This window comes from Vipera ursinii, assembly GCF_947247035.1.
Source record: "Vipera ursinii genome assembly, chromosome: 14".
Lineage (NCBI taxonomy): Eukaryota > Metazoa > Chordata > Lepidosauria > Squamata > Viperidae > Vipera > Vipera ursinii.
The window spans coordinates 8953608-9025511 of record NC_139527.1 but is presented as its reverse complement, the minus strand read 5'-3'; the positions used below and the strand labels follow the sequence as shown (position 1 = coordinate 9025511).

General features: G+C 44.4%; 1 protein-coding gene across 1 annotated transcript; it reads left to right on the top strand.

The window, feature by feature from the left end:
- Positions 1 to 12921: 12921 nt before the first annotated feature.
- Positions 12922 to 67979, top strand: LOC310646637 (transmembrane protein 132B-like; the record flags this gene model as incomplete). Its single annotated transcript, XM_083373255.1, has 6 exons — positions 12922 to 12980; positions 43866 to 44009; positions 56475 to 56680; positions 62672 to 62945; positions 64074 to 64265; positions 66849 to 67979. Exons 1-6 carry the CDS (start codon positions 12978 to 12980, stop codon positions 67977 to 67979), a joined length of 1950 nt encoding a protein of 649 aa, XP_083229381.1. The 5' UTR covers positions 12922 to 12977.
- Positions 67980 to 71904: the final 3925 nt, after the last annotated feature.

Sequence of the window (71904 nt, the reverse complement as noted above, 5' to 3'; positions counted from 1 at the left end):
CCTTGAACCAAACCGTGCATTCAAGTGGAAGGGGGGGGGAAGGAAAGGGGGGGGTGCTTGTAATTTTAAAAAGAGGCAATTTACACCAGTGTAGAGTTTGCCTCCGCCGTGCCGTCGCTCGTTAATCACTCTGTTAAACATAATAGCCATTCTTGTCTGCAGGCCGTTAATCATGTTGTGAATGCAGTTATCAGGACATATTAGAAATACAATACAAGACTTTTCCAACACGGAGTTGGATGCAATTACTGCAATCAGGCGACATTTAACTATTGTATTATCATGCTGCTGGGGAGAAGGGAAGTTTGGATGCCTTTTTTTAAAAAAAGAGAGAGAGAGAGAGAAAAGGAAAGGAAAGGAAAAACATCATTAAACATGATTTAATAAATAATAATATTTATTTTGTATATTTATTTGATTTATATACCGCCCTTCTCCTGAAGGACTCAGGGCGGTAATAATAATAATAATAATAATAATAATAATAATAATAATAATAATAATAATAATAATAATAATAATAATAATAATCCTGGTACTAGAAGAATTCCAATCAGAAATGAGGGGTAATGATGTTGACCGGGCTAATGACTTTGTGGGTGGCTGAGCTCGGTCCAACATGGGTCTGTCGAACAATGGAAGGCAGATCAGCAGCAGAAGTCCACAGCCTGCTGGGAAAACCCATAATGCTGGGGAGGGGGGAAGCAAAGGTAAACTCTCAGAACTTGAACAGAGAGGAAGGTGCATTCTACCAAGATCCAGAATGTTAGCTAGTTATGGCAGGCGCCCGTTTTGTCGTCCACAAGTTGGAGATGCCTGCCTCTCTCCATTTTTCTTGTCCTGAAGAAACACGGAGAGAAGCAAGCATCTCCAACTTGTGGACGACAAAATGGGCGCCTGCCATAATTAGCTTGCAACTGTGCCATTCCCCCTACTTAAACTGCTCTACCTTTACAAACTCCTGCCTGGGTTTGCCATGTTCCTGTTCCCTCCCCATCCTGTTCTCCTCACTTGTCACGGCTTTGAAATCATAGGTCATGGCCAAGGTGATAATACCATGTGGGTAGGATGGTGCAGGCGGCAGCCAGCTCTCTGACTTCAGAAGTAGATCCACAAGAGGGGAACGCGTTTCCAGGTTTTCCATTGGTTTCCTGCTCCAAATATTGTTCCAGGGATCGGTAGCTCGGGCAAGAAGGGACTCGGATTTTCATGTGGACTAGAAGCCTTCCGTTGCTCACCCTTATTCTTATTGAGGGGAGAGTGAGACTGGATTGTTTTGGGCTTGCAAACTTCCTAGAGGGCCAGGGGAGGCCAGGAGGAAGAAAGAGCAGAGCCAAATTTGGCAGAGGGTTTTTTTTTTTTGGAGGGTTTGAGGAATGGGGGTGGGGTGCAAGATTTACATAGCTAAGGAGGTAAGTTGCATTAATTTTGGCCTGCCCATTTATGCCATCCAAAGCCAGCCTGTTCTCAAAGACTGAAGAGACCATCAGCAGCTTCCAGACCAATGAGCTGTGGTGGCGCAGGAGTTAGAATGCAGTACTGCAGGCTACTTCTGCTGACTGTCAGCTGCCAGCAGTTCGGCACTTCAGTTCTCACCGGCTCAAGCTCAACTCAGCCTTCCATCCTTCCGAGGTCAGTAAAATGAGGACCCAGATTGTTGGGGGCAACAGGCTGACGCTGTAAATTGCTTAGAGAGGGCTGTAAAGCACTGTGAGGTAAAGGTAAAGGTTCCCCCGCACATGCGTGCTAGTCATTTCCGACTCTAGGGGCCGGTGCTCATCTCCGTTTCAAAGCCGAAGAGCCAGCGCTTGTCCGAGGACGTCTCCGTGGTCCTGTGGCCGGCATGACTACATGCCAAAGGTGCACGGAACGCTGTTACCTTCCCACCGGAGTGGTCCCTATTTTTCTACTTGCCTTTTTACTTGCTTTCGAACTGCTAGGTTGGCAGAAGCTGGGACGAGTAACAGGCGCTCACTCTGTTACGCGGCAGTCGGGATTTGACCCGCCAAACTGCCGACCTTCTGATCGAGAAGCTCAGCGTCCTAACCCACTGAGCCACCGCGTCCCTCAAAAAGCACTGCGAAGCGGTATATAAATCTTAAGTGCTAGCACTAGTGCTCCTTCCTTCCTTCCTTCCTTCCTTCCTTCCTTCCTTCCTTCCTTAATTCCTTCCTTCCTTCCTTCCTTCCTTCCTTCCTTCCTTCCTTCCTTCCTTCCTTCCTTCCATAGTGCACAGTGGTTAGAATGCTGTATTGCAGGCCAACTCTGCCCACTGCCAGCCGTTCGATCCTGACCGGCTCAAGGTTGACTCAGCCTTTTATCTTTCTGAGGTTGGTAAAATGAGGACCCAGATGGTTGGGGGCAACAGGCTGTCTCTGTAAAATGCTTAGAGAGGGCCGTACAGCGCTGTGAAGCGGTTGAGGAGTCTAAGGGTTGTTGCTATTGCTGTTGCAGAGCGTTTGCAAGCAGCCCTTGGCTGTGTCTTGCATGTTCTCGATCAATTGCAATGTGAACAAAATGCTGGGGTTTTTCCCTCTTCCTTCCCTTCTCCTGCGTCTGAGTGAGGATCCTTCAGTCTTTTCCTGCCTTGCCTATAATTGGCACAACAACACCTCCATTCAAGAAGACACCCAGCCCCACAATTCTCTCGACAGAACAACTGACCCCCTGGGGCGGGGTGGGTGGGTGGGTGGGGAGCAGAAACCACAGCGAACACCGCAACACGCATCTCTGCTGTGCAAAGAAGCCAGGTCCCCCAGAGAGCTTTGTTTGGCAACAAGCTTTAAGGCTCCCGTGGAATATTTGTGACCCGAATTTCATCACTTTCTCGTATTCAAGGCAATTTGCAAGGTTAGCGTCTTCTAAACAAAGGCAAACATTTTTGCCCTGCGCTTCCATTTACCGTAAGCGGCTTCTGTAATTTCACCGATCCGCCGAAATACATCTCCGGGGTCAGTAGGATGAATGGAAACGTCGTCTGAAGAAGCAGAAAGCGCTCCTAAATGAAATGAATATAATTTCTCTCGGCTATGCAGGCTTCCCCTCCGCGATGGATTTCCACAAGGCAGGACGGAGGCGGGTATACTTGTAGCTATCCCCATGTGCTGAATAAGGCCTCCCCGCCAGCCCCTCGAGGTTTCATTTTCAACTGGAGTTGGCATCTAAGCATCAATAAATTAAAATAAATAAATAAATTGAAGTAAAATTGGCATGCCCTGTTCTCCCTAGGTTGGCCTAAGACCTGTTTCGCTGTGTTAACCTTAGACAGAGTTGGTGATAAGAAGGGCTGGAAAAATCTCTCCTTCCTTTCCAGGTGTTTGCATCGTTTTTTTTCCACATTTAGCCTCAGGATATCCAGGGTGGGAGGGGGGTCAGGAATATCAAGATCAGCCCCTGCAGGCCTCCCTGTTCAGTGGGCTTGTCAAAGTTTAGAGAACAAAAGGCACCACGCTGTAAATAGGAAGATGCTGATTGGGTCCTTGGCGGCTTGCTGAGCCCCCAGGCTTTGCTTCTTGTCTAATTGGATGGTTGGAGTGGGTTCCCCAGCCCACCTGGGCAAGGGTCTACTTGAGGCTTGACCGAAGTTCTTAGAAACACACACACATGCACACAGACACACACACACAAACACAGGCACAGACACACAGAATAGGTTCCCATGAAATGCCCCCTTTCCATCAATAGGTTCAGGCTTTTGCTAGGATCAGATGGCAGGCAGTGAATGTGTCCTTTGGCAAAATTCTCAAAGCATCCCCTGATCAGAACAATTCTCTCTGCTCCAACAGTTGTGAATTTCTTTCTTTCTTTCTTTCTTTCTTTCTTTCTTTCTTTCTTTCTTTCTTTCTTTCTTTCTTTCTTTCTTTCTTTCTTTCCTTCCTTCCTTCCTTCCTTCCTTCCTTCCTCCCTCCCTTCCCTTCCCTTCCCTTCCCTTCCCTTCCCTTCCCTTCCCTTCCCTTCCCTTCCCTTCCCTTCTCTTCCCTTCTCCTCTCCTTGCTAGCAAAGTTGGGACCCAACCTAAAAATCACTCCCCCCCCCATAACATACGTCCATGTATTGGAAATTGCTGCCATCTAGGGATACGGTTAGGTCTCCAGTGGTGAAGGCCTGCATTTCAGATGGTAACCTCTCCCTGAACTATCTCCTGCTTGAGCAAGGGGGGCTGGACTAGAAGACCTCCAAGGTCCCTTCCAGCTCTATTCTATTCTATATCTGCTGGGGTTATCACCAAGTTGCCGCTGGAATATGAGCAGGATATATTCTTTTACATTCACCTTCAAACATTGGACCAATTCCATTCCATCCCTCACGGGGACCGAACGATGCTCAGATGCAATTGCCCCCCCTCCGTCCCCCTCCCCCCGGCATTCCATCCCACCTTCTCCCTTTTCTTTGTCGAGCTCTGAATGAAGCGGAGTATAAGTGAAAGCGCAAATCAATCTTGATATGAGATTTTATTTTATTTATTTTATTTTATTAGATTTATATACCGCCCCTCTCCAAGGACTCGGGGCGGTGTACAGGGCAAAAAACACTAACAACACGCAAGATATAAAAATCAACATAAGATTAAATCAATAATCCTTCCTATGCCTCTCCTCCCCATGTCCAAATTTGGAATATTGCCAGATTGCTGCAGAATATCATCCTTGTGAGGCTGTTGCGGAGAGAAAGGTAGAAAAAAAAAAAGATTTGTCCCCCAGAATCAAAGATGGGTGAAAGAACCATCTGAAGCCTGGCGAGTTTTGTCCAAACTGGGGTTTGCAGATTTCCCCGTGAATTTCAAAAGGAGGGAGAAATTATCTCCTTGTTTTGCTCTCAAAACATTTGCAGAGGGCCCAGGCAGAATCCAGTGAGAATTTTCTGTTTTTGCTCCAATAAAACCTAATACCCTCACTACCTTGCTGTAAATTTATTCAATTTACCTTTGTTTGAAAACCTATGCAACCTTCAGCCTTTTGAATATACAGCTGTTCTATGTTGGTTTTTTCCCCTTGTCATTGTTGCTGTGAGCCAATTGTAGATTTGTAATGGATGTCTTTCTCCATCATTTATTTTTTTCATTCTTTCTTTTGGTTATTAATGACAGATGCCTGTGAAGCAGATCCTGCCACTCATAAGATCCTATTCCTTTATTAATCATACCAGAAGGGTGGTAGTATTCCAGTATCAAAAGTAATTTATTAACCAACGTTGTGCAGTAGTACTTTGAGGGGAAAAATATTTATTTCCTTTAATATTTCCCTTTCCTTCTGGCAGTAAAATAGAGGCTGGATAAGTGAAGAACTGGGTCTTCTGTTCAAGTTTTGAAAAATGCAGTTTAATCTGTAGTTCTTCAGAGGTCTGCAGCCTGGAATTCTTCCACAGAGAAAACTTTGGTGACATGAGTGGTTACGAAGGAAGGAAGGAAGGAAGGAAGGAAGGAAGGAAGGAAGGAAGGAAGGAAGGAAGGAAGGGAAAGATGAATGGAAGAGAGGGAGGTGTTGTGATTCAGGGTCAGCCTGTGGGTTCGGCAGTTGGGTCGGACGACTCAGAGGAGGAGGAGGGGGGGTGTTGAAGAGCTTGCTGATGAGAGCCCTCAGCCAGGCCCCTCCCACCTGGTCACGACGGAGACCCAGCTGTGTGAGCCTGACAGCGTGGATGAAGATGACCCATAGCTGGCCCTGTTCAAGGACGCCCGACGCAGGAGGCAGTCAATCAGGAGTAAACAGAGGAAGGCAATGGGGCACCTCGGAAGGAGGCAGAGAGAAGCCACGCCCTGAACTGTATAAAAGGGGGATGCGTGGGAGGGCTGGTTTGCTGAAGGCGACCGCTTGAAAAGCTCCTGTTTCTTGGTTCGTGTCTTGTTCCCTTTGTTTTTGTATTAATAAATTTGGCAGGCTTAATTCCAGCCTCTTGCCTTCTTGTAAAAGGGGTTGTCCCTGCCTTTTCTGCAGGGCCGGTAGCAGGCTGGTACAGAACAGGAGGGAGGGGTGGAAGGAAGGAAGAAAGGAGAGAGAAAGATGAATGGAAGGGAGGGAGGGAAGGAAGAATGAATGAAGGAAGGAAGGAAGGAAGGAAGGAAGGAAAGAGGGCTCCAATTGACTGTGCAATGCTTTGCATTTAATTCTAGCAAGGCAGAAATAGAACCCCAATCTCCAACTCTTTAAAGCATCCGTGTCTTTTCCTAGGATTGCCTTGCTGCCCTTTTAAAACTGCCTTTCTGGAATCAGATCCGAAGCCTTACTGCCCTGCTTTTTCATACTTAGCTTGCAAAGAGGCCCGCCGTGAGCTATTCCTGTTCCCAAATGTGGCATTCTTTCCCAACATAGCTAAGAATGCTTTGGATACCTGCCAGTCCGCAAAAAGTCGCCAGCCTGCTAGAAGGCTGTCCAGAAAGAAACAGTGTGATGGCCAGCTTTGAACGCCACATTGCTTGAACCTCTCTGTTTCTTGCTGAATGCAATTTTCTCTTCTGGCTGCTGTTGCGACACCGAGAAAGACACAAACAGGCTCCTCAAAAGACAGATTCATAAGTGTTCAAGAGGCCAATGCCATCTTTCTTGGGTTAACGCCCCTTTTTGGAGCACCCATTGATGCGTGTTGTTCCTCCAGCTCCCTCCTAATGCCTTTGCAACTGTTTGCCTTGATGACTCCAAGTTTTGTCAAAAATCTAACAACTCTGCAGAAATTTTTGGAGTGGGGGGGGCGTGCGAAAAGTTACAACCAAACGTCAGATTTTTATGGCTGGGCTTTGTTTGGGGAGCTGCTCACTTAAGTCTGCAAGGCTACGTGGTGCTTTTTATTATTCCATTCCCCCCACCCACCCCCACACCCCCTACGCCAAAAGAAATGTGTCTAATGAATGTCTCATGTCTGAAACACTGGGTAGGATTTATCAAAAGGAGTCAGTAATTACCAAATTGAGAGAATCCTGAATCGCTTTTCTAAATTTGAAAAGCACATCAAGAATAGATCAGGAGCAGGCGAAATTAATAGTTACGAACTCATTTCCATAGAAATGGACTTATTAGCAAGCATGCCAGCTGCCTGAAATTATAAGGCCTTATCCTATCGCTTGGAAGAAATAATGGGCCCGGGCGCACGTGGAGATTTCTGTTCTTTATCCCCGCCAAAAGTTTTGTCTTCTTTTTTTCAAAAGGACACTTGAATTCTGCTAAGTTTGCAGAAGAGGGAGGGTGCAGAAGAGCACCCTGAGTAGCAAAAATGCTTTGTACGTCTTTTTGAGTAGATGGAGTGTGCTTTTGATTCAACACTCAGATTGGGGTTTTTTTTCCTGTTTTGGTGGGTGGAGCTACTGGGAGCCCACATTTAATATTTACTCTAGCTCAGAGAAAGCTCACAAAGTGTTTTACAATTGAACTATCTTCACAAAGCAAGATCTCTATAATAAATGCAAAAGGGGGGGCATGATAGCGTCTTCCAATGTTTGAGGGGCTGTCACAGAGAAGAGGGGGTCTAACCTATTCTCCAAAGCACCTGAAGTCGGAATAAGAAGCAACAGATGGAAACTAATCAAGAAAATTGATAAATTGATTAGAAATTTCCTGATAGTGAGAACAATTAGTCAGTGGGACAACTTGCCACCAGAAAGTTGTGGGTGCTCCAATAATGGAGATTTTAAAGAAGAGACTGGACAACCATTGTCTGAAATGGTATAGGGCCTCCTGCTTGAGTAGGGAGTTGGTCTAGAAGACCTCCAAGGTCCCTTCCAACTCTTTTATTCTGTTATTCTCTGCTGTTATTCTGCAAGAATTCTTTACTAGCTAGAACAGGAGTGTCAAACTCAATTTCATTGAGGGCTGCATCAGCATTGTGGTTGCCCTCAGGGGGCCGGGTGGGTATGGCCAGGGTGGGCGTGGCCTACTGATTGGGTGTGGCTAGAGTGCATATGGCCTACTGGGTGGGCGTGGCCAGCTCTACATCGTTCGCATCAAGGGTGCCTATGGGGGCCTGGGCAGGAGTGGGACAGATCTGAGGGTCTCTGGCAGAAGGAGGGTCTCTGGGCCAGGGCCAAGGCAGTGGGGGCCGTTCCCTCACTGTTTCCAGGATGGCTTTGTGGGCCACATGAAACCACTTCGCGGGCTGGATCCGGCCCCTGGGCCTTGTGTTTGACATGTCTGAGCTAGAAGGTGTAGCTTGAAGCTGACAGTTCTTTAGAAGTTGTGTGTCATGGTTCCGATAAATGAGGCCAACTAAAACAGAATTCCAAGGCTTGAGGTTTCCTTTAAGAACACATTTATTGGCTACAAAGTATTGGCAACATCAAAAGTGAAACCAAGACTAAAGTTCCCTCCCCAAAATTACAGTATACAAAGTTAAACTTCCCACCCTAGTATTATGCAATCAACTATGTTTCCCAACAGAATAGTTTGGCTGGCTTTCTAACAGAAGGATCTGCCCCCCCCCCAAGTCTAACAAGCAGAAAGGACCTTGGTTCCCACGGGACAGAGAATTGTTTAAGCTAGCAGAAAAATTCCACCACCACCCCTCCCATTCTGGTGGCAACCAAAAATGAGCCAAATGGCTTCATTCAGGCTCGTTGCAGAGCTGACATTGTGCTGTTCGCCCAGGAGAAATCAAACATTGTATATGGGGTCGAAGTAGGGTTCCCTGGGAAGAAGGCAATAGAGAAAGTGAAAGTGAAAGAAACAGGACCACGGAGAGCTCCAGCTAACTGGGATGTGCCCCTATTACGCCACAGAATCAAGCTGTTGTCAGCCTCTGGTTGTTTCAGCCACCTTCCTCCTAAAGACGTTGTCTGTTCGCAAAAGGGTGTGAATTGGACCTGATGCGATTTGAATCTCGATTCAATACGATCTGACTCTCAAATGTGGAAAATTGAATTGATTCTATGCATCCAATCAGCCTGCTGATTTTGATGCCCGGAAGTTCATTTGATTCGGAGATGTGATCAAATTGCCTCTGAATTGAATCGCCGCAATTCATCTATGTCTCACCCAGCTGTCCTGAAGTTCAAGGAGTTGGGAAGGTCCTGTAAGACTGGATTGGCGGGCCTTTCCTTGAGGTCTCATCCATGTTTTCAGCTGCTGGGCTGTCCTCATCTTACAGCAGATGCTTCAGTTGGCAGTTTAGTTGACGTAGGGGCAGTTGTGAGAGAAAGAACAGGATCTGGTCAATCAAAGAAGATCATTCTCATCCTTTGTTCCTCTGACAGACACCAGGATGGCTCTGAACACACATTTTCAGCTTTTTTGCGGATTGCAATAACATCTCTGCTGGCATAACAGGGTTTTCGCGTGTGCCATTCTTCACCTTCCTTAAACAGCAAAGGGAAGGCAATTTAATTTTCCCCCGATTTTTCTTCTCTGGGTCACTCTTGAATTCATGGGGTTTGCTGAGCTCCTAGGCAAGCTGGTAATAGGCATGACTTGAATTGACAGTTAATTATCTACCAAGCCAGAGATGGAAGAAGCCATCATTCTTAATACTCTAGGAAGGACCTGAGTCGACGGGTGATGGTTAGAGGTAAAGAGCCATTAAAAACAAAAGAAGCTGCAGATGGAAAGAAAGGGAGGGAGGAGGGGAGGGAGGGAGGGAGGGAGAAAGGAAGAAAGGAAGGAAGGAAGGAAGGAGAAGAGAGGGAGAAGAAGGTAGGAAGGAATAGGGCAGAAGAAGGAAGGGAGGAGAGAGGGGGAGGGAGAGGAAGAAGGAAGAAAGGAATAGAGCAGATGGATGGAAGCAAAAGGAAGGAAGGAAGGGGGAGGGACGGAGAGGAAAAAGGAAGGAAAGAATAGAGCATGAGGAAGGAAGGAAGGAGGGAAGGAAGGAAGGAAGGAAGGAAGGAAGGAAGGAAGGAAGGAAGGAAGGAAGGAAGGAAGGAACTTTGAGAAGTTTTTAGCACGTGTTTTTCATAGCCACAACCTGGGAAATTATGTGGAAGAGAGATCACAAAATGATTTCACTCTTTGCCCACGTGTGTTGTGGTTGGGGGGATGTTGTGTCCCAGTTCCTGAGTACTGTGACTAAATGATCTGTCTGCAAAATGGATGGATGGAAATAAGAGCCTGTGATGGAAGAACTATCCCCACCTGTTCTTCAGCAGCAAAGGTCTCTCTTCCTAGGCCAGCTCAATCTGTGAACCACGTCTCTGGTTTAAGACCGAAGAAGGATAAGGTAGTCATTCTCTAACACAATATCTAATTAGCATAGAATTGCTCTGATAGGTGAAAACAGCTTTATTCTCCTTCCTGGGGGAGAGAGAGAGAGAGAGAGAAGGAGAGAGAGAGAGAGAGAGAGAGAGAGAGAGAGAGAGAGAGAGAGAGAGAGAGAAATATATATATATAGAGAGGGACTCTCTCTCTTTCTCTTTCTTTCCCTTTGTCCCTCTCTGTCCCTCCTTCTCTCACACTAAGCATTGCTGGCAAGACACACACACACACACACACACACACACACACAGAGAGAGAGAGAGAGAGAGAGAGAGAAAGAGAGAGAGAGAGAGAGAGAAATATATATATGTAGAAAGGGAGTCTCTCTTCTCTCTCTCTCTCTCTCTCTCTCTCTCTCTCTCTCTCTCTCTCTCTCTCTCTCTCTCTCTCTCTCTCTCTCTCTCTTGCCAGCAATGCTTAGTGTGTGCAAATTGGCTGCACAGGGAAAGAGGGACGGGCACAGATAATCCCGCACTTTAAAGCTAGAATCATCAGGATTGTATTTCTATTGTTCTTACTCAACTAGAGTCATCCAATGAGTATTGAAAATGTGGAAAGCTTTTTTCTCCTGATCTGGATCGCTGTTGGGAACTGCTTGTGATTTCAACTCTCTTCTGTGTCATGACTGAACGTATGGATGCGCTCTTGAAAAGAAAATAATAATCGGAAAGCGTCATGCACACTGAGATGTCAGTTTAAAGTGAGGTCTAGGATGGGAGGGGAACTCATGAAATATTTCATTTCAAAATCTGGGAATTCTATATAATGACTGTTTCAGATTGACGATGTTTTACCAAGGCTATGTCAACTCATAGATGGTCCTTCTCCAGGATAATCTGTCCCCATCTGTCCCTTCAGATCTTCTAGTGGGGAACATCTCACCTCTTTAATTTTCTTCATTGTAGACTCTTGAATTTGTCACTGTAATAACCATGCCAGAGAGATGCTGTTATATTTCTTATTTTTCTCCTAGTTGCATTTCTAAACTGATCGTTTTGAGGACCTTAACTTGCATTTTGTTCTCCTTTTCTCCACATCATAGCCAAAAATAATAGAAATAAAAAAATGAATGGGCCTTTGAATAGAATAGAATAGAACAGAATAGAATAGAATGGAAATGGGAAATAATAGAATAGAATAGAATGGAATGGAATGGAAATGGGAAATAGAATAGAATAGAATAGAATAGAATAGAATAGAATAGAATAGAATAGAATAGAATAGAATAGAATAGAATAGAATAGAATAGAAATATAGAATGGAATAGAATAGAATAGAATAGAATAGAATAGAATAGAATAGAATAGAATAGAATAGAATAGAATGGAATGGAATGGAATGGAATGGAATGGAATGGAATGGAATGGAATAGAATAGAATAGAATAAACAGAGTTGGAAGGGACCTTAGAGGTCTTCTAGTCCAACCCCCTGCTCAGGCAGGAAACCCTATATCATTTCAAACAAATGGCTGTCCAGTCTCTTCTTAAAAACTTCCAGTGTTGGAGCATTCACAACTTCTGGAGATAAATTGTTACGCTGATTAATTGTTCTAACTATCAGAAAATTACTCCTTAGTTCTAGGTTGCTTCTCTCCTTGATGAGTTTCCATCTGTTGCTTCTTCTCCTGCCTTCAGGTTCTTTGGAGAATAGCTTGACTCCCTCTTCTTTGGGGCAGCCCCTGAGATACTGAAAGACTGCTATCATGTCACCCCCTAGTCCTTCTCTTCATTAAACTGGACATGTCCAATGCCAGCAACCGTTCTTTGTATGTTTTACCCTCCAGTCCCCTGATCATCTTTGTATAAAATTCATTCTTATGAACCACGAGATGGGTGGCAAATAAATTTGATAGATAGATAGATAGATAGATAGATAGATAGATAGATAGATAGGTAGGTAGGTGGATAGATAGATAGATAGATAGATAGATAGATAGATAGATAGATAGATAGGTAGGTAGGTAGGTAGGTGGATAGATAGATAGATAGATAGATAGATAGATAGATAGATAGATAGATAGATAGATAGATAGATAGATAAGATAGGTAGGTAGGTAGGTAGGTAGGTAGATAGATAGATAGATAAGATAGATAGATAGATAGATAGATAGATAGATAGATAGATAGATAGATAGATAGATAAGATAGGTAGGTAGGTAGATAGATAAGATAGGTAGGTAGGTAGGTAGGTAGGTAGATAGATAGATAAGATAGATAAGATAGGTAGGTAGATAGATAGATAGATACTGTAGATAGATAGATAGATAGATAGATAAGATAGATAAGATAGGTAGGTAGGTGGATAGATAGATAGATAGATAGATAGATAGATAGATAGATAGATAGATAAGATAGGTAGGTAGGTAGGTAGGTAGGTAGGTAGGTAGATAGATACATAAGATAGATAAGATAGGTAGGTAGGTAGATAGATAGATAGATAGGTAGGTAGGTAGGTAGATAGATAGATAGATAGATAGATAGATAGATAGATAGATAGATAGATAGATAAGGTAGGTAGGTAGGTAGGTAGGTAGGTAGAAAGATAGATAGGTAGACAGACAGACAGAAACAAGGTCCCACCTGAAGTTTGTAATGTCACGTCTCTGTTTCTTTTTCCTCCCCAGGATCAACATAACTTCTTATGAGATCTTTCAAATGGATTTTGAAATTGACAACAGCAGCGAGTTGGCTGGAGCCCAACAAATCACCTGGCAGGTTGAGTACCCTCGAGACGAGGCCGCGAGCGAGCTGGTGGTCTCCGAGATCTTTGTCAGCCAATCCCTCTTCGTGGGAATTGTTCCACTTGCGATGGTAAGAGTTTTGTTTTAAACAAATTTTCCTCGTTATGTTTCTGCCAAATTCCCTTCGGATGAGGCTACCTGGTTAGGAAATGAAACCAGTTGTAAGATTACAGGGACAGAATCTTGAAAGGATGAATTTGTTCATGGTTGAATCTCAGTACTATCAGACCCAACTGGCCAGACTAACACCAACACCAACAACAGTGATATATTCCAGTTTTTGGTCTTCAGGAAGAAAGTGATTGTAAGCCAAATTAGACTCCTAATCCATTTCATGTGGCACTTCTGATTTAGAGGCAGATTAGAGATCTCCCCAAATGGGTCTTCTTGGACAACCAGGAAGATTCATGAGACTTTCATTCCCTCAACATTGTTCCTCTAAGGACAGAGAGCCTTGGTGGAGCAGTGGGCTAATGCCTCCTTAAGTAACACCAGCTGCCTGCAATTAGTGCAGGTTCGCGTCCCACCAGGCTCAAGGTTGACTCAGCCTTCCATCCTTCCGAGGTAGGTAAAATGAGGACCCAGATTGTTGGGGGCAATTAAGCTGACTTTGTAATAATGCCGCTTGGGGTGTGTGTGAAAGCCCTAATAAGCAGGTATATACATAGAATGAAGGCTACTGCTAAGCTTGTAAGCCGTCCTGAGTCTTCGGAGAAGGGCGGGATATAAAAGGAATTAAAAAAAAATAAGAAAAGACGAAATTGGGGAGACATGATAGCAGTACTCCAGTATCTGAGGGGCTGCCACAAAGAAGAGGGGGTCAAATTATTCTCCAAAGCACCAGAGGGCAGGACAAGAAACAATGGTTGGAAATTGATCAAAGAGAGAAGCAACCTGGAACTAAGGAGAAACTTCCTGACAGTGAGGACAATCAACCAGTGGAACAGCTTGCCACCAGAAATCACTGGAGATTTTTAAGAAGAGACTAGACAATCACCTGTCTGAGACGGTGTAGATTCTCCTGCTTGAACAGGGGACTAGACTAGAAGGCCTCCAAGGTTCCTTCCAGCTCTGTTCTGTTCTGTTCTGTTCTGCTTTGCTCTGTTCTGTTTTACTCTCTACTCTACTCTACTCTACTCTACTCTACTCTACTCTACTCTACTCTACTCTACTCTACTCTACTCTACTCTACTCTACTCTACTCTAACTTCCTGATGGTGAGGAACATCAAAAGGAGGAATTCTTGTGACCCAGCACCATTTCCACAATGTTGGGCATGTGTCCTAGAGTTGAATGGATGGATGTTGTGAGAGAAAAGTCGCACTAGGTTTCTACTGAGGGATTAAACCAAGCATAATGAAATGAGTTTTATTACAGATCAATGTGGAAGTGGGAACCTGGCATCCCGTGAGTTCGTAAGCTAGAAAATTGGCCCTATTAGCTATACATTTAATTATCTTTCTGGAGAAGAAGTCCTTTTGACCGAGTAATCATTCGTAATGCAGTCAGTTGGTTCTTTGCTGCTTTGTAGGAGGAGAGAGAAGTTGGTTTTTAAAGTATTCCTGACACCGTGGGTCCCTCACCTCCGTTGGTTATTTTATTAAGTCCAATGAAAATGAATTGCCGTTCCATTTTGGGACCATTAGCCCTCACATGTTAATCTGTGCACCAGATGTTGGAAGAATCAATTATTAGGGACAGTTGGCTGCCAAGAAAGAGAAGCAATGAAGTTGCCCAGGAACAGAGCAACAGACATTTCCATTTCAAGCAAGGGTTGGCATGCCAGAAAATGCTAATTGTCATCTGAACAAATGCAGCAACTTGTATCTATAAGAGTCATGTGCAGAATTTCTCAAAGTCTTTTAAACTTGGCATCTGGCTCTTCAAACATCAAGCGGCAGAATAAGAGAATGACAGAGTTGGAAGGGACCTTGGAGGTCTTCTAGTCCAAGCAGGAGACCCCACACCATTTCGGACAAATGATCATTAATCTCTTCTTAAAAACCTCCAGTGATGGAGCACTCAAAACTTCAGGAGGCAAGGAGTTCCACTGATTAATTGTTCTCACTTTCAGGAAATTTCTCCTTAGTTCTAGGTAGGATCTCTCCTTGATTAGTTTCGACCTGTTTTTTCTTGTCTTGCCTTCTGCTACTTTCAAGAAGAGACTGGACTGCCATCTGTCAGAAATGGTGTAGGGACTCCTGCAATGTCCCTTCCAACTCTGTTATTCTATTCTATTCTATTCTATTCTATTCTATTCTATTCTATTCTATTCTATTCTATTCTATTCTATTCTATTCTATTCTATTCTATTCTATTCTATTCTATTCTATTCTATTCTATTCTATTCTATTATTTTCTTACTCTAAATTCTATTCTATTCTATTCTATTCTATTCTATTCTATTCTATTCTATTCTATTCTATTCTATTCTATTCTATTCTATTCTATTCTATTCTATTCTTTTCTTACTCTAAATTCTATTCTATTCTATTCTATTCTATTCTATTCTATTCTATTCTAGTCTAGTCTAGTCTAGTCTAGTCTAGTCTAGTCTAGTCTAGTCTAGTCTAGTCTAGTCTAGTCTAGTCCAGTCCAGTCCAGTCCAGTCTAATCCATTCCAGTCTATTCCATTCCATTCCATTCCACTCCACTCCATTCCATTCCATTCCATTCCAGTCCAGTCCAGTCCAGTCTCGTCTCGTCTCGTCTATTCCATTCCATTCCATTCCATTTCATTCAATTTCATTCCATTTCATTCCATTTCATTCCATTCCATTCCATTCCAGTCTAGTTTAGTCTAGTCTAATCCAGTCCAGTCCAGTCTATCCCATTCCACTCCACTCCACTCCACTCCACTCCACTCCACTCCACTCCACTCCATTCCATTCCATTCCATTCCATTCCATTCCATTCCATTCCATTCCATTCCATTCCATTCCATTCCATTCCATTCCATTCCATTCTATTCTATTCTATTCTATTCTATTCTATTCTATTCTATTCTATTCTATTCTATTCTATTCTATTCTATTCTATTCTATTCCACTTTGGAAAATAGATTGTCCCCCCCTCTTCTTTGTGGCAGCCCCTCAAATACTGGAACCCTGCTACCATGTCCTTCTTTTCATTAAACTAGACATACCCAATTCCTGCAACCATTCTTCATATGCTTTAGCCTCCAGCCCCCTAATCATTTTTGTTGCTTTGGCATGTTAGAACAGTTCAAGGTGTTAAGCTGGGCTGTTTCTGGTCCATAATAAGTTCAAACAAAACTTCGAGTTGTAGATACAGAGAGCTTAACCTGGGACCTGCTGCCTACAAAGGGAGAGATGTAACCACTGAGGTAAAACTTCTCCTGAACATGTTGTAGACCACGTTCCACCTAGCCTGCTATTCTCCAGCTATTTTCCAGCTGGCATTTTAAAAAGTCTGCAGTTCAAAAACTTCCATCAAGCTTTATGCTGCAGGCCAGAAGGAGCCACTTACCAAGTTGGTAAAAATAAAATAAAATTCGGAAATTAGGGATAAGTAATACTTATTGAAGGAATGTAGCAGAGCGATGCCTGAAATTTCAGCCCCTGTTGTGACGCAAAGGAGACTCTCCACCAAGCAATAGTGTCGTCTTGCTCCGCCTGCTCTTTTGAGCTGGCCAGTCTGTCTCCATCTCTCTTTCATTTTGGAAACTGTCAGATCTCCTATCCTACTGTTTTTCACCACCTGCTTGAGAAATTAACTATCACATCTGTGGCTGGGCTGAATCTTGACCGAAAGAGCTCAACGGCAGAATAACAAGAGACCAAGTTGACCAGCCAAGAGTTAACAGCTCAATCGGTTGCCTCCTGCCGGATACCTATATGCCATTATTAACACACTAAGCACTTTTCCAATCTTCTTGGCATGGGGGCCTACCTCTGATCAATTGCAAAGGAGTTGCAGTATCCTGGCCTGGCAATTATCCCATAGACTACACAGGGCAATTTGGGCCCGACGTTTCAGCAGCCAATTCGCTTTCTTGACTTATTTTTAGAAGAAATGTTGACAGCCAGCCTCAAATCCATCCAGTGTAAAATGACAGTTTCCGGACAGAGGAATGGGACAAAGCTGCATTTCCACCCAAAGTGTGAAGAGCAGAAACATCTGCGTTAAAGCGATCCTGTGTCATGCACACTCACGAAGCGCAAATTTGTGCCCCAGTCGTGTGTGCGTTGATGGACACAATTGCTGTTTGTGGCTTCCCTAGCTGGCTTCTTGACAAGGAAAGTCAAAGGGGAGTGACGAGTGCTGTGAACCCCTGCCGTGATTCACTTAAGAACCACAGTAAAAAGGGTCATAAAATACAATTGGGGTCGTATGTTGAGGACGATCCGTACTCCATAAATCTTTTCATCCCTGCCTTTGGAAATCCGGTTTTCCTCTCCCCCCCCCTTACAAAGGGGCTGTTTCTTTTGAGTAATGGTGGGCTAATATTGTGAATCACTTCGAAACGTGGATGGTCTTATATACTCCAGTAAGACTTCTTTTAAATGGGAAATTGAATAATGGTATTTCTACACCCTCACACACACACGTACCCCAATCCATTTTAAAGCTGCCCAAAGGCTGAACTGCTGACAAGATCAGCCAGGAAAAATGACCCTTAAAAAGACGCCGCCTTCAATAACTCAAGCTTGGGGGGCGAGGGGGGGGAATTGCTGAGTACATCAGTTTCGGCATATTTGGGCAGAAGTAGCCAAAATGCTTCCAGGTATCGCTGTTCAGGGGGTAATGCAACTGCTGGAGAATATCTTTCACTGATGATATATAGGCAGAGTGAGTATGAAAACGGGTTACTAGCTCTGGGTGGGCTTTGATCCAAAAAAAAAAAAAGCTGAAGAATTTCTACCGCTCGGGGAAGAATCGTTTTCGTTCCTGCAATGGCCCTAATCCCAATGTTGTTGTTTTTCTTTCCTTGTTTTATTCAGTTTATTCAAAGCTATAGAAATCATGACTTAGGCATGTCCATAACTTATCCCTGGCCCCATTGGGGGATAACAGGAACGTGGGAGTGTGTCTCCTTTTTCAAAGATTCTTTCCAAATCTTCTTTCCATGAGGGTAAACTTTGATTTTTTTATAATACTGATGTGGTTACCTAGTTGGGTCATGAAACATCTGTAAGAAAGCAGCCAAGTTCAGACAGCACCAAGATCCCACAGTCCTCCTCCTCCTCCACCATCTCCCACTCCAGAAACATCTGCAAGAAAATAATCAAGGATCCCATGATCCTCCTCCTCCTCCTCCTCTTCTTCCTCCTCCCCCTCCTCCTCCTCCTCCTCCTCCCTTCTACCACTGGTGATGTACCCTAGTTGGATTTTTATTTATTTTTATTTATTATTTATTTTAATTCCATTTATATCCCGCCCTTCTCCGAAGACTCAGGGCGGCTTTACAAACTTAGCAGTAGCCTTCATTCTATGTATATGCCTGCTTATTAGGGCTTTCGGCCCCCGCCAAGCAGCATTATTACAAAGTCAGCTTAATTGCCCCCAACAATCTGGGTCCTCATTTTACCTACCTCGGAAGGATGGAAGGCTGAGTCAACCTTGAGCCTGAAATGTCTGTCATGAAATGTCTGCAAGAAAATAATCAAGGACCCCATAGACCACCTCTTTATCCTCTTCCTTCTCCTTCTCCTCCTCTCCTCCTCCTCCTCCAAGTACCCCACAGATGGCCTCCTCCTCCTCTTCCTCCCACTGGTGATGTACTCTAGTTGGGTCATGAAATGTCTGCAAGAAACCCAGCAAGCTCAAAGAGCACCCAGGACCCCACAGTTCAACCCTGAGCTACCAATATTCTCTTCTCTCAATCTTTCCAAGCCTGCTTATCAAGGCTGTCCCTCTGAAGCATTGCCCTCGCCCTCTATTCTCTCTCGAGTGGCACCAGCCCAGATTCTCATTTGGTGCGCTGCCTAGCGTCGGATCGGTCAGTTTATTGTGTCTAATTTCACCCAGGTCCATCCTTTCCCAACCAGTCGGGAAAAGTTTATCTCGCTTTTCGGTGTTCCTAATGACTTTGCGCGACTTCCCATCTGATTGGGTTGGTCAGCCTGTAAACCGAATACGATGACCGGGCACGTCGGGCCTCTGAAGGGAAGGCGCAAAACAAAATGAGACTGTGATGCAAACCCCACAACTTCTGTGCTTAGCCTGTGTAAGTCCCCATTTGGATCCAATTTTGGCTGGCTGACCTTCTTACGGAGGAGAGTTCTTTCGGCTGGCTAAAAGCTGTCCTTTGTTTTAGTGCGACCTCGCCTGAAAATTATTTCTGTTGTATCAGAGATGTGCCAGTCCTTTAATAAAACAAAATGAGCAGTCAAAGGGAAAAAATAAATAAAGAGAAAAACCTCATCAAGTGCCCAAACTTGAGCTCTTTCCCCCTCCCCCCAAGTATTTGCACTTCTTAACAGTTGGCTGAGAGTTTGGCTGGTGCTGTGTTGATAATATATTTCTCCCTACGCAATTTTTGGACAGTTGCTTTTAGCTTTATTGCCAATTAGCTTGGCATTCCACTTCTGTGGCTCAGCTGCAAAGGGCAGGAATCTGAACCTGAGGTCTCGTCAAAAGGGTATTATTTGTAAACCGGCAAAGAAATTGCAGATATTACAACATTATTGTGAATTAAATCCGGCTTGGAAAATAACAGACCAGACAGTAAAAATGACAATTCTGTCTTATCTGTGGCAGTGTGTAAACCTTATTAGTAAGGGCAAATTGTCTCCCTCTGCATTTCAGAATTAAAGGATGAAGAGAGCTATTTCTCCATTATTACGTCTTTGAATGCATAGCACTCACATAAAAGGAAAGCTACGTATATGGGGGAAATGCATCCATAGTATTGATTTGTACACAGATTTTTATAGGAAGTGTTAGAGAGCCCCTGAGACTGGCTCATATAGACCGTAATAGCTATTCATTTAAACCAGCCCATAATAATAAAGGAGAATATTTGTAGCTCAGGGTTGAAATGAGGGGTCCTTGGGGTTCTCTGAACTTGGTGGTTTTCTGGCAGACATTTCATGACCCAACTAGGGAACATCATGAGTGCTAGAAGGGAGTGGAGTTTGTGGAATGGAGGAGGAGGAAGAGGAGGGAGAGGAGGAAGGAAGGAAGGAAGGAAGGAAGGAAGGAAGGAAGGAAGGAAGGAAAGGAGGAGGAGGACTGTGGGGTCCTTGATGCTCTCTGAACTTGGTGGTTTTCTGGCAGACATTTCATGACCCAACTAGGGAACATCATGAGTGCTAGAAGGGAGTGGGGTTTGTGGAATGGAGGAGGAAGAAGAGGAGGGAGAGGAGGAAGGAAAGAAGGAAGGAAGAAAGGAAGGAAGGAAGGAAGGAAAGAAAGAAAGAAAGAAAGAAAGAAAGAAAGAAAGGAGAAGGAGGACTGTGGGGTCCTTGATGCTCTCTGAACTTGGTGGTTTTCTGGCAGACATTTCATGACCCAACTAGGGAACATCATGAGTGCTAGAAGGGAGTGGAGTTTGTGGAATGGAGGAGGAAGAAGAGGAGGGAGAGGAGGAAGGAAAGAAGGAAGGAAGGAGGAAGGAAGGAAGGAAGGAAGGAAAGAAGGAAGGAAGATGACTGTGGGGTCCTTGATGCTCTTTGAACTTGGTGGTTTTCTGGCAGACATTTCATGACCCAACTAGGGAACATCATGAGTGCTAGAAGGGAGTGGAGTTTGTGGAATGGAGGAGGAAGAAGAGGAGGGAGAGGAGGAAGGAAAGAAGGAAGGAAGAAAGGAAGGAAGGAAGGAAAGAAAGAAAGAAAGAAAGAAAGGAGAAGGAGGACTGTGGGGTCCTTGATGCTCTCTGAACTTGGTGGTTTTCTGGCAGACATTTCATGACCCAACTAGGGAACATCATGAGTGCTAGAAGGGAGTGGGGTTTGTGGAATGGAGGAGGAGGAAGGAAGGAAGTGCTAGAAGGGAACGGGGATAATCTGATAGCAGTGGTGATATTCCCTAGTTGGGTCATGAAACCTCTGCAGGAAAACCACCAAGCTCAGAGAACATCAAGGACCCCACAGTTCTCCTCCTCCTCTCCATAAACCCCATATAAAAGACAAAGCTAAACAAGGAAAAAATATTAGGTGGGGAGAGGTTAATAATAAGGGAACCAAGTCCATAATTCCACGGTGCCTCTGGCTACCCAGGCCTAATGGTGCAACCAAGTTTTAAGAGACCTCCAGAAGATCAAACGTGAAGTAACCAGCCTTTACTCCAGAGGTAAGGATGTTCTACAAAGTGAGTGCCACAGTAGAGGAGATCCAACATGTGACACACACACATACCCCACCCCAAATGCAGCTCTCTAGCTGATGCAACCCTCAGCAGGTCCTTTTTGCTGGATCTACTGGGACAAGAAGACGTCATCAAGAAGATATGGTCAAATAATAATCATTTTAACAACAGTCAAATCATCCAGCCCCCCCCCCCCAATGTCACGCAGGACTTTAATTCAAAAGCAACACCTTGAACTGGATCTGGAAACAAACTGGTTTGTCCCTAACACATTCACAAAAGACTTTGGGATGGGGATGGATCCAGATGTGGAACAGCTGTTGAGCATGTGGGAAAATATCAGGGGTCAGGACTCGTGCTAGTCTCAAGGAAAGAAGAACTACATCTTCCAAAGGATAGTTTGGAACTATTCCCCATTTTTTTTGTGTGTGTATGTGCCAGATTTTCAGAACAGTCACCTTCGAAATCATTAAGTTGCCAAATATAATTATCTTAAAAATATCAGAGCAGCTGTTCCAACATATTGGTCCAGTGGAGAGCTTTTCCCCATCCAGGTTCTTCAAACATCTGCCCAAGATTAATGTCTCTAATGCCTTATTCATTTATCATCTTTTTTTGAGTGTGTGTGTGTGTGTGTGTGTGTGTGTGTGTGTGTGTGTGTGTGTCTAGGACAGGGGTAGATTTTGTTCTTTTCAAACATCCTGCCCCTCATCTGCTCTTGACAGGCTCAGAAACTGCTGATAAAATTTACTGAATGAATTTCAGAAGTCCTGGAAACGTATCATAGAATCATAGAGCTGGAAGGGACCTTAGAGGTCTTCTAGTCCACACAAACCCTGCCCAAGACAGGAGACCTTATTCCATTCGGGACAAATGGCTGTCCCATCTTTTCCTGAAGACCTTCAGTGATGGATCAACCACAACTCGGAGGCAAGCTGTTCCATTTGATTAATTGTTTTCACTCTCAGGAAATTCCTTCTTAGCTCCTTAGCCCCTTTAATACTGCAGTAAGCCTAAGGCTTGTTCTCCAGACCTGGCATATTGCTGATTTGGAAGGGACATTTTAATGTTAGGTTTGATGTAGTTATTGGCTCAGTTAGTTTGCAATTTCAAACAAGGGCTTGTGAAAAGATCTCTCAAAAATCTCTCCGATTTTTTGGTGGGGAGGAGTGTCTCTTTTTTTTTTGAGAAGGAGCAGAAGACCCTGAGCTCTCTTGAACTTTTCCAGGGGGGGAAAAATACGGAACACCAATCCAATGAATCATTAATATGACGGGATACGATCTAAAGAATAAAAATAACACCTTTCTGTCTCTGAGTGTCAATCACTCCGTCTTTTCCGGCTGAGTCCAAAGTCACTTCTTCCCCCCTCCCTCCCTCCCTCCCCTCCGAATCTAATACAAGTAAAAGTAGAATCAAACCGTTCACGTCAAACATCAGGATACATGCACACAAAATAGAAATAACAAGTGTCAAGAGACAGGGATGCTGTGATGGTAAATTGCACGCTGATGAATCCGATGTTAAAAATAGAATTTTGGAAGCCTTTTTATTCCCCGCGGCCCACTTTACTTGCTGGTAAGGAGAGGTGAACTTGCTCAGAAAGTAAACAAAGCCGCTGCTTTAGAGCAGCAAAGAGCTTCAGCATCTTTAGTTGTTTTTCCAATTGCTGGCCACGCTAAAGTGTGTGTGTGTGTGTGTCTGTTTGTGTTTGTGTGAAATCTGCTTGCCATTTTTTTGCTCTGTTATTATCTGCCAGGGTGCTGTTTTGGCCTGCAACCTCGACTGAAACAGAGATTTTATAAAAAAACAACAACAACCAAGAGTCTTAAGTCGCCATCTTTCTGAGAAGGATATAAAAAAATAAATAAATACAGGTATTCCTCAATTAGCAACAGTTCGTTTAGTGACCATTCAAAGTTATACTGGCAAAAAAGGGACTTGTGACCGTTTCTCGCGCTTACGACCTTTGCAGCCTTTCCGTGGCTCACGTGATCGAAATTCAGACGCTTGGCAATTGGCATGTACTTGTGACGGTTGCAGCGTCCCCCGGGGTCACGTGATCCCCTTTTGCGACCTTCTGACAAGCAAAGCCAAGCGAGGAAGCCGGGTCCACTTAAAAAATGGTGTCCCTAATTTAACAACGAGGGACGCGGTGGCTCAGTGGGTTAGGACGCTGAGCTTGTCGATCAGAAGGTTGGCAGTTTGGCGGGTCGAATCCCGAGTGCCGCGTAGCAGAGTGAGCGCCTGTTACTCGTCCCAGCTTCTGCCAACCTAGCAGTTCGAAAGCACGTAAAAAAGAAAGTGGAAAAATAGGGACCACTCTGGTGGGAAGGTAACAGCGTTCCGTGTGCCCTTGGCATCTAGTCATGCCGGCCACATGACCACGGAGACGTCCTCGGACAAGCGCTGGCTCTTCGGCTTTGAAACGGAGATGAGCACCGGCCCCTAGAGTCGGAAACGACTAGCACGCATGTGCGGGGGAACCTTTACCTTTAATTTAACAACTGCAGTGATTCGCTTAACAAATGTGCCAAGCAAATTCGTAAAACGGGGCAAAGCTCACTTAACACATTTCTCACTTAGCCACGTCAAATTTCGGGCTCACTTGTAGTCGTAAACCGAGGACTACCAGTAAAAAGGATCTCTTTCGTTTGGGCCGTCTTTTTTCTACTTTGCTTTGTGGCTGAAAAAGCGGGCGTCTCAACTTCTGTAAGGCGAGAGCCCAGTTGGTTATTTCTTTTCTTTTCTTTTTTCTTCTCAAAGTATTTGATTAATTTTCTATTCTTACAATTCATTAGTGCTTAATGAGCAACGTGTTGTCTTTTTGCTTAGTAACAGAAGTTAAGTTCTCATTTCTCTATCTCAGGGCTGTCAAACTCAATTTCATTGAGGGCCTCATCAGCATGGCGGTTGCCCTCAAGGGGCCAGGTGGGTGTGGCCAGGGTGGGCGTGGCCTACTGGGTGGGCGTGGCTAGAGTGCATATGGCCTACTGGGTGGGCGTGGCCAGCTCTACATCGTTGGCATCAAGGGTGCCCATGGGGGGGCCTGGGCAGGAGTGGGACAGATCTGAGGGTCTCTGGCAGGAGGAGGGTCTCTGCGCCAGGGCCAAGGCAGTGGGGGCCGTTCCCTCCCTGTTTCCAGGATGGCTTCGCGGGCCGCATGAAACCACTTTGTGGGCCGGATCCGGCCCCCGGGCCTTGTGTTTGACACGTCTGCTCTATCTTGTTTTTCCAGCCATTGATAAAATAAGTTCCATGTCTGAAAATATTCGTTGTCTTCTTTTTCTTCGATTCTCCATGTAAGCCTATCCGTTGCAGCACAGTCCAGCATTCCCTTGATTATCTCTTCATCCAATGGTGTGTGTGTGTATGTGTTTTCATTTTGGCAATGCTGTGCAACGAGTGTTTCTATAACACCTTCTCACCCGACCCTATGGAGAAAGAGCTTTTTTTTCCTTTTGGATTCTGTCTCCAAACGTTTTGGTGAAATTCTCCCTTCCTTTCACCCCAGTCCTTGGATTCTTGTCCCCTCCCCACCCATCTGCAGATTTGACGGCTCCATTTGAAGCTGCGGACAATATTTAGAGCTTTTGGTCTCTTTTTATTTTATTAAAGAGTTTTACAAAAACAAAATTTTACAATATATCCCCAAATCCCTCCCACCCCAAACCCCCCCACTTCCCCCCCCCCACTTCCCAGAGCTAAATACAGGATTATAGTTACAATAATCATATTCTAAATAAAAATTATGCATAATATACAATTAACCAAATTCATAATGCGCTTTAACTCTCTTTTAACATAACTACAAACAACGTACCAATAACAATATCCCACTAAAATCTACTCATAAGCTAAATGGAACTTTTTAGTCCCATACTTGTTTTGAATATAATCTATCCATCTCCTCCAAACTGAAATATATCTTTCCTGTGAATGATCCTTCAAATAGGCAGAAATCTTAGACATTTCTGCAAGATTCGAAACTTTAAACACCCATTCTTCTACAGTGGGCAAACTATCCTTCTTCCAATATTGTCCCACCAGTAACCGTGCTGCCGCTTTTGGTCTCTTTTTGAACCTACATGTCATCTTTTAAGCTGCATCTGATTCAGCGACCAGCATTTTTGACCTCTGCTTTAGATAAACTCTTTAGATCGGGTAAGATCTTCTAAGACCTCCGAGGCAATAAAGCATTTATGCTGATAGATAAGGAGATCAAACACACATATCGGGCGAACTTAGCTGAAGAAGAATCCCCAAAGGATTGTTACTGAATTCACCAGGTCGTTTCTAAGGATTCTATATTGGGTTTCACCTTCAATATGCCCAGAGTTGATTTAAATTTTATAAGTAAACCAGCTGTTGTTGACACGCCTGCCATTACTGTCTCATTCCCTTGGATTTATTCATGTCTTGTTTTGGGGGATATTAGAAAGCACTTCAGAACACAGCCTTCTAAAAGGGTTACATTTTTTCCCAAAGACTTCTGGGATTTTACCCTGGGTGAATTCAGCCATCTGTAGTAGCTGGGTAAAAGCTGTTCACAGCTTCTACTTCAGAAAGAAGGCAGACGATGCCCAATGGATTCTTTTCTACAGTTCTCTGTCTATTCATATGGACAAGTCCTGTAAATCCACCACAAAACCTCTGCATAAATATGCCCAGATTTGCATTGCAATCCTAGGCCGTTTTATTTGATAGGCCTCCTTGAAATCCATCAACCTGACCTGCATACAATTACGACCGTGTTTGCCAACAGAAGGGAATATTTGTAGCTCAGGGTTGTTGAACTGTAGGGTCCTTGGTGTTAGTGAGATACGCTGGGAGGAGGAGGAGGAGGAGGAGGAGGAGGAGATGGAGGAGGAGGACCGTAGGGTCCTTGGTGATCTCTGAGCTTGGTGGTTTTCTTGCAGATGTTTCATTACCCGACTAGGTAACATCGTAGTGCTAGAAGGGGCAAAGTATATAAAGAGAGACCAAGGCTCACTCCCTTCTAACACTGATGATGTGACCTGGTGGGGTCATGAAACATCCACAAGGAAACAACCAAGCTCAGAGACCACCAAGGATCCCCACTTTATGGAAGTGTGACAAGCTGAATGTTAACAGGGGCTTTCAAGGGCTGTATTATTTGCTTGGGCTAGCTAGGCCATTTAGATTCAGGATTACATTTGGAGCTTGAAAAAGTGACTTTGGAGATTAAAAAACTGTGGATCGATCAGATCTATGATCCATTTGTTGTCTACAGCATCCAGAAGAGTATACAACACCATAGTTCAACATTCACCACCTACCTTGTTTCTTCAAATTCCAACTTTCCACTTCATGGAAGGTGATTGTTGCTTGCCTCATTTTGATGTGTCTATAAATGCAGCAGAGAAGCTGGATGTATTTTTCCCCCCAAGGCCTTAATGGCTGTCCTACCACATGCTAATCGGCAATGCATTTCTTGATTGCTAGAGCCTTGAACGTTGATCATTGATTATTAAAGGAAGATGCTCTCCACGACTCTGGTATTTTTTTTAAGGCTGGTTAATACCTGTTGTCACTAATTTGACCTTTTGTTATATTAGTCCCATTCCCCCCCCGCCCTGCCACCACCATCCTCCTCGTCTCTCATTACTGAAGCTAGCAAATCATTTCCATTCCATCAGAATAGTGTAATTAGCACAGCACGGATGATAGATATGTCTAACTCCCAATTTTAATAGCACATACATTTTCTTCCAATCAAGCTTCCTTTCATATATATACATCCAGCATTTAGTTTGACTAAAAAAGGACAGAGAATATATCCCCTTGTCTCTCTCTGCCAACCTGGAGCCAGTTTCACCACGTTTTCACTCTGGACTGTGGTTTTCTATCACATGCATAGGCATTGCTTAAGGACAAAGGACATTCCACACCTTGACCCATTCAACACAGTCAAAGGCCTTTTTTATCATTAATGAAACACATATGGAGGGGAGGGTTTTGTGTGTGTGTGTGTGTGTGTGTGTGTGTGTGTGTGTATGAGGGCTATTTTTTAGCTTTATCAATTATACAGAATGAGTTTGAAGTAGCTGGAGGAAAGAGCAAGGGAAGACGTTGGGCAATAGAATAGCTTTTCAGTGTCCAGCACAAAGCCTGTTTGGTGAAGAATACGTCCCGTTCTTTTCACTATTTCTTCCTGTCTTTCCAAGCTTAGCTTGGTGCAGGGAGAGGCGATAATGAGGGGGCTGAACATATTAGAGAAAGCCACAAGGATGCCTCCTTTGAAGCATTGTGTCACTTTACAATTCAACAATAACCTCTTATGAATGACTTCTATGTAATCATCTTGGATAGAATATACATTTTGCGCACTTTTAAAGAAAAGACTGGGATGGATGCAGAAAAACACCCAAGCAAGCCTCTACTTGATTCAATCATGCCAATTCATTCTTGGATTTAAGGAAAAAAAACAAACTAAAAACAAAATAACAAAAACGAAGGCGAATCAACAAGCCCAGACTCTGAAGCAGGATGAGTATAAGTGAAGTTTTGCAGGAGAAAAAAAAAATCAGTAAGGGAAAGAATAATAATAAAATTAAGGCTTGGGTCTAAACTGAAGTCCTCCTTCATAAAAAAAGAGAGGGAAGGAAAGAGAGAGAGAGAGAAAGGAAGAGAAGAAAGGAAGAAAGTAAAGGAAAAGAAGGAAGGAGACAAAGAAAGAGAAGGAAGGGAAGAAGGAAAACAAAATTAAGAGAAGGGAAGGGAGAAAGGGAGAAAAGGAAGGAAGGAGGAAGGAAGGAAGGAAGGAAGGAAGGAAGGAGGGAGGGAGGGAGGAAGGAAGGAAGGAAGGAAGGAAGGAGAAAGATGAAAGGGAGGAAGGAAGGAAGGAAGGAAGGAAGGAAGGAAGGAAGGAAGGAGAAAGAGATGGGAGGGAGGAAGGAAGGAAGGAAGGAGAAAGAGATGGGAGGGAGGAAGGAAGGAAGGAAGGAAGGAAGGAAGGAGAAAGAGATGGGAGGGAGGAAGGAAGGAAGGAAGGAGAAAGAGATGAAAGGGAGGAAGGAAGGAAGAAAGGAGAAAGAGATGGGAGGGAGGGAGGAAGGAAGGAAGGAAGGAAGGAAGGAAGGAGAAAGAGATGAAAGGGAAGAAGGAAGGAAGGAAGGAAGGAAGGAAGGAAGGAAGGAAGGAGGGAGGGAGGGAGGAAGGAAGGAAGGAAGGAGATGAAAGGGAGGAAGGAAGGAAGGAAGGAAGGAAGGAAGGAAGGAAGGAAGGAGAAAGAGATGGGAGGGAGGAAGGAAGGAAGGAAGGAAGGAGAAAGAGATGAAAGGGAGGAAGGAAGGAAGGAAGGATAAAGAGATGGGAGGGAGGAAGGAAGGAAGGAAGGAAGGAGAAAGAGATGAAAGGGAGGGAGGAAGGAAGGAAGGAAGGAAGGAAGGAGGGAGGGAGGAAGGAATCCAGCATACAAATAGGCCTGAACAAACAGGTGGAAGATTTACAGTGAAAGTAAAGAAGAGAAAAAAGAATCTCCATGCAAAGCAAGACTGTGAAGGAGGAAGGAAAAGCACGGCTGGGATTGAGAAGTGGGCCGATGGTGTTTACATGTGTCCTTTCCGGGGATGGATAACACAATCCAAAATCCGCCCTGGGAGAAAAGTCGCTCTAGTCTTGCAAAGTCCAATTTTGCACCGTCTGCGTTCTTCTGATTTCACTGGCACTTTTCCTCTGGACGCTGCTGGCGGGAACGGCAATGGCTTTGGAGACCTCCCAATCATTATAACATATATGTATATATTAAAGGATTCTCATAAAACTGCCTCCAGACAACGGAAAAAAAAGTAAGAGACGCATTCAGCCAGAAATAAAGAAAAGCCGGTTGGGGCAGCAGCAGCTTCTGAAGGATTTCCTGCCTGGGTCTTAGCCTGCTTTGAAATTAATATTTTGTCAGAGGAGGCTGGAAGGGGTGGGTGGGATGAAAAAGGAAGGGGATTTAACAGAGGGAGGTCTTCTGTCCCCCCTCCCCCATTCCTCACCCCCCCTTAATTTCCCCATCAGGCCATCTCCTTCAAGGGCTGTCAACATTTGAGTGAGCGGAGGAATGTTTTGGAAAAACCACTTAGGGAATCTGTCTCCTGAAGAACAAGATATCTATCAACAACAAATTATCATTATCATCATCTCACTTTGGATTAGCTTAGCATTAGAGGGAGAGGGCTGGAGGAAGGCGTGATAACAGCCTCTGCCAGCATGAGAGATCAAGTAAACATCTCAGCAAAGCTCCCCGCTGGCTCAGCCAGAGAGACCAGCAAGGTGCTTGCTTTGCTTCCCCTTGCGATTAGGACAGAGCAGAATCTTGCTCCCAATTTATATCTTCCTTCCTCCCCCCTCCCTCTCCTTCCTTTCTTCCTTCTCTCTTTCTCACTCTTCACTAATTTTCTTTCTTTCCTTCCTCCCTCCCTTCTTTCCTTCCCTCCCTCTCCTTCCCTCCTTCTCTCTTTCTTTGTTTCCTTCTCTTTCTCATCCTTCACTAATTATCTTTCTTCTTTCTTTCTTTCTTTCTTTCTTTCTTTCTTTCTTCCTTCCTTCCTTCCTCTCTCTCCTTGTTTCCTTCTCTCTTTCTCACTCTTCACTAATTTTCTTTCTTTCCTCCCTCCCTCCCTTCTTTCCTTCCTTCCTTCCCTCCCTCTCCTTCCCTCCTTCTCTCTTTCTTTGTTTCCTTCTCTCTTTCTCATCCTTCACTAATTATCTTTCTTTCTTTCTTTCTTTCTTTCTTTCTTTCTTTCTTTCTTTCTTTCTTTCTTTCTTTCTTTCCTTCCTTTCTTTCTTTCTTTCTTTCTTTCTTTCTTTCTTCCTTCCTTCCTTCCTTCCTTCCTTCCTTCCTTTCTTTCTTTCTTTCTTTCTTTCTTTCTTTCTTTCTTTTCTTTCTTTCTTTCTTTCCACCCTCCCTATCCTTCCTTCCTTCCTTCCTTCCTTCCTTCCTTCCTTTCTTTCTTTCCACCCTCCCTATCCTTCCTTCCTTCCTTCCTTCCTTCCTTCCTTCCTTCCTTCCTTCCTTCCTTCCCTCCTTCCTTCCTTCCTTCCCTCCTTCCTTCCTTCCTTCCTTCCTTCCTTCCTTCCTTCCTTCCTTCCTTCCTTCCTTCCTTCCCTTCCTCCCTCCCTCCTCCCTCCCTCCCTCCCTTTCTTTGGCAAGCATGATTAAACTCTTCTTTTCATCTTTCTTGTCCTCTGGCATCGTTATCTTTGCCATCTTTGCTCTCTTTTTCCCTTTTACGTTGTTTTCCTGTTTTTCTGAACTCTTGTAAACTGCCCAGAGTCCCTGGGTGTCAGGTGGCATATAAACTGAATAAAGAAATAATCCAAGTTTTTGCAGCTAATGTTTCAAGGAACTGCGTAAAGGAGAACCTGGCCAATGAAAGATTTGCCTGTTTCATTTTTACACACTACAACCGTTTTCACTCTGAGGGGGAAAAAAAAATAGAAGACAAATTGAAAAGAGATCAGATGGTCCACCTCAAGCGTCCTGCGCTTCCTTCCCTGCTGCTTTCCTGGTTTGTTCGCTTGTCCAAATGGTGCCTCATTATGGAGAGGGATCAGTTTCAACAGATTGGACCATCAAAATACTGCAGGTCATTCTTTCACAAGGAAAGGCCAGCCCTTCAGGGCATCACGTTTTCCCCGCTTGCCTTCCCATTGGGACCTTCCGGGGCATAACTGTTGGGGAGGATTTCTCTTGCCAGAGAAAAATTAATATTAAATCACATGAGGAGAGAATCAGAGAGAGACAGACAGGTGAATTATATTCCCTTAGGCTTGTTTCACACAGAGAGATCTTACAAGTGGGAGATTACAGCATTATTTCAGGTGGAAGTCACCGTTCGCCTAATGGAATTGATTGCACCGCAGAATACTAGCAATTAACCTAAGCTGCAGATAAAGTCTGCAAAGAGATAATACAGTTGGGCAACCTTCCTCCATAAAAGTGATGGGAGAGGAGATCCTTGCAAAGAAAATAGAATAGAATAGAATAGAATAGAAATATAGAATGGAATGGAATAGAATAGAATAGAATAGAATAGAATAGAATAGAATAGAATAGAATAGAATAGAATAGAATAGAATAGAATAGAATAGAATAGAATAGAATAGAATAGAATAGAATAGGAAGGGACCTTGGAGGCCTTCTAGTCCATCCCCCTGCTCAAGCAAGAGAATCTACACCATCACAGACAGATGAATGTCCAGCCTCTTCTTAAAAATCTCCAGTGATGGAGCACCCACGATGTCTGGTGGCAAAGCTGTTCCACTGGTTAATTGTCCTCACTGTCAGGAAGTTTCTCCTTAATTCCAGGTTGCTTCTCTCCTTGATCAGTTTCCAACCATTGTTTCTCGTCCTTCCCTCTGGTGCTCTAGTGAACAACCTGGCCCCCTATGCTTTGTGGCAGCCCCACAGATACTGGAAGACTACTATCATGTCTCCCCTATTTCTTCTTTTCTTTAGACTAGCCAGAGCCAAGTTCCTCAGCTGTCCTTCCTATGTTTTTGTTTCCAGGCCTTTAATCATCTTAGTTTCTCTTCTCTGATTTTTTTTCCCCAAACTCTCAACATCTTTTTTGTGATATGGTGACCAAAATTGGCTACAGTATTCCAGGTGTGGTCTTACTAGGGTTTTGTAAAGCGATGCTAATACTTTGTGTGATCTTGATTCTAGCCCTCTGTTTATACAATTCAGGATTGTATTAGCTTTTTTGGCTGCTGCTGCACACAGCTGGCTCATGGTTAAGTGATCATCCACTAGGACTCCAAGGTCCCTCTCACGGTTATTGTTTTTGAGCCAGGTTTTGCCTAATCTGTACTTATACCTTTGGTTTTTCCTGCCTAAATGTAAGACTTTGCTTTTCTCCACATTGAAACTCATTTTGTTGGACAGGGGCCATTGTTCAAGTTTGTCAAGATCTTTTTGGCTCTTGAGTTTGTCTTGTGGGGTGTTGGGGTACTCCTGTTAGTTTGGTGTCATCTACAAATTTGATGAGTCCTTCTGGACTCACGATTCAGTTTTGAAGATCATATTGGGGTCGTGGCCAGGGGGGCATTTGCCCAGGTTCGCCTGGTGCGCCAGTTGCGCCCCTATCTGGACCGAGATAGTTAGTTATAGTTATAGTTTATTTGATTTATATACCGCCCTTCTCCTTGGTAGGGACTCAGGGCGGTTCACAGGGCATATATAAAAAGAAAGACAATACAAAAATTAAAAAAGGATGCCCTACGTACGGTCACTCATGCACTCGTTACCTCTCAGATAGATTACTGCAATGCTCTCTACATGGGGCTGCCCTTGAAGACCACCCGGAGGCTTCAGCTGGTGCAGAATGCAGCCGCGCGGGTAGTGATGGGAGCATCCCGATACTCCCATATTACACCCCTCCTGCGTGAGCTGCATTGGTTACCAGTTGTCTTCCGGGTGAGATTTAAGGTGCTGGTACTTACCTTTAAAGCCCTACATGGCCTAGGCCCGGGATACTTGCAGGACCGTCTGCTACCGGGGACGACTTCCCATCGCCCAGTGCGCTCACACAGAGAGGGCCTCCTCAGGGTACCGTCGGCCAGAAAATGTCGGCTGGCGACCCCCAGGGGGAGGGCCTTCTCTGTGGGAGCACCAGCCCTATGGAAGCAGCTTCCCCTTGAGCTTCAGATGGCCCCGGACCTCCGGTCCTTTAGCCGCGACCTCAAAACTTTTCTCTTCCATCAGGCTGACGGGTTGGGTTTTTAAATGATGGGTTTTTAAATATGTTTTAATTTTTAACTGTAGTTAATTGATTTTGGGGCTGTTATTTAATTCGTTTTTAATTTTTGTATTGTTGTTTTTTATTGTTGTAAGCCGCCCTGAGTCCTTTGGGAGATAGGGCGGCATATAAGTCCCATAAATAAATAAATAAATAAATAAATAAATAAATAAATAAATAAATAAATAAATAAATAAATAAATAAATAAATGAGTTCCCCTTCAATTCCCTCATCTAAGTCACTGATGAAGCTATGGAAGAGTCCTGGGCCTCAGATGGAGCCTTGTGGTACCCCACTGCTTACTTCTCTTCGTGTGGATGTGGTGCCGTTGAGGACGACTCGTTGAGTACGGTTTGCCAGCCAGCTACAGACCCATCTGGTGGTGATGTTGTCTATTCCACCTTTTTCTAGTTTGGTAATTTGTACTTGTCAAGGTCAGATAGGTGTTCGCTACCATTTTCTTTCGTAATTTTTGTTTCTAGTTTGCAGAGGGGTTTTTTTTGGTATGTTGGGCTTCCAGAAGGAATGGACTTCGACCCCTTTTCCTCCAGCACGTCGTTCTTTCAACAGGTCTCAGCGATCTTGAATGTGAAGTCTTCTCCAAGCAAAGTTGATTAAAACCGTGGCTTGTCCTTAATTCTTAGGTCAACCCCTGATGACGTCATGAATGCACTCTAGTTTTTTTTAAAATTCCATTTATATCCCGCCCTTCTCTGAAGACTCAGGGCGGCTTACAAGCTTAGCAGTAGCCTTCATTCTATGTATATGCCTGCTTATTAGGGCTTTCACACACACACCCAAGCGGCATTATTACAAAGTCAGCTTAATTGCCCCCAACAATCTGGGTCCTCATTTTACCTACCTCAGAAGGATGGAAGGCTGAGTCAACCTTGAGCCTGGTGGGATGCGAACCTGCACTAATTGCAGGCAGCTGGTGTTACTTAGGGAGGCATTAGCCCACTGCTCCACCAAGGCTCTGACGGTGTTTTCTGATTCTCTTCCAGTGGCAAGTTTGAGTTTCTAGTTTATCCCGCACACCTAGGAATTTTTTGAGTGGTCTTCCATTCAAGCACTAACCAATTCTGAGTTTTGTAAGATTGGCTAAAGTCAGATGGATGCTGCCATGCAGTTAAGCTGCCAAGCCTGTTGGTTAGTACTCAGCCTTGGCTTCCTCGTCGCCTCTTCAGGCGGCATCCAGAGTTAATGCCTTGCAATTAAACCAAATATTCCCCCCCTCTTTTCATACTACTGATGGGGAAAAAAAAGTTTCTTTTCATTTCGTGAATGCATAATCTCATTTATAAATCCCCCAATTATTGGCAATGAGCGTGGCAACCTTTAAACTGCCTCTTGGCAGCCCGGAAGAGAAAATTGTCTAAACACAGAGGCCAAAGTGGCAAGTTAAAATGTGTACACACACTACATCTGACTCACAATGGCCAGAGTAGCAGAAAAATAAACATAGCTTTTTTTTTAGTTTTTGCTCAAAATTGCCATTCATTAATATGTATTTGAATCCCGAAAACGCCATTCAGCCCAGAGGAGAAAGTACGCTAAGGAGAAATTACGGTGGCTTATAATCATTTTAGCAAAGCATCTAATTTAGATATTAAGCTTGCTTAACAGATGTATGTTGCTTTGCTCTTTGATTGTGAGGGGTGCAGGAGTGGGGAGCAGAGGGCAGGGAATAATTGAGTAAGAGAAGGGAGTTGAGCACACACACACACACACACACACACACACACACACAGAGAGAGAGAGAGAGAGAGGGGGGGGGGAGAGAGAGAGAGAGAGAGAAACACACATAAGCACACAGATAACTTCCTCTATCATTTGCATTTTGAGAAGTTGTCTCACAAAGTCTGAATGGGGAGTTGACCAAACAGCATATTTACATTTTGTTAGACACACATCTTAAAGAAGAAAGGCCCATTATAACAGAAATAGTTCGATGTCGCATTTGTAAAAGAATCCAATTTTTCTCTAAGGCAAGGGTGTCAAGCTCAATTTCATTGAGGGCTGCATCAGCATTGCGGTTGCCCTCAGGGGGCTGGGTGGGTGTGGCCAGGGTGGGCGTGGCCTACTGGGTGGGCGTGGCTAGAGTGCGTATGGCCTACTGGGTGGGCGTGGCCAGCTCTACATCGTTCGCATCAAGGGTGCCTATGGGGGCCTGGGCAGGAGTGGGACAGATCTGAGGGTCTCTGGCAGAAGGAGGGTCTCTGGGCCAGGGCCAAGGCAGTGGGGGCCATTCCCTCACTGTTTCCAGGATGGCTTCGCGGGTTGCATGAAACCACTTCGCGGGCCGGATCCGGCCCCCGGGCCTTGTGTTTGACATGTCTGCTCTAAGGAATAGACATAAATAATCCAGATCAATTAGGTCCCTTCTTCACCAAAGCCAGCAATTTCAGTAAAACCCCCAATTTGCCAGCTGAATACAGAAGTCTCTTGCCTTCTTTCTTGATTGGCAAAAGTATCCTGCTGGTTTCATGAGACCACTGCTTGATTTTAGTAACTTCTTTAAGTGTAAAGTCAGGAGATGTCTTTGTAGCATGGTAGTGTTGTTTGCATGAAAGGTGTGCTGAGCCTGCAAAGGTAGGATCCTATAATGATAGTACCGGAACAAGGCAATTGTCCATTTCAAGTCTAGGTTCCAGATATCAATGGTGGCCACCAAATTGCATCATGAATATTCACGAAAGATGTGGCGGTGGAATCTACCTGCTGATATCCAGACTCACAATCTTGATCAAAAGTAGGGATACATGTCTGCTTGTGGGGTCCTTGGTGGTCCCTGAGCTTGATTGCTTTCTTGCAGATGTTCTAAGCACTGATGATGTTCCCTAGTTGGGTAATGAAACATCTGGAAGAAAACCTCCAAGCTCAAGATGTCAGGTTTCTGACGTATGGGCTTTTCAAGTGACTCTGAGGCATTGTTTACCTTAAAAGTTCTTTATTAGCCTAATACACCGGCAAATGCTTGCTCGAAGGAAGCTGGAATCTGAAATCTCCAACCCCTTGCACAATATATTAAAACACAATTCTCCACCTTTCTAATTTTGTCATTAATCATAAGGTAAAGGTTAACCCGTACATGCGTGCTAGTCGTTTCCGACTCTAGGGGCCGGTGCTCATCTCCGTTTCAAAGCCGAAGAGGCAGCGCTTGTCCGAGGACGTCTCCATGGTCATGTGGCCGGCATGACGAGACACCAAAAGCGCATGGAATGCTGTTACCTTCCCACCAGAGTGGTCCCTATTTTTCTACTTACATTTTTACGTGCTTTCAAACTGCTAGGTTGGCAGAAGCTGGGACGCGTAACAGGCGCTCACTCTGCTACGCGGCACTCGGGATTCGACCCGCCAAACTGCCGACCTTCTGATCGACAAGCTCAGTGTCCTAAACCACTGAGCCACCGCATCCCCCCATTAATCATATTCTCCAATTAATTTGAAGAATCAGTTTCCCTTCCGTTAGAAAAACCCACCAAGCTCTTATCTTCTTTAGTTAGAGATGGCCTTGACGATACAATCCTCCTCTTCCCACCTCCCAACTTTAAACGGAATCTCTTAAAGCAATACACAAGTTTAACATATGAAATGGCTACTTCTTCACCTCTTGTCAAGCAATAACATTCGATGTTAGCAGCGTTGATACAGAGATCACCAAGGATGCCACAGTATTCCTCCTCCTCCTCCTCCTCCTCCTCCTCCTCCTCCTCCTCCTCTTCCTCCCAAACCCCATTCCCTTCTAGCACTGATGATGTTCCCTAGTTGGGTAATGAAAGATCTGCAAGCAAACCACCAACTTAGAGATCACTAACAATTCCATGATTGAACCCCAAGCTACAAATATCCTCTTCTGTTGGCACAGTTTTGCTTCTAAAGCCTGGCCTTCTGGCTTTTTCTTTTCCGATTCCAGCTTCCTGTGCTGTAAAAAACATAAGGATGCCCGTGACTCAGCAGATATTGCTGACTCTAACTAGCCGCAGGTTGTACACTACAGAATGATAGATTTATAGCACCACAACACCTGGAAGGCCACTAGTTTTCCATCTCTGCTTTGAAGGTCTTCACTGGTCTCCTGGAGTAGGACAAGTCATTCTGAGAAGTAGTGTCAACTGATGGTGAAGATCCACAGTTGTTGACAAACAGTCTTTATACTTGAGGCCCTGTGATTTCCTGAAAACTGTCTTTTGGAGAAATGAAAAATGGGTTAAAAATGAGGAGTGCCTCAAGTCTACATGGACATACTCCTCTTTGCATCTCAGAGTGTCTTTGTCCTTTCTCCTACCTGTATTTTTCTTTTTTGTGCTATTCTTGGACAAGAGATTCGGGCTGCCCAAACTAGACAAATCTCCAAAGCTGCCTAATACCAAGTCAAACCATGATCCCAATTTCTTGGCTTGAACTATGAGATCTGTGTCCTCACAGCACACTAACCTACAATAATTTGAACAATAGTATATGGAATTAATTTCAATTGCTTTTAAGGGTGTTCATTCCCCGCAAATCACAAGCTATTTAGCCTAGCTTGTGGGTCAAACTCAACCACCATATGGCAGAGACTTCCTAGTGTTTCAGATGAAAATTATTTTTTTTGGGGGGGAGGTATCAGGACTTGTCCCTCAGTCCTTCTTCATGTACGGCATTTGATTTACTGCTAAGTTATAGACCCAAAGGATAATCCTGGTTGCTGTGGATTAGGTTATAGTCCATCTGGCCAACTTTGTGCAAAGCCACTAGTCTCCGCCTGGTTGCCGGTATGGTTCCTACAGAATCCTTCTCATTCAGTAGCACTCGACAAGCCCAAATTATTTGGGCCTGGTGCCACACTTCCTGATTTAATAGAGTAGCTTCATTAATGTCCTGGATGATCCCCACTCTTGGCTGATCCATCCTTTGTGTGAACGGAGGAGAAAGAGAAGCAATCAACATTTGAATTGGATTTTGAGCAAGCTTTTAGGGGGGACCTCCTGGCCCCAATTGACCACAGCAGCCATCTGACAGTCAGTTCGTCTTCAGGTGCCCATAAAGGCTTAAATAAAGCCATTATTCCCTGCTGCGAATGTCTGTAGTTTCCAATTCTTCCTCTGGAGTTTTCCTTTTGGTGGTCTAATCAGCTTTAGGTTTTAATTAAGCAGCTGTCATTGGCTTCCTAGTTCTGTTGTGACCTGCTGTTGTATTAAATTTTAATGGAGCCAAGGCTGAATCCGAAGTAGGTGTCTTCCGACAACAAAGCAATCTCATTAGCAGGTTACAGTTGTAATTAAGAAGAGTCTGCCGAAGCACTCACCCAGAGGAAGAATGAGGAATAAGCACCGAGGTCATTATTAAGGCAGGACAGAGCGGGCCTGCTCCCTTCTGACGGGAATAAAATTCATGTTCAAAGTGCACTTTTTATGGGAAAATACAGCGTTGGAACAACTTCACTGTGATTTCTAACTTCCCTACGGGATGTGTCTTCTGCAAAGTTTAGATGTATGAATTTAAATCTCCGGTCCACTTCAGTTTCAAATATATTCTATTAAAAATCCCTGCGGTTCGTTTTCATTTTTTTTAAAAAAAAATAATTCCCCTCCATCTATCATTTGCAAAGAGCAAAGATGTTCTTACGTGCCAGTTCCTCAATTGTTATCTTTCCATGGTGTCTGCGTATTGGCTTGCAACGTTAGCCATTAGGTGGGTGGGAAATGACCCTTAGGAGTCTTACGGCTAGTTGTAAGCGGGTTAGGCGATAAGTCAGGATAGGCAGAATACAGCCAAGCAAGGGTATGGCTTCAACAATTTGTTGTAATTTAAGGACTACCTGCTTTGTAGGTCTCTAAATGCTTTGGATAAAACTTTACCTTGGGATAGAGGGATCCACTGCAGGCCTCTGAAATGTCCAACGGAATCTTGCCCAGATCAAGACACCAAAAAGAATATTTTGACCTGACTATTTTGTAAAGTCTTTGCATTCATATCTAATTCCACCACAGGATTTCCCCCCCCTTTCTCTCTTCTCCCTCCCTCCCTCTCTTTTTCTCTCCTAGATGTGCAGATCAAGGCTGTGTTTGTTTGTTTGTGAAAAAACAATCTGTCAGCCTACTGAGATGACATGATACTTGATTCCAGGATGTCAAAGACTGACTCGCAGGCTGTTCAAAGCTCTGCTGTTCCGATTATTGGTCTTCCTAACTGGTTTGAATCCTAGCCAAGCTTGTCTCTGTTCAATAATATCCTCTTTTCTGCATGTTCCCCCGTGTTAACCCCGTAAGCTTTAGAGAAACCTCTGCATTTGAAGAAAGTGTTCTAACAATCATCTTCCTTCCCTTTGTTGAATCCTGTTGCGAAACTGCCAGCCAGGCTGGAAGGAGGGGTCAAATAGGGACCTAGCTTGGAGTTCTTGCACAGGCTCAGGGGGCATAAACCTGACCTTCCTCAAGACTAATCAAACTTTACCTGGTTCTTCCCAGGAGAAGAGAGACTGTCTGGAGAGAGTCTTGTAACATAGGTAAAAGTTCTTCTGTGAACTTCATTTAAAACAGAGGATATAATCAGAGTCAATCTTGAAATTTCCATTTTCCATTTTCATGTGGAGTCAAGTGCAGAAATACATAATCTTTCCATTTTTACTAGTTATCTCTGCATGGTGCTTGTGTGTGTGTGTGTGTGTGAAAGAGAGGGAGGGAGGGAGGGAGGGAGGAAAGGAAGGAAGGAAGGAAAGAAAAGGAGGGAGGGAGGAAGAAAGGAAGGGGAGAGGGAGGGGAAAGAAGGAAGGAACGAAGGAAGGAACGAAGGAAGAGGAGAGGAGAGGGGGAGGGAGGGACGGAGAAAAGGAAGGAAGGAAGGAAAAGGAGGGAGGGAGGGAGGAAGAAAGGAAGGGGAGAGGGAGGGAGGGAGAGGGAAGGAAGGAAGGAACAAAGGAAGGAATGAAGGAAGAGGAGAAAAGAGGGGGAGGGAGGGAGGGAGGAAAGGAAGGAAGGAAAAGGAGGGAGAAAGGGAGGAAGAAAGGAAGGGGAGAGGGAGGGAGGGGAAAGGAAGGAAGGAACAAAGGAAGGAACGAAGGAAGAGGAGAAGAGAGGGGGAGGGAGGGAGGAAAGGAAGGACGGAAGGAAGGAAGGAAAAGGAGGGAGGGAGGAAGAAAGGAAGGGGAGAGGGAGGGAGGGAGGGGGAAGGAAGGAAGGAACAAAGGAAGGAACGAAGGAAGAGGAGAAGAGAGGGGGAGGGAGGGAGGGAGGGAGGGAGGAAAGGAAGGACGGAAGGAAGGAAGGAAAAGGAGGGAGGGAGGGAGGAAGAAAGGAAGGGGAGAGGGAGGGAGGGGGAAGGAAGGAACAAAGGAAGGAATGAAGGAAGAGGAGAAGAGAGGGGAGGGAGGGAGGGAGGGAGGAAAGGAAGGAAGGAAGGAAGGAAGGAAAAGGAGGGAGGGAGGAAGAAAGGAAGGGGAGAGGGAGGGAGGGGGAAGGAAGGAAGGAACAAAGGAAGGAACGAAGGAAGAGGAGAGGAGAGGGGGAGGGAGGGACGGAGGAAAGGAAGGAAGGAAGGAAGAGGAGAAGAGGGGGAGGGAGGGAGGGAGGGAGGAAAGGAAGGAAGGAAGGAAGGAAAAGGAGGGAGGGAGGGAGGAGGAAAGGAAGGGGAGAGGGAGGGAGGGGGAAGGAAGGAAGGAACAAAGGAAGGAACGAAGGAAGAGGAGAAGAGAGGGGGAAGGAGGGAGGAAGGAAGGAAGGAAGGGGACCAATCTCCTTTGAGAGTAAAAATGGTGCTTTTTGGATGCCTGGATAATGAAACATATTAATATTTTACAGAAATGCAGATCGAAATTCTGATTGTGCTACCACTACTATTAAAACGAGCAGCAACAATCCCACTGATGGTGATGCGTTTCCTCTCTCGCATTCTTCATCTTTTGTTTTTTTTTAAAGAAAAATCCTGTCCTCTCGGCACCAGATGTCAGCTGGGAAGGGATAAACTCCCAATGTCCCCGATGAGCATAATGCAGTCATGGGGGGGGAGGGGGGGGCGGAGGAGAGGGAAAGAGGCACTAAGCATCTGGGAGGGAAGAATGCTTCGTTTTCCTTCCTTGCACTTTTCTCCTTTCAAAGATCATCCCTATTTATCCGCAGCCTGGAGTCAGATGTTTAAATCCTTTGGAAAATCAAATGCTAAACCACACATTTCTGCATAAGCGGGATGATGTGCAGATTGCAAGGCGCTGCCCCGTGTGAAAAGAACTCAAAATGTGGATTTCAGCGCTTGTGAAGTTAATGCGATCAGGGTAGCAGAACTCGGGATAGGATCAAGCACGTAAAAAATGCGAGTAGAAAAATAGGGACCGCTACGGTGGGAAGGTAACAGCGTTCCGTGTGCCTTTGGTGTCTAGTCATGCCGGCCACGTGACCACGGAGACGTCCTCGGACAAGCGCTGGCTCTTCGGCTTTGAAACGGAGATGAGCACCGGCCCCTAGAGTCAGAAACAACTAGCACGCACGTGCGGGGGAACCTTTACCTTTACCTTTATATATATACATATACACATACACATACACATACATATATGTATATAGAAGGGACGCAGTGGCTCAGTGGGTTAGGATGCTGAGCTCGTCAATCAGAAGGTCGGCAGTTTGGCGGGTCGAATCCCGAGTGCCGTGTAGCAGAGTGAGCGCCTGTTACTCGTCCCAGCTTCTGCCAACCTAGCAGTTTGAAAGCACGTAAAAATGCAAGTAGAAAAATAGGGACCACTCCGGTGGGAAGGTAACAGCGTTCCGTGCGCCTTTGGCGTCTAGTCATGCCGGCCACATGACCACAGAGACGTCCTCAGACAAGCGCTGGCTCTTCGGCTTTGAAACGGAGATGAGCACCGGCCCCTAGAGTCGGAAACGACTAGCACGCATGTGCGGGGGAACCTTTACCTTTACCTTTATCTTATATATGCGATGCATGTCAAGGACCTTGTTTGTTGCGGCAACACACGCCGCAACGGAGGCTGGCTTGGCACGTGTGTCAATGCGCTCCTATAAACTGGTCTGTTTCCTTTCCAACTTCAATAGCCTGGATGGGTCGATCCACCCATCCCAGTGGCAGATGGCACTCGAAATAGAGTGTTTCTCCTTTATTTTGCAGCCATGTATATGGCTGTAGTGAGTTGCAGAAGAACTCATCACTCACCGTGAGGTCCAGATCCCATGTCTTAATTGCAAATATTGCTTTCCTGGAGCAAAGGCCTTAATTCAAGGGTTTTTTTTTTCAAGGTTTCTTGTCCTTCATTTTGCACCTCTCTTCCTCTGCCTATGTCCTGGTGAGAGCGGGGAGCTGGTGTAATTAATCAAATGGCATCCATGGAGATGTGTCAATGAATTCCCCACTAATGGACTCATTAGCGGGCTGCATCTGAGAATGTGTCGAGGAAAAAGCATCGACGGCTTTCTCAGAACTTGCTGAGGAAACGATATGTCTGTGACTTTCTGGCCCTGAGAACGTCTCCAAGTGGCATTTGTCGATGAAGCAGAAAATATATGTATTTTTTAAATTAGCAATCGGTATCAGGGGCGCTGTTGGTACTACAGTGATTTGACAAAAAGAACGAGGGATTTGCTCTCTGGGTTGCCGCTTCTGCAGTGAAGGGAATAAACTTGGCTATAAACTTCTGCAAAGGGGGAATTCAGGAATCAAAGAATAAGAGAGATAAGAGGCAAGTGATTTGGGTAATCTGTCATTTCAGCAATCCGAGGCTGAAAGATAATCTGGTCCCAAAGAACCACAAGGATTAGGTTTATAGGTGACCTGTAGAAACTGCCCTGTGTTGTCATGGTTCCGATGAATGAGACAAATCAAACAAATTGCAGGCATATTATTTATCTAAAAAGTCTTAGTAATGAAACGAAACATCGGCACTCATGGAGGGATGCCAGAATCTGAAATCTCCTCCCCCCCAACCCATCGTAACACACACACAATCCCCGCCCTTATCTACATGTCATAAATCACATTATCCAATTAGTTTTACATATGAGGTTTCACTTCCCATTCTGTACGGGCTTTTGCAATCTTATCACAACTTCCGGGTGATTCCTCCCTCCCAAATGAAGCAATTAAAATAACAGGCTGTCTCTTATATTGTCAGTGCAAAAGCACGTCAATGTTTGCAGTGTTGACATGTGTATTACCGAATCCTGCTAAGGTGGGACTTGAATTGTCTGTAAGTGTCTACGGAGATTCTCAGTCATCCAGGTCATAGTTATCCCAAAGATGCTTTTTCGTGAGGCAAACTGGACTTTGTTGTTTTTCCTTTGAAGGCGTTTCGCTTCTCATCCAAGAAGCTTCTTCAGCTCTGACCATCCAGTCAGGCCAAACCATTCCTCACCACCCAGTCAGAGCTGAAGAAGCTTCTTGGATGAGAAGTGAAACGTCTTCAAGGAAAAACAAGGAAGTCCAGTTGCCTCGTGGAAAAGCATCTTTGGGATGACCTGACCTAGCGTTATTGTCCATGGATGGTGGTGGAAATATGGAAAGGGAAAGACCATTTCTACATGAGAAGAGACGTAAAAGGATTATAGTCCAGCTCAGTTGAAGGATGCCGAGCTGGGGGAAGTTTCCTTGAACATTTAGTTCCTGTTTCTGGCACAACATATTGATGGTGGCACAACAGTTTTTAAAAATATCCCACCACTTTTTTTTTTATCGTGGACAATTTTCTGGTGTTGTTGAGAATCCTAGTTTATTGAGGGCCCTGCTAAATTTAGCAAAGGTCTTGCTGGAATCTTCTCCAGGTCTTTATGATTTCAACCAGAAGATATTGAGGTGGAATCTGACCTTCATTATGAACAGCAGGTGTTCTACAAGATTATTGTGAGGATGAAAATTGGAATAGAGGGGCCTTAACTATGTCCCTACTTCTGATGGCACCTACTTTATGGACCTGCATTTTCTTCTTTGTTGTATGCCTGAATAGGATACAGAGATCCTCAACACAGCCATTCTGACGGGCAAGCCAGTGTCTATCCCTGTGAAAGTGGTTGCTGTTGAAGAAGATGGATCCATCAGAGACATCTCCAGCTCTGCTGAATGCAGATCAGCTGATGAAGATGTCCTCAAGGTAAGGCTGCTTCTTGAAATTGGAAAGATCCCAGGAATGATTTAGTTGGATGGTTATCAAAGGCTGAAACAGTCTTACAAATCAATAGCTTACTTAGCCAACTACTGAATGATGCATGTCCCTATCTCTAGAACCTTCATGGAGAACCAGCCTTCTCTCCTGCTTTTAAATATAATTAGCAACATTAGCATGGATGATGTTCCCTAGTTGGGTAATGAAATGTCTACAAGAAAACAACCAAGCTCAGAGAGCATCAAGGACTTTACAGGAATGGAAGTATTAGGGAAGAACCAATATTAGTTCCGAAATAGATAGCTCCAATTTGACTATCCATCCATCCATCCATCCATCCATCCATCCATCCATCCATCCATCCATCCATCTCTCTGTCTCTTATCTCTCTCTCTCTCTTCTCTCTATATCCATCCATTTGTCCATCTCTCTACCTCTTATCTATCTATCTATCTATCTATCTATCTATCTATCTATCTATCTATCTATCTATCTACAGTGGTACCTCAGTGCTCAACTTAATCGGTTCTGGCGGGGGTGGAGACGGCGTGATGATTACCAAAAACAATGAGTATGAAACAATTTTTTCCCATAAGGAATAATGTAGTGAGTCACATTGCAGGCAACATCGACAAGTTCCAGCTTGTTTGTTGAGTACCAAACAAACGATGAGTACCGGGAGAAATTGTTGTTTCAAAATGTGTTGAGTAATAAATTTGATGTGTTTCAAACCAGTTGAGTACCAAGGTACCACTGTATAAAGAAGGTATGTATGCATGCATGCATGCATGCATGTACATATCCATCCATCCATCCATCTGCAGGCACTAGATTTGTTGCTACGTCTCCTCTCATTCTTACTAAACCAACGTACATTTCTTGGAGCCCAGGATATTTTGGTATTATAAGAGTCACCCGTCCCTCTCCCAACATCTAAATCACATTAGCTAAGAAATCCAATTCCATTGTTAATCCGAGCCAGGTCTAAATAGACTGTGCAAACATGCCAAGTTCTCATGTCTTCACCCAGCAACTAATGGCTCTTTTCACTGACATAGAGAAGTGCATGTGTTGACATGGTACGGTGATAAAACTCATTATTTTCATCCAGATTTTCTCTCCAGTATAGATGTCTGTCACCACGGGGGGACCGATCAATTAATTATACGATTATCTGATTCAAATTGACATAAGTGAATGAAGAGGCCTTGAATTCAGAGGGAGGTGTCATTCCAACTTCTTCCTTCTTTGCTCCACCATTCAGTTGCTGATCTTTGATTCTTCCAAAAATTCCTCTTTTCATACCCCCGGGTTATAATAATGATAAAAAGTTGGAAGGGACCTTGGAGGTCATCTAGTCCAACCCCCTGCTTTCAGACAAGTGGCTGGCCAGTCTCTTCTTAAAAACCTCCAGTGTTGGAGCATTCACCACTTCTGGAGGCAGGTTAATTGTCCTCACTGTCAGGAAATTTCTCCTTAGTTCCATGTTGCTTCTCTCATTGATTAGTTTCCACCCGTTGCTTCTTGTCCTGCCTTCGGGTGCTTTGGAGAATAAAATATCACAATTACAGAATAACAGAGTTGGAAGGGACCTTGGAGGTCTTCTAGTCCAACCCCCTGTTCAGGCAGGAAACCCTATACCATTTCAGGCAAATGGCTGTCCAGTCTCTTCTTAAAGACCTCCAGTGTTGGAGCATTCACCGCTTCTGGAGGCAGGTTGTTCCACTGTTTTAATTGTTCTAACTGTCAGGAAATTTCTCCTTAGTTCTAGGTTGAATCTCTCTCCTTGATGAGTTTCCATCCGTTGCTTCTTGTCCTGCCTTCATTTGCTTTGGAGAATAGCTTGGCTCCCTCTTCTTTGGGGCAGCCCCTGAGATATTGGAAGGCTGCTATCATGTCACCCCCTCGTCCTTCTCTTCAGATCTAGATCTATCCCTTGATTTGTTTCTTGGCTTGCCTTCTTTCCCCTCCCATCCTCTCATCACGCCATTATGGCAATGAGGGATGTGTTGCGATACGTTCTGTGGACCTTTCATGGTGTTAATTGAGTTTCTAATATTTTTTTTTAACCTGGTGTACTTAGGTCTGACCGAACACTGAGTTTAAACAGCTGGGGAAATGTCATGAAAAAGAATGAGGGAATGGCTGCATTTCTAGACTTGTGATACTTTTGGGTTTGCGTGAATGTAGGTTTCTGAATAACACCGACGTGTTTTGTGGACATTGGAAACATGCGTATAAGACATACACAAGTAAGAATTTCCAACAGGATGTCATGATGGGAGTATGTCGAGACACCCATGTGACAGACCTGACTTTATGGCTTTTTTTTTTACAGTAGCAGCAGTTGTTAAACAAATATAGTGGTTGTTCAACAGTTGTTAAGCAAACCCATTGTCTGCAATGATTCGGGTTGTTGTTGTTTTTCCCCGTAAACAGAAAATAAACTTCTGTTTCTGCACCCAAATCATCATAAATTGCGATACAATGATGCTGCAAATTGCTATAAATGTGGGCTGGTTGCTGAGCATCCAAAATGCCATAATGTAACTTTTGTCCATGGGGGTGGTGGTAGCCATTGGAACTTTGAATCCAGTTTGTAAGTACTTTTGGGAACAGAACAGAACAGAACAGAACAGAACAGAATAGAATGGAATGGAATAGAATAGAATAGAACGGAATAGAATAGAATGGAATAGAATAGAATACATAGAATAGAATAGAATAGAATAGAATAGAATAGAATAGAATAGAATAGAATAGAATAGAATAGAATAGAATGGAATGGAATGGAATGGAATGGAATGGAATGGAATGGAATGGAATGGAATGGAATGGAATGGAATGGAATGGAATGGAATAGAATAGAATAGAATAGAAAAGAAAAGAAAAGAAAAGAAAAAAAGAAAAGAAAAGAAAAGAAAATAAGGAATGGAATGGGAAAGATTGCAGAACAGAATAGAATAGAAAAGAATAGAATAGAAAGATTGTAGAATGGAATAGAATAGAATAGAACAGAATAGAGTAGAATAGAATAGAACAGAACAGAATTTAGAATAGAATAGAATAGAATAGAATAGAATAGAATAGAATAGAATAGAATAGAATAGAATAGAATAGAATAATAGAATAGAATAATAGAATAGAATAGAATAATAGAATACTTGGAAGGGACCTTGCAGGTCTTTTAGTCCTAACCCCTGCTTACCATTTCAGACACATGGCTGTCCAATCTCTTCTCAAAAACATCCAGTGATGGAGCACCCGCAACTTCTGAAGGAAACCCGTTCCACTGGTTAATTGTTCTGTCAGGAAATTCTTCCTTAGTTCCAGGTTGCTTTTCTCCTTGATTACTTTCCACACGTTGTTTCTTGTCCTGCCTTCAGGGGCTTTGGAGAGTAGCTGGACCCCCTCTTCTTTGGGGCAGCTCCTCAAATATTGGAAGACTGCTATCATGTCAGTAGAAAAAGCCCATCGATAAACATAGGAGAGGTAGCTATGAAAGAAAGAAATTACCTGGGAATTTGAAAACCCAGGACCCAGTTTTTACAGACAACCTTTTGAATCCTGGCGTTCATTTTACTTGCGGTGGGTTGGGTATTTTCCTTTCCTACCCCTTGCCAAGCAAGTTGCAGTAATAAGTCCCATCAGGGAAGGTGCCTGTAATTGCCTAATTTCGTGCTTCTTCACCCCATTAATTTCGTCTTTTGTTGTTCTTTTCTAATTGCTGAAACATGCCGTGTCCTCTCGCCCATGACGAATGGTGTGGCACTCTGAACCTCTGATGGCTGCTTAGCAGATCTTGATGAAGTAGATTGGAGGACGGTGCTTCAGGGGATGAGGCAGGAGGTTGTCCTTCCAGCCTGCCCTTTCTGGGAAAAGAGATGGGAGGATTTGTCTCTGTGCCTGGAAATCCCGACACGATTCTTGACGTCTCTGAATAACAGCCCTTGTATTGGCTTGTCCTGTGTCCGCCTCAGGGTACCAAGGATTCAGATGCTCTTCTCTATGAATTATTGGAATCCTTGCAAGCATGTGTTTGCTTGAGGAGGAGGAGAGGGCAAGGAGAAGTAGGAGGAGGAGGGGAGGGAAGGGAAGGGAGGGGAGAAAGGAAGGAAGGAAGGATTAGAGAATGGGAGGGTAATAGTGGGAGGGAGGGGAGAAGGGAGGAAGGAAGGAAGTATTAGAAGGTTGGCGGGCAATGGTGGGAGGGAGGGAGGGAGGTAGGAAGGAAGGAAGGAAGGATTAGAGGATGGATGGGCAATGGTGGGAGAGAGGAAGGAAGGAAGGTTCCAAGACTTGCCTCTTTCTGAAAAGGAAGGAAGGAAGGAAGGAAGGAAGGAAGGAAGGAAGGAAGGGAGAATGGGAGGGCAATAGTGGGAGGGAGGGGGGAAGGGAGGAAGAAAGGGAGGAAGGAAGGATTAGAAGGTTGGCTGGCAATGGAGGGAGGGAGGGAGGGAGGAAGGAAGGAAGATTCTAAGACTTGCCTCTTTCTGAAAAGGAAGGAAGGAAGGAAGGAAGGAAAGAAGGATTAGAGGATGGGTGGGCAATGGTGGGAGAGAGGAAGGAAGGAAGGAAGGAAAGGAAGGAAGGAAGGATTAGAGGATGGGCGGGCAATGGTGGGAGAGAGGAAGGAAGGAAGGAAGGAAGGATTAGAGGATGGATGGGCAATGGTGGGAGAGAGGAAGGAAGGAAGGAAGGAAGGAAGGAAGGAAGGAAGGAAGGGAGAATGGGAGGGCAATAGTGGGAGGGAGGGGGGAAGGGAGGAAGAAAGGGAGGAAGGAAGGATTAGAAGGTTGGCTGGCAATGGAGGGAGGGAGGGAGGGAGGAAGGAAGGAAGATTCTAAGACTTGCCTCTTTCTGAAAAGGAAGGAAGGAAGGAAGGAAGGAAGGAAGGAAGGAAGGAAAGAAGGATTAGAGGATGGGTGGGCAATAGTGGGAGAGAGGAAGGAAGGAAGGAAGGATTAGAGGATGGGTGGGCAATGGTGGGAGAGAGGAAGGAAGGAAGGAAGGAAAGGAAGGAAGGAAGGATTAGAGGATGGGCGGGCAATGGTGGGAGAGATGAAGGAAGGAAGGAAGGAAGGAAGGAAGGAAGGAAGGAAGGATTAGAGGATGGATGGGCAATGGTGGGAGAGAGGAAGGAAGGAAGGAAGGAAGGAAGGAAGGAAGGAAGGAAGGAAGGGAAAATGGGAGGGCAATAGTGGGAGGGAGGGGGGAAGGGAGGAAGAAAGGGAGGAAGGAAGGATTAGAAGGTTGGCTGGCAATGGAGGGAGGGAGGGAGGGAGGAAGGAAGGAAGATTCTAAGACTTGCCTCTTTCTGAAAAGGAAGGAAGGAAGGAAGGAAGGAAAGAAGGATTAGAGGATGGGTGGGCAATGGTGGGAGAGAGGAAGGAAGGAAGGAAGGATTAGAGGATGGGTGGGCAATGGTGGGAGAGAGGAAGGAAGGAAGGAAAGGAAGGAAGGAAGGATTAGAGGATGGGCGGGCAATGGTGGGAGAGAGGAAGGAAGGAAGGAAGGAAGGAAGGAAGGAAGGAAGGAAGGAAGGAAGGAAGGATTAGAGGATGGATGGGCAATGGTGGGAGAGAGGAAGGAAGGAAGGAAGGAAGGAAGGAAGGAAGGAAGGAAGGGAGAATGGGAGGGCAATAGTGGGAGGGAGGGGGGAAGGGAGGAAGAAAGGGAGGAAGGAAGGATTAGAAGGTTGTCTGGCAATGGAGGGAGGGAGGGAGGGAGGAAGGAAGGAAGATTCTAAGACTTGCCTCTTTCTGAAAAGGAAGGAAGGAAGGAAGGAAGGAAAGAAGGATTAGAGGATGGGTGGGCAATGGTGGGAGAGAGGAAGGAAGGAAGGAAGGATTAGAGGATGGGTGGGCAATGGTGGGAGATAGAAAGGAAGGAAGGAAGGAAAGGAAGGAAGGAAGGATTAGAGGATGGGCGGGCAATGGTGGGAGAGAGGAAGGAAGGAAGGAAGGAAGGAAGGAAGGAAGGAAGGAAGGAAGGAAGGAAGGATTAGAGGATGGATGGGCAATGGTGGGAGAGAGGAAGGAAGGAAGGAAGGAAGGAAGGAAGGAAGGAAGGAAGGAAGGGAGAATGGGAGGGCAATAGTGGGAGGGAGGGGGGAAGGGAGGAAGAAAGGGAGGAAGGAAGGATTAGAAGGTTGGCTGGCAATGGAGGGAGGGAGGGAGGGAGGAAGGAAGGAAGATTCTAAGACTTGCCTCTTTCTGAAAAGGAAGGAAGGAAGGAAGGAAGGAAAGAAGGATTAGAGGATGGGTGGGCAATGGTGGGAGAGAGGAAGGAAGGAAGGAAGGAAGGAAAGGAAGGAAGGAAGGAAGGATTAGAGGATGGGCGGGCAATGGTGGGAGATAGGAAGGGAGGGAGGGAGATTCTTTCTGAAAAGGAAGAAAGAAAAAAGAAATTTCTACTTTTTGTGTGTGTGTCAATCCTTCATAGCCAAATCATAACTCAGTCCTAATTATGGTTCCCAAAGCCCCAATCATTCACCCTTCCCACCTACGTCCATTGTATTTCTTAACTTGACCCAGCCCTCCAATATTATTCTAATCTCTTGCAAGAAGTTGCAGCTGGAGTTATTTGATCTGCTCTTTCAAGGAGCTGCAATCAACCGTGAGATTCCCTACGCAGCGGCTGCGTAGCTCTAATCAGATTCTCCTAAATGTTGCTCGAGCAAAAGTGTTTGGGACTTAATTTACGACACCTGCTTTGGGGCGATAGCGCTCCCTGGGGACACGTCGTTGACACTGACGACAGCAAGCCATCAGCCTGACAAGTAGATGTCATTCTGAAGTAGCGGAGGCTAATTTATGTGACATAAAAGCTCTTGCCTTTGACAGATCCCCAGTTCCTTTCCTCCTTCTGATGAAGAAGTTGTGCGGGAATATGTCATAACAATTACAGTTCCTGTTTCTGTTGCCATCGCTATTCGCTTTTGACTAAACTATGAAGCAGGAGGTTTAAACAATTGACAGGCCACCTCCAAGATTGCAACGAGGTGCAAATATTGTTGTAGGATCTAATCTGAGATGACTACCCGGGACCAAAAGTTTATTATTCCAAGCTTTTGGGCTTGTGCTGCAGCCCATCATCAGGAAAATTCTCTCTCTCTCTCTCCAGAATATGTGCACTGGGCTGTTCTACGCATTGTATTTATATGTTGTCTGGTTGTGTGTAGCTTTTAGTTGTTAATTAGGGTGTTGATGGCTGGCTATTAAATCATTGATTGTTGCTGCTGGGTCCTCAGCTCCCAAGTACCTGATAGGTTGATGATAAATCAGCATGCCTGTTGACTGACAAGACTTCAATCATTCCTCTGGCTATTTTTGTCCCTGCTCGGCCAACAATTGTAGTAGTTGAGGAATTGAATGCATGACCTTGTTCATTGCAGTGTGAGGCTACCAATGAATTAGGGTCTCCTCATTTAACCGCTTGCTTGCAAATATTGTGCCAATCTGGAGTTTAAAAAAAGAGGAAGACATCCTCGGATCTCATGACATGTGAGTGGATAAATGCCCAGATGACTGTGTCTGCCCCTACTGAGCAAGAAAGAGAGAAAGCAAACAATTAAACGTAAAGATGCTTAAGGTTGTAACAAGTCCCAGTTTGTACTTGGCTCCTAATTCCTTGATTCTGAATACTTTATGTCAGAGCTTCCCAATCTTTCTGGCTTGGCGGCCCGGAAGGAAAGGGAGGAGCAGGGAAATGTGCATGCGTGCAGCCCGTGCACACATGTGGAAATGGGCGCGCACATGGCAGCGGTACTAGCATGTGCACACATGCGCAAACGGGCAGCACACACCCAGGGAACCCACGCTGGTGCCCGCACGCATGTGCAAATGGGCTGCCAGCGCCTGTGTGACACTGACAGCGGTGCTAGCATCTCCACGCACATGCAAATGAGTCCGCTAGCGCATGTGCGCAGTGCTACTGTGAGTGGGGGGCTCACCAGTATTCCTGGAGCCTGGTGGTCATAGACCATAGATTGGAGACCCCCTGCTTTATGTGGTACTCCAGAATTGAAGAAGCTTCTTGAATGAGAAGCAAAACATTTCCAAGGAAAAAACCAAGAAAGTCCAGTTGTCTTTTGGAAAAGCACTTTGGGGATAACCACGACCTGGAGAATTTCCATAGACACTTCACCCTTTATTTTGTATTATATTTGAGTCTCATACCTGCTTTTACTCAGGTTGTATTTTCTAGTTTAATAATAATCATCATCATAATAATAATCATAGTAATAATAATAATAATAATAATAATAATAATAATAATAATAATAATAATAATAATAATAAGAAGAAGAAGAAGAAGAAGAAGAAGAAGAAGAAGAAGTTGGAAGGGACCTTGGAGGTCATCTAGTCCAACCCCCTGCTCAGGCAGGAAACCCTATACCATTTCAGGCAAACCGCTGTCCAGTCTCTTCTTAAAAACTTCCAGTGTTGGAGCATTCACAGCTTCTGGAGCATTCACCACTTTTGTTTTATTGTAAACTGCCTGGAGAGCTTTGGCTGATGGACCGATGAAACATTTTAGATCAGGTTCCTCAATGCTCCATGGGAAGCGGTGGGCTGCCCACCTCTTCCCCCCCTATAAATCTTCTATGTTGAGCCAGCTTTATTAGCATCATCTCATTTATCCAGAATACCCACTGGCATTGCTGAGGCAGGTCAGTAGGGAGAGTGCAGAGGAGAAATCAGGCTTTAAAAAATAAAAAACCCTTAGCGACGCAACATTTATACTAGTTTCACCTAATGAAATGCTGATTCCCCCAGAGCAGGTCTGGGATTTGCAATTAAAAATTGATGGGAAATAAAGCTGCACCATCTGATGGGGATTCGCTGGGTAAACAATGCTTAATCCCGTCTGGGACCCTCGCTCTTAATGAAGAGGCATGCAGATGTTTGCTTAAGCTAACGGTTGTCAGTAAGGCTTAATCTCTAAAAAGTTGAAGGATCAAACTGCTTAGTCTGGAGTGAGCAACGGGGTCTTCGGGAAAAGGGACGTAAACGCCCTTGATCCTCTTTTAGCTCCCAGTAGCAAGCTGGTCTGTGCAGTGCATTTTCGATGGTTACCCAAATATCCAGATGGGCTTATATTATGATGACGATTATTTCATACGACCCTTTTCCTTCTGGAATATAAGTGGTGATCGGCAGGGGGTTGGACTAGAAGACCTCTAAGGTCCCTTCCAACTCTGTTATTCTGTTCTATTCTATCGTGGAAGGAGATGGGATGGTTGGTGGCCTGTCTTGAGCAAGGAACTGGATGTGTTGGTGGCATGGTTGAACGTGAGCAAAGAACTGGGTACATCTAGCCTAATAGAGCAAGGACTAAGGGTGACACGATAGCAGTCTTCCAATATTTGAGGGGCTATCACAGAGAAGAGAGGAGTTGATCTATTCTCCAAAGCATCTGAGGGGAGGGCACAAAGCAATGGATGGAAAATCCTCAAAGAGAAGTCCAAACTGGAAATTTCCTGATAGTGAGAACAACTGATTTAGTGGAACGGCTTGCCTCCAGAATTTGTAGGTGCTCCATCACTGCGGGTTTTCAAGAAGAGATTGGACAGCCATTTGTCTGGAAAGCTGACTGACTTGAAATTTCCCCCCTCCATCTGCGATTGGATTCAAGACTTTCTCAGGGACTGGTTACAAACAGTGAGGGTCGGGTCTGTTTTATCCACACACACACCCCGAAGATTTGCACCGGCTTGCCACAGGGCTGCGTGCTTAGCCCCTACCTGTACTCATTGTGCACATATGATTGTGTATCATCTGACCCATCTACTGCGATAATTAAGTTCGCAGATGATACCACCGTAGTTTACAGGTGGGGATGAGACAGCATACAGGGGGGAGGTACAAAAACTATCCATATGGTGTTTCAACAACAACTTGCACCTGAACATCGGCAAGACAAAAGAGATGGTGCTAGACTTCTGGAGAAAAAAGGATGAACCTGCCCCACTTTACATCAGGGGAAGGGACTGTGTGAGAGAGTTTCCTCCTTTAAATTTCTGGGAGTCTACCTCTGCAAAGATCATACCTGGAAAGTTAATACAACCCAGGTGGCCAGAAAGGCCCAACAGAGACTTCAGTTTCTCAGGGTCTTGCGGAAGAACAGGGTAGAACAACGGATTATGACCCTCTTTTACCAGTCTACTATAGAGAGCGTCCTCTTGTAGGGTATTGTGGTTTGGTATGCTGGTCTGACAGCTGCAGACAGGAAAGTATTACAGAGGGTGGTGAGCACAGCACAAGACATTGTGGGCTGTCCCCTGACACCACTGGATGACCTCGCCAGGGCTCGCTGCCTTGGAAGAGTGAGGAAAATTCTCAGGGATGACTCACCCTGGACGGTATCTCTTTACTCTACTACCATCCAGTAGGAGATATAGGAGTATAGCCAGCCATACCAACAGGCTGAAGAACAGCTTTTATCCATGGGCTGTTAGGCTCTTGAACGGGAAATAATTTTATAAACTTTTTGTATGATTGACTTGTTAGGCTGGTGTGTTGTGAAATTAGCTCACATGGTATAATAAGATGGAGGGTTTGTTGTCACTGTAAGTTGGGGGTGGCAGCACGTAGGGAGGTTCAGCCAATCTCAATGTATACATGGTTGTACTTTGACAATAAAGGTTCATTCCATAGAGGGTCTCCATTGAGGAAAGGGTTGGACTAGAACAGGGTTCTTCAGACTTGGCCCTTTTATGACTTGTGGACTTGGCTGGCTGAGGATTTCTGGGAGTTGAAGTCCATAAGTCATAAAAGGGCCAAGTTTGAAGATCCCCTGGACTAGAAGAACTACAAGATCCTTCCAATTCTTATTCAATAAGGTACGGTAAGGTTCTTGACTTCTGAGACATCCTTATTGCTCTCCAATCAAACAAATACCTATAAATACGTCTTTCATTGTATTTTTTCCTCCCAAGTAGAGACAATCTAAATTTCCAGTAAGACACAACAACAACAACAACAACAACAACAACAAACAAACAATCTACCCTGAGAATTTCTCCAATATATTCGGAGTGAAAAGGGAGTGAAAAATATTTACTGTGAAAAGGGAGAGATGGAGGACAGGGAAAATAATTCTCTTTTTCATCAGCCCAGCGTGAATTGAAAATGCAAGATAATCAGACTGATTCGTTTTCCAATAAATGCAGTCCAGGATGACAAACCCGATGCAAATTCAATTTTTGTCTAAAAGGAAAGTCTAATAAGCAAGATCAGTTCAGAGTCAATCCCCTCTAACAGAATTCAAACACGTGCACCCTCCTTGTCTGGAGAAATATATGAATGGAGTTACGATTCTAAGGTTCTTGGGAGCTGGGTTTTACATCCCTACCCTTTTTCTCCTACTAAACGGGAGCAGTTATTGTATCTGAGAATTATAAAAATATCTCTCTCCTTTCTCTGCTGGCATGTGTATTTTTCTCTAAATGAGCTGTAAATATAAAGTTGATGTCCAACTAATTGTAGGAAAGCAGGCAGAGATGGGTTGGGGGTGGAGCTAAATGTGTTATTAGCTTAGAATTGCTATGTTGGCTGGCTGAGGAATTCTGGAAGTTGAGGTCCACAAGTCTTTAAAGTTGCCACGTTTGGAGACCTCTGATTTAACTCATCATTTGTAGGTCACCATGGTATGCCATGTACAGTGGTGGGATTCAAATACCTGAACAACCGCTTCTCTTATTGGATGCAGGCCTGGGCCTCTGAGGCCTAGAATGGACTTCTAGAAGTGGCATCCATGCACTTCTGGTGGGCCGTTTTAGGCCTGGGAGGCCTCCAGGCCTCTGAGGCCTAGAACGGACTTCCAGAAGTGGCATCACGCACTTCCGGTGGGCCGTTCTAGGCCTGGGAGGCCTCCTCCAGGCCTCTGAGGCCTAGACTGGACTTCCGGAAGCAGTGTGCATTCAGCCAGTTCTCCGAACTCAGCAAAATGTAGCTACCAGTTCTACTGAATCAGTGCGAACCGGCTGAACCCCACCACTGGCTATGTGGCAATGTTGGGAACTAACCCCCTGTAACTGATCCAACCAAGATGTGAACCTGGTGTTTTCCAGGTATTTTGGACTACACTCCAACCATTCTTTAGTCATATTGGCCAGGGTTGGTAGGATTTAGCCCCAAAACACCAAGTTCCTTGCTCTTATATTGAAGAAAACGCATTATTCTTGCTATTTTTGTACCAGTAAGGACACACAAACTTCTAAAATGCCCCAAAGATGCTTTTTCACAAGGCAACTGGCAACTGGATTTTCCAGTTGCCTCGAGAAAAAGCGTCTTCAGGATAACTACGACCTGGGTGACTGAGAATCTCCATAGACTTCTAAAATGCCGTCATTTCCCGTGGTGGGGCTTTTGTTCCCCTCCCCCCATCCTGAGGTAACTAATTTGTTTGTTATTCACTTCAGGGTCTGCTTGTGTTCTTCCTTTGCAGGTTTCGGACAACTGTGATGCCATCTTTGTGAATGGGAAGGAAATGAAAAGCAAAGTGGACGCCCTGGTGAACTTCACCTACCAGCATTTTACCACTCAGCTAGAAATCGTTGTCTGGGTCCCACGGCTCCCATTGCAAATTGAAATCTCCGATACCGAGCTGAGCCAGATTAAAGGTTGGAGAATTCCCGTCACCTCCAACAAAAGGTATTGGAACCACATCTTGAATACATTTTTTCTTGGAAATCAGCCAATACCCCTTTCTAGTGCAATATCCCGTTAACTAACACCACCAGCCAGTTGCCTTGGAGAATTTTCTGAGCTCTGCCTGTTAATTCCCAACCTCTTGTAGATGGAAGTGCTATCAGGTGAAGTGAGGAATTTGGCAAGCCTGTCTGAGATGGTATAGGTTCTCCTGCTCAAGCAGGGGGTTGGAGTAGAAGACCTCCAAGGTCCCTTCCTATTCTATTCTATTCTATTCTATTCTATTCTATTCTATTCTATTCTATTCTATTCTATTCTATTCTGTTCTGTTCTGTTCTGTTCTGTTCTGTTCTGTTCTGTTCTGTTCTGTTCTGTTCTGTTCCATATTCCATATTCCATATTCCATATTCCATATTCCATATTCTACTCTACTCTACTCTACTCTACTCTACTCTACTCTACTCTACTCTACTCTACTCTACTCTACTCTACTCTACTCTACTCTTCTATTCTATTATTCTATTCTATTCTATTCTATTCTATTCTATTCTATTCTATTCTATTCTATTCTATTCTATTCTATTCTATTCTATTTCACATAGTGACTAGGCTTCGTTTAATTGGAAAATGAAAAGAAAAAGAGAGAGATGGATTCTCGCTTTAATCTCCTTTTTAAACTCCTACCAAAGCACTGGTCAGTCTGAATTCAGACATGAGCTTTGGATAGTTTAATAACTTTTTGCATTAAATGACTATGACCCAATAAGGACATTCATATTGACTCAAAGTCGGTGGCAATTGAAGGACCCATTTATTCACTATCCCAAAGATGCTTTTTCACCAGGCAACTGGACTTTCTTGTTTTTCTTTGAAGACATTTCGCTTCTCATCCAAGCGTTACTTGAATCATCTAAGGATAAAGATAGTTGCAATGGTTGGGTGAACCAACCACTAATCAAACCTGGTTTAAAGAAGAGGGCTTAATGTGCTATGGATTGTCTTTTTGCAGGGTCCTCTTTCAACAAATCTTAAGGAATTCTTTTGCTAATCTCCAAGAGTCTAAAACCAGGAAGATACAGATATTATTCTTTCTGATTATTCCTGGACTTTTCTTTTTTTGAATATATTTCACACCCTTGAAGTCCTTATCCTAGACAAATATTCATAACAGAAGCATGCCATAGACCCTCCTATAGAAATTGTAGATATAATTCCTTTAAGAACGTTTATCCAGGTGCACTGAGAAAACGGCCCATCCAAAGGATTTCGTGACAAACATATCCAGTTTAGTTTTGTTTGCTTTTTCCCAAGAAATTGTTGAAAACTATTGGCTTTTTTTGTGTGTGTGTGTGGGGGGGGGCGGATTTCACAACTCATGGAATTACTTTTTAGGCTATAGCGATGTGGTAGTAGTGATGTTGTATATTTGTGCGCGCAAAATTTTTAAAATAAATTGAAAAAGTTAACATCCTGTTTTAGACCAGGACCGCATTATACATCTGGAAATCATTTTGAAATAGGGACAGCTGATTTGGATGTTGAAAACCTCGCTGCGCTGCAGATGTATTTCCTAATTTTGTTCGTCTTTGCCAAATGAGATCTTTTTTCTCACCGCTAATGTAGTCTCTTCTGACTACAGTCTTTTCCCCCCAGTTGGGAGATTTTACAGATATCTCTTTATCCTTTCAGAGTTAGAACCTGGGTCCATCAGTGTGCAAAAGTTATTTTGAGTTCTGCTTCTTCCCCATTGCAAGGACAGATAAACAAAATGGGCGCCAGCCTTTCATGCCACTCGCTGAACGCCGTCGAGCGCTTATTGTCGAGGCTGGCAAAATTTAATAGAGAAAAACGTATCCTTCAGCGGATGAAAAAGCTTCATCTCGTCTGATGCCCGTCTGCTGCATTGTTTCAAGTTTGCATGTGCAGATGTTTGACTGGACCATTTGGGGCGAGATAGCCAAGGCCCACATGCTGTGGCTTGCAATTCAGCTGCCAAATGGTGTAACTTTCAACACGATGCTGCCTTTTCAAAATTTAGACCCCTGAGAGGCGTCTGGTTTGCATTGATCAAGCCAGCTGAAATCTTGCTGTACTGTTTGCAAGCCGATAAACTGTTCCCACCAACTACTCTTTCGATTAATGCCAAGCCACGGGGCACGTCTTTTCGCCAAGCTTGGTTTTTGTTGTTGTCGTTCAGGCAAAAAGCAGAGATGAGAAAGAACTGCATGGAAATGACAGTTAATTCTGGCCTGCCAGCTTACTCTCTCTCTCTTTTTAAGAGTCTCCTGCAAAAGTTTGTTCTTTCAGTTGCGAACGATCCAAATAAATGGATTTCAGACACTGAAGTCTTCAAAACAGACCAGCACCAGCCCAGAACTTAAACTCCTGGGGCTCCAGATAGGGCAGCTTCAATAGAAATATAAAAAAGGATCCTGTTTTGATGTTTTGGAATTCACATTAAGAAAGATTTCAGCAAACAAGAAGATCGGGAAAGGAAGATTAGGACCAGGAGAAGCATTGAGGAAACTCAATAAGTTGAGCCTTGCCAAAAGATAACCTGGGAGATAGGAAAGCTCTCTTCCAATACCTAAAATAATGCCAGATCAAACTATTTTTAATTATCCCAGATTGTAGCAAATGCGTTGCAGTCATAGAATGTCAGGGTGAAAGGGGTCTTGGAGAACATCTAATATAAGGTATGTGGAGATTCTCAGTCAACCAGATCATGGTTGTCTCAGAGGTGTAGGAGATGACCAGGCTAGGCCCAAGGGAGGAGTCAAACGTGCCATAAGTCACGAGTCCCCTTTTCATTCAAGAAGAACTGAAGAAGCTTCTTGGATGAGATGAGAAATGTTTTCAAGAAACACCCTTCTCCCCCCCTCCCCAAGAAAGTCCAGTTGTCTTTTGGAAAACAGCACCTTTGGAACATCTAGTGTTGAGTTTCTGAAAGCAAATTTAAGATGTAGCGACTTCAACTCCCAGATGTCATGGTTCCGAGAGATGAAACTCTTTAAAAGAACTTTGAGGCATTCTTTACCTTAAAGAAACTTTTATTCGAGAAACAAAGTATCGGTACCTCATAGTTAAAGCCAAAAACTGAAAGTAGCAAAGCACAATTCCCTCCTCCAATTAGCAGTCATAAACCACATTCTCCAATTAGCTTGAAGCTCGGGCTTTCTCCCCAGCTCACCAGCCCGCCAAATCTTTATCAGCTTTGGGCGCAATAACCTTGATTCCCATGGCTGAGTTATTGTTGTTATGACTAACTGGACTCTCATCCACATGCCCCCTCCCAGCATCAACTAACTCTCAAAGCGAAAGAGAAAAGATGGCTACATTCCCATCTGTTGTCAAAGCAAGGACATCCGATGTTAGCAGCATTGACACCAGAATTCCCCAGCTGGCAACTTTAAGAGGTGTAGACTCCAACTTCCAGAATTTTGGCTGGGGAATTCTGGGAGTTGAGGTTCCTCCATCTGAAAGTCGCTGAGATTCAGAAACGCTGATCTAGTTGATACATTGGCCAGTACAGGAACCTTGAAACTTGAAAACTTGAAAACTTCTCACTGCTCCCATTTGTCTCATGATCATCTTTTCCCAGGCTGGTTATGATTGATTCCATAGCCTAGTTTTCTGCTCCGACCAAGAGGTTGGATTCTCTGATCAATATAGGCCTACCCAACTCTACTTTTTATGATTCCCACCACAACAGCACCCATCAGTTGCAACTTACACAGCCTACAGGTCACGAATCACAGCAGCTGCATGCCGAGAGAGAGACAACGTGAGATCTACAGCAACTCTTCCATGCTCCTGTGTCTCCTCCAAGGTTCTTTTGCACTGAAATGATCCAGCCACATGCAAATTGATTGTCTCCAATTTTCCCTTGGGGCAAAGCTGCTTTCCTTGAACCATGGAAATGCATTAATTTTCAGTAAGGAAATCAAGATGGGGGTTCCTTCTCTCCAAAGAGTTTATGGAAAGCCAACAAGCTTACTATGGTTCTTCATATCATACCAGTCCCTTAACGGAGGAGGGATCTGAAAGAGATAGGAAACTTGGAATTCAGGGAATATGGCACTCTCCATAAGAATACTTTTCCAGATGGAAATCAGGTTTCTGGTTAGGTATCTGCTCAGAATTAATGTACTATGGCACATGTCGAATCGCTTCTGAAATGGAGTGCCCCTGATCACAGCAAATGAAAGGAATAAATTTAGGTTAAAGTCAAGTCAGAGTTGGGAGTGAGGCAGGCTAAGACTGATGGCCTTAATAAGAACATTTATTTTGATTCATTACATGGCTGGAGAAGAATTATTCCCTTGTTAAAGTTCCTGCATCACCTTTGCAGGCCAAGAGCTGAGAAGACTTTTTCGCTCTTGATAACGGCTGGCTAAAGAGCCAGTTTACGCTCTGAATTTTGATAATCTGGCCTCTTGCGTTTTCTTTTTCTTTTCTTTTGATCAATGCAAGCTTGCTCTTCCCTGCCCAGTAATTGGTGAGAAGAGTTCAACTGTTGGAAGTACAGACTTAACAACCATTGCAAATGTTCAAAATTACAACAGCACTGAAAAAAGTGAGTCACAGCCTGTCCTCACAACGATGAGTGTTGGAGTCCTGGTGGCGCAGTGGTAAGAATGCAGTACTGCAGGCTACTTCTCTTGACTTTGAACTGCCAGCAGTTCGGCAGTTCGATCCTGACCAGCTCAAGGTTGACTCAGCCTTCCATCCTTCCAAAGTCGGTAAAATGAGGACCCAGATTGTTGGGGGGCCAATAGGCTGACTCTGGCTCTAAAGCACTGTGAAGTGGTATATAAGTCTAAGTGCTCTTGCCCTTCCTTCCTTCCTTCCTTCCTTCCTTCCTTCCTTCCTTCCTTCCTTCCTTCCTCTGCCAGCAGTTCGATTCTGACTGGCTCATGGTTGACTCAGCCTTCCATCCTTCCAAGGTTGTTGGGGGCAAATAGGCTGACTCTGTAAACTGCTTAGAGAGGGCTACAAAGCACTGTGAAGCGGTATATAAGTCTAACTGATATTGTCCTTCCTTCCTTCCTTCCTTCCTTCTTCTGCCAGCAGTTCAATTCTGACTGGCTCAAGGTTGACTCAGCCTTCCATCCTTTCGAGGTTGTTGGGGGCAAATAGGCTGACTCTGTAAACTGCTTAGAGAGGGCTACAAAGCACTGTGAAGCGGTATATAAGTCTGATATTGTCCTTCCTTCCTTCTTCTGCCAGCAGTTCAATTCTGACTGGCTCAAGGTTGACTCAGCCTTCCATCCTTTCGAGGTTGTTGGGGGCAAATAGGCTGACTCTGTAAACTGCTTAGAGAGGGCTACAAAGCACTGTGAAGCGGTATATAAGTCTAACTGATATTGTTCTTCCCTCCCTTCCTTCCTTCCTTCCTTCCTTCCTTCCTTCCTTCCTTCCTTCCTTCCTTCCTTCCTTCCTTCCTTCCTTCCTTCCCTCTGCCCACTGAGTTCAGTTCTGACCAGCTCAAGGTTGACTCAGCCTTCCATCCTTCTGAGGATTGTGAAAGGGAGATCCAGATTGTTAGGGGCAAATATGCTGACTCTGTAAACCACTTAGAGAGGGCTGTAAAGCACTCTGAAGCGGTATATAAGCCTAAGTGCTATTGCTATCCTTAGCGTCACATGATCAAAACTGGAGTGCTTGGCAACTGGCATGTATTTATGATGGTTGCACTGTCCTTGGGTCATATGATCACCATTTGCAACCTTCCCAGTCAGTGCTAGCTTTGCTTAACAACCTCCTGGTTCATTTAACAACTGCAGCAATTTGCTTAACAGCAGTGGACAAAAACAGTCATCAAATCAGGCTACGACTCATTTAACAGCTGCCTGGCATAGCACCTGGCATAGCAATGGAAATGTTGGTCTCAATTGTGGTCATAAGCCGAGGACTCCTTGTCTTGGAGAAAAATCGGACTGTTCCTCAACATAACCAGTATCTTTCTCATGATATGCGTATCTGCCTTGACAGGCCCACCCGTGACAGCGACGAGGAAGAGGATGATGAGAAGAAGGGCAAAGGCTGCACCCTCCAGTACCAGCACGCCACGGTGCGTGTCCTGACCCAGTTTGTGGCAGAATCATCTGACCTTGGAGGACAGCTGACCTACATGCTTAGCTCTGAATGGCAGTTTGACATCACAGACCTGGTGGCTGACTTCATGAAAGTGGAAGAGTCCAAAGTGGCCAAGCTACAAGGGGGCCGAGTTTTGATCGGTCGCGAGCAAGGGATCACGACTGTTCAGGTACGAAGCAAAATCCAACCTTGATCGAACCTGAACCACCCCTTACTGAACATGGAGGAGAGCTCAAAAAGGGCAGATCAAACCAACGGTGGCCAGGAAGACACATTGGCTGAGATGTGAAATTGGGGGGATATTTTAGAGATTGCCTCCTGCTAAGGTAAATCAAGCAGGTTTGCAGGTAACACGTCTGAAGGCTGAAATTGGAAGACAAGTTGGGTATTCAAGAAAAAGCTGAGAATGTTGTGATTCAGGGTCAGCCTGTGGGTTTGGCAGTTGGGTCGGACGATTCAGAGGAGGGGGAGGGGGGTGTTAGAGAGCTTGCTGAGAATAATATCGAGGCTCCACAGAGCCCTCAGCCAGGCCCCTCCCATCTGGTTATGACGCAGACCCAGCTGTGTGAGCCTGACAGCGTGGATGAAGATGACCCACAGCTGGCCCTGTTCAAGGACGCCCGACGCAGGAGGCAGTCAATCAGGAGTAAACAGAGGAAGGCAATGGGGCACCTCGGAAGGAGGCAGAGAGAAGCCACACCCTGAACTGTATAAAAGGGGAATGTGTGGGAGGGCTGGTTTGCTGAAGGCGACCGTTTGAATAGCTCCTGTTTCATGGTTCGTGTTTGCTCTCTTTGCTCTGTTTGCTGTTTTATGTTAATAAATTTGGCAGGCTTAGTTCCAGCCTCTTGCCTTCTTGTAAAGGGGTTGTCCCTGCCTTTTCTGCAGGGCTGGTAGCAGGCTGGTACAGAACAGAGAAAAGCTCCACCATCAAAGGTTCTAAGGAGGCTTCCAAATTCTGCCTTCTTGCTTGGGACTCAGTTCTGTTGAACTCAATGAGACTTCCGAGCAGACATGTAAGGGCAGTGGATTCTTCGGCATATCTGAAGATTAACACTGTCTTTTATGCAAGCTAAACCTGCCGTAGGTTTAGGGGAAGTATTTAAATACTTGAGAGAGTTTGAACTTTGCAACGGCCACTTTAATTGGGAGGAGAACAATCTGCTTCTTTCTTGAGTGGACCAGATGAATGACGGCTCTGAAGAAGACCTATCCCAGTTCTTGCTTTAAAAAATCTGCTTCTCTTAGGTTGAGCAATGTGTGTTTTCACTCTCTTCTCCCACGTTTGCATTTTAAGGTTCTTTCCCCCTTGTCCGATTCCATTCTGGCCGAGAAGACGGTGATTGTCCTAGAGGACAGAGTGACCATCACGGACCTCGGAGTACAACTGGTGGCGGGCTTGTCCTTGTCTCTCCAGACCAATAAAGGGAACAAGAGATTGATGGTGGCAACAGCCTCTGCTTCGGATATTCTTCATGCAGCTAAACAGGTAGGAAGGATTTAGGGATCATCCTCCACTGGAATCCTAGAGGAATGTTTACATTTCTCTGAAAGTAAGATTGTAAAAGAAACACTTGAAGTGACCAGGGAGTTAATGCTAAGCAGAAACTTGTGCATTTTACAGTCCAGTGTGGGTATGGAACTGGATTCTGTCTGTCTTGTCTGTCTATTCTCTCTCTCTCTCTCTCTCTCTCTCTCTCTCTCTCTCTCTCTCTCTCCATCCACCCCCCCACCCCCCAGCCTACCTACCTACCTTTTTATCTATCTATCTATCTATCTATCTATCTATCTATCTATCTATCTATCTATCTATCTATCTATCTATCTATCTAATGTATATATGTAATCTATCTATCTATCAATCAACTATCTAATGTATATATCTAATCTTTCTATCATCTATCTATCTACAGTATCAATCTAATATCTATCTATCTATCTATCTATCTATCTATCTATCTATCTATCTATCTATCTATCTATCTATCTATCTTTCTATCTATCTATCTATCTATCTATCTATCTATCTATCTATCTATCTATCTATCTATCTATCTATCTATCTATGGTATGTATGTAATCTTTCATCTATCTATCTATCTATCTATCTATCTATCTATCTATCTATCTATCTATCTATCTATCTATCTATCTATCTATCTATCTATCTATCTATCTATCTATCTATCTATCTCTATCTATTATCTATCTATCTATCTATCTATCTATCTATCTATCTATCTATCTATCTATCTATCTATCTATCTATCTATCTATCTAATTTCTAAACCGCTCATCTCATAGAGGGACTCTGAGCAGTATATAATAACTTATTGTAATAGAAAACAGGATCTAAAAAAATTAAAATAGTGTATCATCTAGCCCACTCAACCTGATTGTTGTAAACTCTTGCTTTCTAGATCTAGAGCTCTGGCTGACAAACAAGCGAGGAGATGTTCAGAGCAGTAATGAAACCATCTCAAGTATTGGATTGTGAAAAAATATATATGCTAAGTCCTTGTCCCTTCCACCCTAATGACAAAATTCAATCCTAAAATACAATGAGAACTACAAGAATATGGATTTTTGGTATATCAGGTGCACTGATTGGAAAACCAGAAACATGCCGGGATGATCATTGGGAAAGGTTTTGCCCATATTCTCAGATAATTGCTTCCTTGCCCCGCCCCCCCCCCCAAAAAAAAGTAAAGAGAAGAACCAAGGTACATTATTTCAAAGAATTAGGCAAGCTTAGGAAAACAACATTTGGACTGGTAATTTCAGGCAAAGAGGTCAGATGGATTTCAGAGTGCCTAGTTTATTAAAGTGGCTGGAATGCAAATCATCAAATTGCTTATATGCAAAATGCATTCTAAGTCATGCAGATGGAAAGATTATGTTAAATTTGAGCATTCATTCTTTTAAAAGCCACTTGTGTACAAAGCAATTTCCAGTTGGTTGTTTTAAAAACAAACCAGCGTAGCAGACTCTTCGGGGTCTCTGATTTATCTACTTTAGCATCTGTATACTGTATATATGTATTTTTTATTCCCCGTAATCTAAAGGTTTTTGTTGTTTTTTTAAAAACACACACCTTTTCTGCAAACATTCTGCTCCATTATTGGCAGAATCTCCCCTCCCAAAGGGAGTGAGGATAAAAGAGATCTCTGCAATCCTGTGAAAACCCTACAGTGAGCTATCCATTTTGAGGAGGTGGGGAAGGAAAGAAGGGATACATTCGATTTGATTAAAAGCACAATACTGCAAAGATCGGTTTTATTTCCATCTCCACTTCCTGCCCCTGTGTGTGATTTGACCAATAATGAAAGCAGTCTGTTTGATTTCCCTGAAGAGGAGAAACAGCAGATCCTTCAAATGAGTCATCTAGAACAGGGGTCCCCAACCCCTGGTCTGTGGACCAGTACCGGGCTGCGGCATGCCAGCAACCGGTCTGCACAAAACAAGGAAAGCCCCATCCACAGGATGCAGGCAACACACAAAACCACACACTCTCCGGTCCATGGAAAAACCTCTCTCCACGTAACCGGTCCCTGGTGCCCAAACGCTTGGGGACCTCTGGTGTAGAAGACCCCAAATGGCAACAATGGTTTTCCAACTCTTTGGGACCCTAACTCTAAATCTGTCCAGTGTCCCTTGTGATGGCTTCTGCTTCTCGAACCCCTAAGAGATCCAATCCACAGTTCTTTTGCTTCTAACCTAATCTTATTCATAACCATTTGCCTGAGAAGAATGTTGGGTCAATGTCAGGTGCCAAAGACCAGGTCCACAGATGAAGGATAATTAAATTGATTCATTGCTAAAAGCCTGTGTACAGGAATCTTCTCATCTAACTGTTAGGAGTTAGGTAAAGGTCCAAAGAATTCAAGGGAGATTGGACTTAGTTTGCTTGTGACTATGTAGGGATTCTAAGCTGATTCCTCGTTTAACTCCGCCTCCAGGTTTTGCCACTCTTTCCCCTACAGTTATAATGAACTGAACTGAATTGAATTGTGTAGGGTCATCCGTTACCTTTCCTCTTACATTTCTCTGCTCCTTTTTTCTCTCACTGTAGGAAGCGGTGCTTAGCACTTGGCTTTTGTTTAGCGATGGAACTGTGACCCCTTTAGATATCTACGACCCCAAGGATTTCTCCTTGGTGGTCACCTCACTGGATGAAATGGTCGTGTCCGTCCATCAAAGGCAGGAAGATGACTGGCCAGTAGTCGTGGCCGAAGGTGAAGGCCAAGGACCATTGATTAAAATAGAACTGGTGATCAGCGAGGCCTGCCAGAAGTCCAAGCGGAAGAGTAGTTTGGCTGTTGGGAAAGGGAACGTCAAGGTGAAATTTGCTCCAAAGGCATCTGAACACAATGAAGAAATCAAGAATGGCAAAGATGCAGAGAGTGATTTTAAAAGTAACTCGATAGAAAATCCCCTGGAAGGAGAGAGAGCAGGGCAGGACTGGTCCAAACATGACGCTTCCATGAATCAGGATGAGTTGACCAACTCAAATGCAAGCTCTCCCATGAATTCTCACAGAGAGGAACACCTTCGAAACAATTCTCTTACCTCTACGAGCTTCCCCACCCAAGAGGCTGTCCCAAGGCAGAATAACCCCAGTGATCTCACCCTGGCTTCCAGAGGTTTAACAGATCTGGAGATTGGGATGTATGCTCTCCTCTGTGTCTTCTGCTTAGCCATCCTGGTCTTTTTAATCAACTGCGTGGCGTTTGCTTGGAAGTACCGTCACAAAAGATTCACCATCAGTGAGCAAGGGAACCTCCCCCATTCCCATGACTGGGTGTGGTTGGGCAACGAGGTCGAGCTGTTGGAGAGTCCTGTGGACATTTCTCTCCCATCTGTTGAATGCACCACCATCATTGATCGTGGGATACTTTTTGAAGAAAGCAACTTCCTCCTCAACGGAAGTTCTCAGAAGAGCTTCCACAACCAGATCCTTCGGTCTTCTGAATATGATTGTGATAAGGACTTCAGAAATGAACCTATGAACCCTCCCGGGCCCAAGCGGAAAAGGGTTAAATTCACCTCCTATACCACCATCTTGCCCGAGGATGGTGGCCCATACACCAACTCCATCCTCTTTGACGGTGATGATGATATCAAATGGGTTTGCCAAGATATGAACTTAGGTGATTCCCAGGAATTTAGAGACTATATGGAAAGACTTCAGGACCATATGTAAACACACACACATTACACACAAACAACTATACGTATATAAATATATATAGAACAAAACACAATTATCTTTTTACGTTTGTATTCACCTTTATGCCTTCTGTTTATGGATGATGGAGCAGCGAAACCCAGCCGGTGATGAGGAACACTTCTCCAGATTTGGCAGATCTGGGCTGACGAAGGTTGTGAGATGGAATCCTGGCTGTGTTTTCTTCTGTTTCATTGGATACCAAACAGCTACCTACAAATCTTGGAGAAACACAATGAACTTTTTTTTGTATGCCACCAGAAACTTGCGATAGCCAATCCTGTTCAGCTCGAGACAAAGAGGATGGGTTGGTCCGTTACGTTTTCACATGTTGGGGGAAAAAAAGACATTTTGGAGACTGGGATCGGGTGGGGTTGATTTTTGTTTTCCTTTCCCCCCCCCTAGAAAATCTTTGTAGAAGCACAGTTGAGATTCCGTCTTCAAAGCCGGAATCCACACCTCCTTGTAAAGAATTAGAACAAAATGGCCTGTTGGTCAAACACGGACCAACGTACCCTTTTTATTTCATTTTTAATACGGTTCATTTGTTTTGCGGTATTTGTTTAAAGAGCTTTCTTGATTTTTTTTAATTTGGGGGGGCAGAGGAGGTAGGATGGGGGGCGTTCTCGGTACATTATATGCCCTTTCTTTTGAGAAGACTTTTCAACCTTGGTTGTGCCAAAGTATCCTGCAATATAGTCCTATCAAGACAGCACCGTATACACAAACACACACACACACACACACACACAAACACACATTGAGAGCAAAATACTTGTTTGTATAAAAGTCCAGTTCTCCATTTTGGCAGCCTTCTCACTTCCTCTTTTAGTAACTGCAGAGGGGATAACAAGGCTGTGAGATTTTTACATGCTTTTGTGGGGTGTTTGTATGTGTGAAAGAATAGGACAAGATTTTGAACAGAGGTTAGTTTGTAGAGCTTGCCTGGTCTTAGGCTACAGTCCCTACCTGGCTGATAAATAATCTTTGCATATAGTATCATAGGGCTGAAAGGGGCCTTGGAGGTCTTCTAGTCCAGCCCTTTGCTCAAGGCAGGGGCCTTACATCATCCCAGTCAAATGGTTGTCCAGTTTATTTTTGAAAACCTCCAGTGATGGAGCACTCACGATTCTGGGAGGCAAGCTGTTCCACTGATTAATCGTTCTCACTATCAGGAAATTCCTCGTTAGTTCTAGCTTGGATCTCTCCTTGATAAGCCTCCATCTGTTCCTTCTTGTCCTACCTCAGGTGCTTTGGAGGTTGACCCCCCGCCTTCTCAGGGATAGCCCCTCAAGTACTGGAAGGCGGCTAACATGTCCCAATGCAGCTGATTGGGCTAATTCCATTCAGTATTTATAAGGTCTCCTGCTTGAGAAGGGGGCTGGACTAGAAGACCTCCCAAGCCCCTTCCAACTCTCTTATTCTCTTCTGTTCTGATTTTCAACCCTGCACAGATTTTTGTGCTTCTGGGTACCCAAAGAGAACAAAGCAAAGCACACAAACAAAACACCCAACTCTTCTGTACAGTGGTTCCACAAACCTGATCCACCTTCCTCCTTGTCCTGGGGTAGGAGTCCTCATGCCATCTTTGGACGAACGATCGTCCAACCTTCACTTGAAACCCTCCAGGGATGGAGCACCCAACCAGGTGTGCGCACCGTCGCGATGAATGTTCTTTCCTCCGGAAATTTTCTTTTCACACCAATCCTTGGTGAGAAGGCCTTCCCTAAGCCATTCAAAAAGGCAACAGCAGTTCGTTTTCTTCAAAAAAAAAACAACACCTTTTGCCCCCATGTGCACGTTGATGCAAGACCAATTCATCCGTGAATGAATCGATGAAAGCAGGGGTGGGATTCAAATAGGTGAACGACCGGTTCTGTGTGTGGATGCCGCTTCCGGAAGTCCATTCTGGGCCTGGGCAACAAAAAATAAGCTACCGGTTCTGTTGAACTGGTGCGAACCGGCTGAATCCCACCATCTGTGAAAGCTCCTATCATAGGTTGACCGTCATGTTCTTCAAGTTGTGTGAGCGAACCTGATTTGTATCTCTTCCCCCCCCCAGAGGTGGGTTTTGTGGCTGCCTGATATTGCTTCATTCTCTTACTTTGGCACCCCCCCCACACACACAAGATCTATGTTTTTACAAGGGAACTGTATATACAATAAAAAGATGGGGGAATATAAGAGAATTTTTAGCAGCGTTTTGGGACATTCTTTTGAAGCTTCAGTTCACAGCAGTGGGGGTCAATCGTGGGCTGGGTTCCTTTGGTCATGTTTGCAGCTGGCATCTTGGTTCTTTGAACCTCTCCTGCCTCTTATGAATGGGTAGGTCCCAAACCCTCATGGTTATTGAGTCTTCTCATGAGGAGTCCTTGGCGCCCTCTGAGTTTGGTGGTAACATCATCAGACTAGCACTGATGATGCTATCTAGTTGGGTCATGAAACGCTGCAAGTAAACTACCAAGGCCAGAGAACACAGATTATTCCTCCTCCTCCTCCTCCTCCTCCTCCTCCTCCTCCTCCTCCTCCTCCTCCTCCTCCTGCTCCTCTCTGATTTAATCCATTTTGAGGGTTCAACTCAAGACACCCCCCCCCCCAAAAGCAAGACAAATCAAAACCATTCAAACCACATCCAGCCACTCAACTGCCAGAGTTGGAAGGAACAGTTAACCCTTGGCTAAGCAATTATTTATGAAGTAGGGGGCGAGAGTTTACCAGCTTGGTTTAACTCCCATTTTCAACACTTTCTGAGAAGCCTGCAGATTATGAATAAAACCAACTTTTGCAATCTGATGTCCTCTGTCTATGTTGGGATACGAAGCCTGGCTTGGTCTGCAGATCGGCTTGGTGGGAATTCAGAGGCTCACAAGACTTTCAAGAGTGGGCTAAGTTTGCAAGCGGGTGAGGATTCTGTAGAGAGAAGGTGAAAAACATCCAGATGTTGACCCCAACCGTGCAAGGGAGCCCGTGCCCCTGTTTAATGGCAAAGGGGGCAATAGTCCCGCAGTTGTGACCGTCCTTTTGACTTTTTTTTTTTATTCCTCCAACAGATACACCTTCTGCCAAAGCTGCAGGAAAGCCTTTGCAACATGGATGTTCTGGGGAATTTCATTTTATTTTTTAAAGCAAAGCCTTGAAAAGAAGCTAAACTGAAAGCATTTACCGTATGTTGCTTTCTTCTCCAAAAAGAGCTGTTTCTAGGAAGGCTATCTCAGACTGCATTTTGGAGTGGTGTATCACTTATGGAGTTCAAAGGAGCACACTTAAAGTATACTGGGGAAAGAAACCCCCTGCTAAAAATCAGAACGAGGCTGTTCATACTTTGTTATTTAAAAGTCTTGGGTTTTACTTTAGGATCCAGACTTTTTGGTAAATTAAGACAGAGATGAATTGGAAAGGCAGAACTGTGAATTCTTGAGAGGTCCTTTTGCCCAAGAAAGCGATTTCAGACTGCAAAAATGCCCCCAGATTCATATCCAGATGGCAGAAAGAAGTAAATTAACCCCCAAAAGACATTTCCCAGAAAGACAACAGGGTTGCATTGAGTGGTGCAGCTGGGGTGTTCGCAAGAATTGATCCATCACCCAGCAGATGGAATTTAGCTCAGCAGCGGAGAAAATGGATGACCGACGAGACAGGAGATTTATCATTTTCTTAAAGAATCAAAAAGAGTAAAGGATCGTATCCAAGTATAGTTAGAGCGTGTATGAAAAGACATAACCATCGGCGCCTGGGGAGCTTGAACATTTGTATAACAGGCCTGATGCTTGTAAGATTCTGGATGGGACTTGGGAGGTGATCCCCCAACTTTGTAACGTAGTGGATGTGGGTAGCTAGGTGGATGTGCATAGTTTTCGAAGCAGGTGAACGGAGATGGAAAGGGTGATGGTGAGGAAGCTGA